The 72,089-nt window shown below is 41.5% G+C and overlaps 4 protein-coding genes and 2 long non-coding RNA genes across 7 annotated transcripts in view; 1 reads left to right on the top strand and 5 right to left on the bottom strand.

Annotated features, from left to right (window-relative positions):
• The window catches only part of nrsn1 (neurensin 1), an 8,665-nt gene extending 3,156 nt beyond the window's left edge, over positions 1-5,509 (bottom strand). Inside the window, 2 exon segments of the mRNA NM_199959.1 lie at positions 1,506-1,712; positions 5,469-5,509. Coding sequence (NP_956253.1) covers positions 1,506-1,703 — 198 coding nt within the window. The 5' untranslated portion in view covers positions 1,704-1,712; positions 5,469-5,509.
• Positions 5,510-12,928: 7,419 nt separating this feature from the next.
• On the bottom strand, positions 12,929-49,760 carry LOC148679570 (uncharacterized). The gene is made up of 3 exons (XM_088651220.1): positions 49,745-49,760; positions 48,884-49,109; positions 12,929-15,376 (listed from the first exon to the last, which is right to left on the bottom strand). Exons 1-3 carry the CDS (start codon positions 49,758-49,760, stop codon positions 12,967-12,969), a joined length of 2,652 nt encoding a protein of 883 aa, XP_088507346.1. The 3' UTR covers positions 12,929-12,966.
• si:ch211-201o1.1 lies at positions 29,513-64,119 on the bottom strand (the record flags this gene model as incomplete). The annotated part of the gene is given in 20 exon segments (NM_001445101.1): positions 29,513-29,554; positions 30,215-30,225; positions 31,088-31,108; positions 31,588-31,621; positions 51,449-51,468; positions 51,496-51,548; positions 56,827-56,837; positions 58,383-58,428; positions 58,632-58,805; positions 59,195-59,365; positions 59,444-59,617; positions 59,849-60,022; positions 60,167-61,937; positions 62,011-62,230; positions 62,364-62,520; positions 62,845-62,958; positions 63,061-63,080; positions 63,083-63,087; positions 63,089-63,174; positions 64,036-64,119. Coding segments are annotated over 13 exon segments (3,183 nt in total), but the record flags the coding sequence as incomplete, so codon positions are not given.
• LOC141378127 (uncharacterized) lies at positions 30,737-35,094 on the bottom strand. 2 transcript variants are annotated; one of them, XR_015510774.2, is made up of 4 exons: positions 33,666-35,094; positions 33,252-33,573; positions 32,855-33,175; positions 30,737-31,019 (listed from the first exon to the last, which is right to left on the bottom strand). It is a non-coding gene; the product is annotated as an uncharacterized LOC141378127 (long non-coding RNA). The 2 variants fall into 2 exon arrangements; XR_015944999.1 differs by having other exon boundaries at positions 32,980-33,175.
• Positions 37,034-46,136, bottom strand: LOC148679571 (uncharacterized). The gene is made up of 5 exons (XM_088651252.1): positions 46,085-46,136; positions 45,897-45,949; positions 43,837-44,038; positions 40,588-43,566; positions 37,034-37,065 (listed from the first exon to the last, which is right to left on the bottom strand). Exons 1-5 carry the CDS (start codon positions 46,134-46,136, stop codon positions 37,034-37,036), a joined length of 3,318 nt encoding a protein of 1,105 aa, XP_088507378.1.
• Positions 46,659-48,744, top strand: LOC141378128 (uncharacterized). Its single transcript, XR_015510769.1, has 3 exons — positions 46,659-46,742; positions 46,885-47,133; positions 47,495-48,744. It is a non-coding gene; the product is annotated as an uncharacterized LOC141378128 (long non-coding RNA).
• Positions 64,120-72,089: the final 7,970 nt, after the last annotated feature.

The following is a 72,089-nucleotide window of genomic DNA, read 5'->3' as shown; positions in this document are numbered from 1 at the left end:
GGCCTCAGCACGCTTACGTCATTGCTGCTGCGCTGTTCAGTGAGAAGCGCTTTCTCGCTCAGCACAATGGAGATTTCTCTAGTTATATCGTGTCAGTGGTTCGTTATGCAGTGACATGCAGTCAAATGTTTCACCAAACAGTCCTTAGAGATGCGAGGACACGCAGTCAGATATTTCGCCGAACAGATCCGCCACTTTTGGCGCTCATAATCATAAAGCTCTCGTGCTGCAGGAATGAGGAGGTGTGCTGAAGGCGCAGCTGTCGTGCAGTGAGGGGTTTGCGTCTTTAATAAACTACGACAGTTTGCGATCACTGAACAGTAAGAGTGATTAATAAATCCATATGAAACAGTGCCTTAAAGTCACGTCTCACTGTCAGTTTCGGGCTTTGGCGCGTTTTGCACTCACACACAAGCGTACCGCGCCAAAGCCCAAGTGAACCGCTCTCAGGCCCACCTCTTCCAACCAGGCCAGGCCCGATTCAGCGCACTCACACTTCTCAAACGATCCGGGAAACAGGCCTGGGCACGGTACGGATGGCGTAATGTGAGTAGGCCCTTAGTCATGACCCAAAGCTCATGAGCATAGGTGAGAGTAGGAACAGATTGAGCAGTAAATCGAGAGCTTTGCTTTCAGCTCAGCTCTAGAGACACAATGATATGTTTATCCATGTTTATCATACCAGCACAATCTTAAAGTGACTGCTGTTGTATAAAGTGTTACAGGGTGACTGGCTTATAGAAAAATAAATACCACCATGATAATATTAAACTCATTTACTGAATTTAACACTTTCCATAATGCAAATCAGCCAATAACGAGGCAGAAACTGATATAATCACAGCCCAGCGGAGCTGATGAAGGTCAAACTGAGCATCAGTTCATCATGATGTCATCAAAAAAGCAGTACTGCATTATTCCACTGTATATCCATGTGTTGGGTTCACCGGGTTCAAGAAGCACTGATTCCAGATATTGATCTGCTGCACAGTCAGTTTTGCTACTCAGATCCTGAAGAGCTGCAGCCCTGCACAGTTTAGTTCCAGTTCTGCTTCAACACACTTACCTGGAAGCCTAAAGCACTCGATTAGTTTGATCAGGTGTGTTTAATCAGGGCTGGAACTGAACTGTGCAGAGCTGTGGCTCTCAGGGATCTGAGTTTGACACCTGCTGCCTACTGTATTTGTTAAAGAAGGGGTGTCAAAACTCCATCCTGGAGGGCCGGTGTCCTGGAGAGCGTAGCTCCAACCCTAATCAAACACACCTGAAGCAGCTAATCAAGCTCTTACTAGACATACTAGAAGCTTCCTGCAGGTGTGTTGACCCTAGCTGGAGCTGAACTCAGCAGGACTCGACCCTCCAGGACTGAGCTTGTACACCTCTGTCTTATAGCCAGTCATCATTATTATTAATATTCCTTGTTTCTGATTGGTTGCTGCTCACATCAGTCAGGATATAACTCAACATGAGGCAAAGCTTAAACACCTGAACCTGCAGGTCCTCACCTTCCAGAGCACGGAGCTCCAGCGGCTGGCCGATCTCTGTGTCTGAAAATCCTCATCGCGCTCCCAGATGGAGGCCGTGCACTCCTCGTAGAACTGGTGCAGGTACGAGCGCACGCCGTAGCCCTGATAACCACTGCTGACGGCACCGTGAGTCTGCTCAGCGTAATCTGAGCCGCAGATCTCTGAGCAGGAGGTCATCCTTCACACCTGCGTGCACACACACACACACACACACACACACACACACAATCAGGACAGAAATAAACACACAACCCTAGATAACTTCTTGTTTTAGCAAGAAGGATTGTCATTTTTTCTATACTCACCGGCCACTTTATTAGGTACACCTGTCCAACTGCTCGTTAACACAAATGTCTAATCAGCCAATCAGATGGCAGCAGCTCACTGCATTTCAGCATGTAGACATGGTCAAGAGGATCTGCTGCAGGTCAAAGCGAGCATCAGAATGGGGAAGAAAGGGGATTTAAGAGACTTTGAGCGTGGCATGGTTGTTGCTGCCAGACGGGCTGCTCTGAGTATTTCAGAAACTGCTGATCTACTGGGATTTTCACGCACAACCATCTCTAGGGTTTACAGAGAAAGCTCCGACAAAGAGGAAATCTCCTGTGAGCGGCAGTTTTGTGGGCGCAAATGCCTCAATCCAATAGAGCAGCTTTGGGATGTGGTGGAACGGGAGATTGGCATCATGGATGTGCAGACGGCAAATCTGCAGCAACTGTGTGATGCTCTCATGACAATATGGAGCAAAACCTCTGAAGATTATTTCCAGTAGCTTGCTGAATTAAGAATTAAGGCAGTTGTGAAGGTAAAAGGGGTCCAATCTGGTACTAGTAAGGTGTACCTAATAAAGTGGCCGCTGAGTATATGTTTAAGCAAGATCTGCATCATTTTTAGAGCTAAACATTTTCACACACACACGTCCTGAATCCAGTGCCCTTCATTTGCCATCACATTCCTCTTTATTAAAGCTGTAAAACACACAGCATCCAGAACATCTGCTTTCCCATCCTCTCCTCCATCTCAGCTTGGTCATGAAATGGTCATTGCTTTCCAAAGTCTCCATTTTCACCATCCAACAACACCAGAAACACCGTTTCCACATTTGTCCACTGTGCACAGCATTTCAAACAGATTTCAGTGTGGACAGAAGCCCGAAACGGAGGGAGAAGTGTGTGTTTCTTTAATGAAACTGTTAGTGTGGACGCGGCGTCTGTGTGGACGTGTGTATTTAAGCAGAAGCATCAGCTGGAGCTCACACACTTCCCTGATGTGCGGTCAGTGTTGGAGAACACAGATCTCTGTCCGTCAGTGTGTGTGCGGCTGGGTTCAGTCATCAGCATTATAAACAGCAGTGTGTGTGTGTGTGTGTGTGTGTGTGTGTGTGTGTGTGTGTGAGCGCAGGGGAAATGAGGCTGCTGCTGTTTCCTGCAGAGCGCAGTAATTAAATCAGGGCCGGCTGTGAATCTGCTGAAATGAGTCAGTCTGAGCTCTGACACTCACACACACACACACACACACTGCTCAGAAAATGAGGACACGTTCCTCATACACACACCACTGCAGAGCGGCATACACTGAAGCCTCATACACACCCAGACATGTGTCGCTCATACTTATCAACACTATGACATGTATATGCCGTATGCGGATGTGCAAACTCACTCCCTGACACTAGGTGGCGCTGAATGAAGAACAGAGACGCTGCAGTACACAGGGTGCTTCACCTGCCTCATTTCAGATCCTCTGCCTTTTTGGTGCGGTTGATTTGGGAAGGGGTTAAAGAGGCAGATGTACTCTCCTGCTCACCTGAAGTAGACTAATCAAGCATAGCGAGAGCTGCAGGCAGAGGTGGAGCGCTCCGCTTTCAGAGCAGATCTGGAGCGATCAGTTTGTTTGTGGTCAGAACATGAAGATGACCAAAGCTGTTGTTGGACTAGGCCAGCTGCCATAACATTAAACACTACTGCAATGCTGGCACCAGCCTGTGAGGAGCTCCACTGCTGCTAATCGATCCTCTGCTCGGTTTACTTCGCTGTGTTGTGCACGTCAGGTTCCCACTCGTTTATTCTGACCAATCAACACGCAGCTCTGAATATTCAGCTCTCAGGCCATCTGGATGTGGTCATGTAATGCTTTCTGGTTACTTCCAACTGTTTTGAGTTCAGAGCAGTCAGTCTGGTGTGAAATGGAGCCAAAATGGCCGCAAAGTACTGCAGTGTATAACTTAACACTTTACCAAGAGGAAACGCACCACCGGTGTGAACGCCAAACCAAAGACATGAGCCTAGCATTTTAGAATAAACACAATATGTGTGTGTGTGTGTGTGTTGATGTGCACACTCGCATTAGCGCCCTTTATTCAGTCACGACACATTAAACGTCAGCGATAGTCACACACAGTGATCATCATGTGTGTGTGTGTGTGTGTGTGTGTGTGTGAGCCTTAACATGCTCAATCATTAATTAGTTTACAGAGGCGTTTACCCACGGGAATTGAAAAACTCAGTTTATCAGTCATAATTACACAAAGACAGAATATACACTTGCAGAATTAAATATGTGTAAGTGTAGGATTATTCTTCACTCTTCAGATTTATTTCAGTAATATTATGGGATAATATGCTAATATTTTGGGCGAGGCAGTGGCGCAGTAGGTAGTGCTGTCGCCTCACAGCAAGAAGGTCGCTGGTTTGAGCCTCGGCTTAGTTGGCATTTCTGTGTGGAGTTTGCATGTTCTCCTTGTGTTCGCGTGGGTTTCCTCCGGGTGCTCCGGTTTCTCCCACGATCCAAACACATGCGGTACAGGTGAATTGGTTAGGCTAAATTGTCTGTAGTGTATGAGTGTGTGTGTGTGTGTGTGTGTGTGTGTGTGTGTGTGTAAATGTGTGTGTAGATGTTTCCCAGAGATGGGTTGCAGCTGGAAGGGCATCCGCTGTGTAAAAAATTGGTGGATGAGTTGGTGGTTCATTCCACTGTGGCGACCCCGGATTAATAAAGGGACTAAGCCGACAAGAAATTGAATGAATGGTGATTCCGCAGTTGCTATGGAAACACAAGAACTACAGTAACTGATCACCTGTGGTGATTCTACAGTTGCTATGGTAACACATTAACACAGTGATTGATCTGTTGTGGTGATTCTACAGTTGCTATGGTAACACATTAACAACAGTGATTGATCTGTTGTGGTGATTCTACAGTTGCTATGGTAACACATTAACACAGTGATTGATCTGTTGTGGTGATTCTACAGTTGCTATGGTAACACATTAACACAGTGATTGATCTGTTGTGGTGATTCTACACACGTGTTCTGATATATTAGCTAATTATCTATGCTCATACACCAATTAAGCATCAGCTCCACTGTAAGGGAGATGAATGGGATTTGCTCTTAAACACTAATGCTAATCTCTCTTTAGTCTCCACGAACGTCTTATGTCTCGAGGTAATCTTCAGTGTAAATCTGATCGCCTCTATAGATGATATGTGCATCTTCAGAAATGAAATCCTTCTGTAAATGCGGATATCTGAGAGAGAGAGAGATGCTGAATGCTCCGTCAGTGTCCGTCTCGTCATCAGAAATGACGCCAGAGCTGCTCCTGATCGTGCATGTCCTCTGCTGTTCAGAGACACTCTGTACCCACACACACACACACACACGTACACACGTACACACCATCATCATCATCATCATCTGATAGTCTAATAACAATAGTCCGATGGTGTTTTCAGATGCAGAAAGCTGCACATTACCGGCAGTATTGCTGATTCTCCACACATCTGTCATCGACACATCAGCAGATTGATCGAGCTGTCAGACTCTAACGCACGAACCGGACACACACATCCTCCCCGACGGTGTGTGTGTAAGTGTGGAGAGTAAAAGGCGTCGACTGATCAGAGTTTTGATAACTGTAATGAGTGAATAAAAGCGAATACCTGTCATAACCGGTCGGAGCTGCTGCTGTTCCTCGCTCCGCTCAGCCGCCGATGCGCTGGATGATGCAGTGCGCATGCGCAGCTCAGCGCTTCTGTGAGTCACCTGGAGGACAGAGAGATGCTTTGCTCTCTTTTCTTTCCTGTATTACGAAATACAGCCGAGGTCACAATTATTCGCCCTTCCGTGAAATTTAATGCTTCAGGATTTTTTCTTTTTGTCTCTATATTTGAGAGGGCATTGTTTAATCTCTTGTGTAAATGATCGCAGTGTGTTAGGGTTTGGGTTGTATTTAAATTTATGGCAAAAACACATTTAAATATTTGATTTAGGCTTTTCAGACTTTTTAAGCTTTTGGTGCTTAACATACAGCATACAGTGTACATGTATTATACATGCAGCATGAAGATATTCATTTATTCATTTTCCATCTGCTTAGTCCATTTATTCATCAGAGGTCACCACAGCAGAATGAACCGACAACTATTCCAGCATAAGCTTTTTTTACGCAGCAGATGTCCTTCCAGCTGCAGCCCAGTACTGGGAAACACACACACGCACACACACACACACACTTTTTTCAATTTAGTTAATCAATTCCCCTATAGTGCATGTGTTTGGACAATATGTTCAGTATATTTCAATATATTATCAGTATCAGTATTATCCAGTAATCAGTCTCTAGAGGTACACACTTTTCAAATACAATTTGCTGTAGTTTACGTTTGAACATTGTGTGTGTGCATTTACTGCATATCTGATATATCCTGCACTTTTGTATTCCTCAAGTAATACTGCAGTGATTTTGACCTATTCTATCGTGAAGTATTGACTAAGAAATTAACTAAAGCGATTAATCTGCTGTGGGGTTTCTACAGTTGCCATGGTAACAACAGTTATAGTGATTGATTGTTGTGGTGATTCTAATGTTGCTATGGTAATAACAATTATAATTGATCTGTTGTGGTGAATCTACAGTTGCTATGGTAACACAACAACTACAGTAATTAATGTTTTGGTGATTCCACAGTTGCTATGGTAACAATAACTACAGTGATTGATCTGTTGTGTTATTCTACAGTTGGCATGGTAACAGCAACTATAATAACTGATCTATTGTGGTGAATATACAGTTACTATGGTAACAATCACAGTAATTGATCTGTGGTGATTCTACAGTTTCTATGGTAACAATAACTATACTGATTGGTCTGTTGTGGTAATACTACAGCTGTTATGGTAACACAACTACTATAGTAATTGGTGTGTTGTGGTAAATCCATAGTTGCTATGGTAACAACAACAAGAGTAATTGATCTGTTGTGGTGATTCTACAGTTGCTATGGTAACACATCTAAAGTAATGTAATCTCTTGGCCCAGTGGTGTAGTGTTGTTCTGGGTGGTGTCAGCTGTTCATTCTTCTGTCTCTGTTATAGTGAGTGTGTAAGAGGACTGATCCTGTTGTTGAATGACTCCTCAGATGAGAAGTGTCGAGTCTACACTGAAAATGACGCTGGCTCTTCATCAATACGCTGTAATTAAGAGTGTAAACCACACAGCGGCCTGATTCATGTGCTCCTCGTCTACTTAACGCCGCTGTTTCACACACACCGTTACTCTGAGCTGAATTATTTACGTCCTCTGCTGGTTTACAGTGAGCTTTAGGCCTGCAGCCATCCTCATAATGAGGAATCAATAACCCTGCGCTCACACACACACACACACACACACACACACACACACGCACACACACATTCCTCACATCCAGCACAACACCTGGCTGAAGCTTTCTCTACTCATCACCTATCCTCTGCTGGAGTGTGTGTGTGTGTGTGTGTGTGTGTGTGTGTGTGTGTGTGTCCCTGCGGCGCCTGTGATTCGGAGCCTGGAGACGGCAGTAATGTTTTTATCATGGAGCTTCTATAGCAACGACTTTACAATCTGCTGCTCCTTGTAAAACACACACACACACACACACACACACACACACACACACCCACACACACACACACACACACACACACACACATTTACTCTGCTGTGCTCTCTTTCAGCATATTGAGCAGACTGTTTAAATAATGTTGAAGTATTATGGCTGGTTCTATAGTTGCGGGTCTATACTGAAAGTCCTGCTGCAGTGGAGACAGAATGAGAGAGAGATGACCAACTTAAACCAGCTTGACCAGCCTAACTATGCTGGGAGCCCAGCCTAAACCAGCTAAGTCCAGCTTAAACCAGGCTGATCAAGTTGGTTTTAGCTGGTCATTTTCCAGCCTGACCAGCTAAGACCACCCTGGAAATGACCAAAACCCCTCTAAAACCAGCCTGGTCAACCAGCTAAAACCAGCCAACCAGCCTAGTCAGTTTAAACTGTTTTTTTCAGTAGTGTTCACAATCACTGCTGTTCCTCTGGGTTTATTTATTCGGCCGTGTTTTTGTTCACTGCTGTTTCCTGCACCTCTGTGATTTTAATCATGGCTGTGTCTCGGTGTTCCCGTCGGCTGCTGTTTCTCCGCCTGAGTCTCTCAGTGTTTCTATGGCTACAGCCAGACAAAGGTGACCTTCTGGATCCGCATGATGACTCTTCTACACACACACACACACACACACACACACACACACACACACACACACACACACACACACACACACACACACACACACATCATAGCTTAAACACATTCACACCCTACACATGTAAACACAGTACACAGTACAGATCAGGATGAGGATTAGACCTCCTGACGCAGTTCAATATTATTTCTGGAAACTATTGAGATATGTGGACTGGTTAACAAGATAACAGCAGTTGTTCTAGTGTACTGTGTGTTATTGCTGGCTTTGTAAACTCACAATTTCAGCTAGCACTGCCATATTGCTCAGCTGTAACACAATATGCTAGTATGCTAAATGCTAACTCATCATGAAGATCATTCCATACCTAATGCTTACAACATGTTATAATTTATGCTATATATCGCACATGCTGTCATTGTGTTACACTAGAAAAAAACAACAACACGTTAGCATTGTGTTTATTCCTGCTAGAAACTCACAGGTTATGTGTTAAAACATGCTAGAAGTATGCAGATCCTCTAAAGATGTGTCTTATTTAAAGTTTCTAGTCTGATAATGTAAAAAAATCTTCCCCTGCTAGCAGGATGATTAGGTTTACTTCACTGTAATGCTATCAGAATGTGTGAGCAACATGTTAAAATATGCAAGTAAAGTGCTAACATCTTAGCATTGTTCATTTCTAGAACAAATTGGTCAAGAATAATAGTAACTTTCTGTCTTTTTTTCTGCACAGTGTAACTACAGAAGGCTTGAGCTTTAAATAGGGAAATTATCAAATATCTTTTTGAAACTTTTGTACATAATGCTAACGGTCTAATCCGATTCAATTCACTATGCTAAGCTAAGCAGTTTTCTGTTCTTAGCTGACAGGAGCGGCACCCGGTGTGCTCTTCTGCTGCTGTAGCCCATCCGCCTCAAGGTTGGCCGTGTTGTGTGTTCAGAGATGCTCTTCTGCAGAGCTCGGTTGTAACGAGTGCTTATTTGAGTTACTGTTGCTGGAACCAGTCTGGCCATTCTCCTCTGACCTCTGGCCTCATCAACAAGGCATTTGCGCCCACAGAACTGCCAATCACTGGATATTTCCTCTGTGTTGGAGCATTCTCTGTAAACCCTAGAGATGGTTGTGTGTGAAAATCCCAGTAGATCAGCAGTTTCTGAAATACTCAGAGCAGCCCGTCTGACAGCATCAACCATGCCACGTTCAAAGTCTCTTAAATCCCCTTTCTTCCCCATTCTGATGCTCGCTTTGACCTGCAGCAGATCCTCTTGACCATGTCTACATGCCTAAATGCAGTGAGTTGCTGCCCTGTGATTGGCTGATTAGACATTTGCGTTAATCAGCAATCCGACAAGTGTACCTAATAAAGTGGCCGGTGAGTGTATATAATTATATATTTGTCATTTTCAATTTCTAGATATAAGTTTAGGTTTTTAGATGGATTTTCAAGTTAAATCAATGTTTGTAGTGTATTTTTAAAATGACTAAATGTAAAGCTTCATGAAGGACAGAGCAGCTGCTGGAGCTCACGGCCTGCTGATGTTGATGTAGAGTCAGTACAGTACTGTAGACTCCTGCATCTCAGTCTTGTTTTCTGCTTCCAGATGAATAAAATCCGAGATATAGTCGCAGACGTCGTCTGAATCTGCTCTGAGTGTGTGTCTTCACTCTGGAATTAGATTTGACCCGCATCATTATTCTGTCTATTCCGAGTTCAATATTTCCATTAACACATGATATTGGCTTTTCAGGGAGGAATGCTCTCTGTCAGTCTACGTCTGTATTCATCTCTGATTATATTCTAACCTGATTCCGTATCTGCAATAACCCGCTCTGAGTCTGAGACAGAGCATCATTCACCCTGACTCTGGCGGAGACGCTGCCGTCTTCATCTCCCCTGGCACTGTTCATATTAACAACACAGCTACTGACGCTGCACCGCTGCCTGTGTGCTGCAGATACAGAACACACACACACACACATACACACACACACACACACACACACACACACACACACACACACACACACTCAGACGAAGGCTAATGATCAGTTAGTCAGATCAGATTGTGCAGTTGATAGTGTATTCTCGGTAGTGTCCAGCAGGTGTCAGTCTCAGTGTGCTGCAGTGTTGATCTGCTGACTGACCATCAAACAGGCCCAGTTTAGCTCCAACCCTGATTAAACACACCTGATCAATCTAATTGAGTGCTTCAGGAAACACACATGCATCTCATTTTCTGTCATTTAACACACTGATTCCTCCACATATTATTTCTTATCCATTATATTAGACTCCACTCATGATTGTGAAGTGCTTCTAGTGTATGGCCATACATGATGAATGCGCTATATAAAACATATTACTAACACAGTGTGCAGAGAGAAGCATATCTCTGCTGCTGAACATCAAAGCGTCGTGTTCACGCGTGTTGAACGCAGCTGAGCTGAGATCATGGATAAAACACAGCCGTCTGATGCTGAGATGAGGAGATGCTGCTGCTTTAACACACTATTATTCATCAGGTTAGACACGCTGGCGGATCGTCCATGCCTGATGGAGATCATGCAGAGATACGCAGGAGTCTTCATCTGGGCTGTTTGAGTTCAGCTCTGCTCTAATGATCTACATCAGCTTTATTTTACTGCTTCAAAGCAGCTGATAAACGAGACAATGACCAGCATCAGAGATAACACAATCTCTTTACATTATACAACTACTGCATACATGCATGTTTAAATAAATATACCCTTTCAGGTCACAGTTACACTGTGCACATGACTATAGTAATAATCACCTACACTAATGTGAAGAGTACAGTTCCTTACTGATCACTTCTACATGTTATTACACTCTAATAATGTAAATGTTTAAAGAAAGCGTTGATCTCCTTTTGATTCCAATAGCAGGAAAAACACAGTGGAACTCAATGGTTACAGGTTTCTAACATTCTTTGAAATATCTTCTTTCAAGAGCTGATGATTTTAAAGTGTGTTTGGCATGCTGTCCTGGGAGAGAAGATCCTCGAGCCCAGGGCTCCCTCCTGTTTGCAGGGCGAGAGGGGAGTTTGAGCTCAGGTAGATCTTCTAGAACTCGTCTTAGGAATAGCTGAGACATATAGCTAAAGATATAGAATATGGGGATTCTTCAAGACGAAGATGACTGAGGAGAGAAACTCCGCCACCAACAATACAAGGTGCTCTGTGCAGTAAATGTGTGTGTGTGTGTGTGTGTGTGTGTGTCCTCCGTCAGGTGATCAGTCCTCTCTCTACAGTTACAGCAGACCCTCCGCTGGTGAAGGCCTGTAGTGCTGTAGTGGAGAAGACAGATGAAGCTCCATCTCTTCATTATCTGCAGAGTGTGTGTGTGTGTGTGTGTGTATCTATCAGTGAGGTAAATGAGCAGGTCAGAGCAGCTGCTGGAGGCTACGTGTTTGACTCGGGGTTTAATGTGGACTCCCAGTGTGATCGTGTGTCACTGGAGACCACAGCCATACCTCTCTCACACACACACACACACACACACACACACACACACACAGAAACATACATGAACAAGTAGGCAAACACACTCATACACACATTTATATTTACATTCCTCCAAAGAAACGTACATTTATGAAGTGTGTGTGTGTGTTGCTGTGAAATATTCCTCATGCTGTATTAATGCAATGTAATTAATGTAAAATGTATTAATGTAAAATGAGTTTCAGCACACACACATCCATGATGAGGACACACTGCTGCAGCATGTGACACTAGATGGCAGTGTGAGCCCAGTCAGCACCGTGTGTGTGTGTGTGTGTGTGTGTGTGTGTGTGTGTGTGTGTTAGAGAGGGAGTAGGTGGTGATGTAATCCACCAGAGGTGAATGTAAACTCTCTCTCTCTCTCTCTCTTTCTCTCTGCAGTTAGTGTGAGTTTCATCATCAGCTGTGTGTATGTCTCTCTGCGAGAGGTCAGGACACACATTACTGCCATACCTCATATGCTGAACTGTAGCTTATATGGATGAAATGCACACATTGGTATTCTGTGTTCATGAAATGTGAAAGCTCTGCAGTGTTGCTATGAATATGGATATCCAGGGTCATTTAGAACACAATAGATTGGAAGATGTGGAAAGTAGAATAAAAAGTAAGAGCTTTACAGATGTTACACAACACACACTATTTACAAAAGACCCTTAACAGGTTCTGTGTGAAATAACTGATGTACACATACTGCACATACCATACCTGACCCTGAATAATGTGACTGTGTGTTAAGGCGCATTGTTGGAGCGCTGCTATTCTGAAATAGACCCACAGCACCATTGACCAACTAAAAGCTGCTCTAAAGTCCAGCAGAGCGCGTTAGTGATGAGCCTTAAACACTCACACACTGCTGAACACACACAGGATGATCAGCAACACACACACACACACACACACACACACACACATCTCTACAGATGAACAATTAAAGATTAAAATGAAATGATGATTTTCTCCATCAGTATAAACACACTGCCTCCAGGCCTTCTTCACCTCGGGGGGCTTCTTCAGCTTATTGATGAGCATCTGCATCTGTATAATGTGATGATTATGATCAGTGTTATTGATTATCTGCAGATTTATAATAAACACAAGTGTAGATGTGTCCAGCTGTGGGGTTTTGGAGGCGTCTGCATCAGCATATGTGGATAAGAACAGGACGTGTGTTTGGAGATAACTCTGAACTCTGTTTTCTGAGCACACTTCATTATTATTGCTCATTTATTCCTTTAGAGCTAAATTTAGAAATAGTTTTGAAGCAAATCTTTGAGCTGAATAAAGGAGATTAAACATGTGGGCTAATGGATGTGTTCAGTGGAGTGAGTGTCCACCGTTTCCTCACTCCACCAAAGTAAAGGAGTAAAGTAAAGAGTAAAGTAAAGGAGTAAAGTTAAGGAGTACAGTAAAGGAGTAAAGTAAAGAGTAAAGTAAAGGAGTAAAGTAAAGAGTAAAGTAAAGGAGTAAAGTAAAGGAGTAAAGTAAAGAGTAAAGTAAAGGAGTACAGTAAAGGAGTAAAGTAAAGGAGTACAGTAAAGGAGTAAAGTAAAGGAGTAAAGTAAAGAGTAAAGTAAAGGAGTAAAGTAAAGAGTAAAGTAAAGAGTAAAGTAAAGGAGTAAAGTAAAGGAGTAAAGAGTAAAGTAAAGGAGTAAAGTAAAGGAGTACAGTAAAGGAGTAAAGTAAAGGAGTAAAGTAATGAGTAAAGTAAAGGAGTAAAGTAAAGAGTAAAGTAAAGGAGTAAAGTAAAGAGTAAAGGAGTAAAGTAAAGAGTAAAGTAAAGAGTAAAGTAAAGGAGTACAGTAAAGGAGTAAAGTAAAGGAGTAAAGTAAAGGAGTAAAGTAAAGAGTAAAGTAAAGAGTAAAGTAAAGGAGTAAAGTAAAGGAGTAAAGTAAAGAGTAAAGTAAAGAGTAAAGTAAAGGAGTAAAGTAAAGAGTAAAGTAAAGAGTAAAGTAAAGAGTAAAGTAAAGGAGTAAAGTAAAGAGTAAAGTAAAGAGTAAAGTAAAGGAGTAAAGTAAAGAGTAAAGTAAAGGAGTAAAGTAAAGAGTAAAGTAAAGGAGTAAAGTAAAGAGTAAAGTAAAGGAGTAAAGTAAAGAGTAAAGTAAAGAGTAAAGTAAAGGGTAAAGTAAAGGAGTAAAGTAAAGAGTAAAGTAAAGAGTAAAGTAAAGGAGTACAGTAAAGGAGTAAAGTAAAGGAGTAAAGTAAAGGAGTACAGTAAAGGAGTAAAGTAAAGAGTAAAGTAAAGGAGTAAAGTAAAGGAGTAAAGTAAAGAGTAAAGTAAAGGAGTAAAGTAAAGAGTAAAGTAAAGAGTAAAGTAAAGAGTAAAGTAAAGAGTAAAGTAAAGGAGTAAAGTAAAGAGTAAAGTAAAGGAGTAAAGTAAAGGAGTACAGTAAAGGAGTAAAGTAAAGAGTAAAGTAAAGGAGTAAAGTAAAGGAGTAAAGTAAAGGAGTACAGTAAAGGAGTAAAGTAAAGAGTAAAGTAAAGAGTAAAGTAAAGGAGTAAAGTAAAGGAGTAAAGTAAAGGAGTACAGTAAAGGAGTAAAGTAAAGAGTAAAGTAAAGGAGTAAAGTAAAGGAGTAAAGTAAAGAGTAAAGTAAAGAGTAAAGTAAAGGAGTAAAGTAAAGGAGTAAAGTAAAGAGTAAAGTAAAGAGTAAAGGAGTAAAGTAAAGAGTAAAGTAAAGAGTAAAGTAAAGGAGTAAAGTAAAGGAGTAAAGTAAAGAGTAAAGTAAAGAGTAAAGGAGTAAAGTAAAGAGTAAAGTAAAGAGTAAAGTAAAGGAGTAAAGTAAAGAGTAAAGTAAAGAGTAAAGTAAAGGAGTAAAGTAAAGAGTAAAGGAGTAAAGTAAAGGAGTAAAGTAAAGGAGTAAAGTAAAGAGTAAAGTAAAGGAGTAAAGTAAAGAGTAAAGTAAAGGAGTAAAGTAAAGGAGTAAAGTAAAGGAGTAAAGTAAAGAGTAAAGTAAAGAGTAAAGTAAAGGGTAAAGTAAAGGAGTAAAGTAAAGAGTAAAGTAAAGAGTAAAGTAAAGAGTAAAGTAAAGGAGTACAGTAAAGGAGTAAAGTAAAGGAGTAAAGTAAAGGAGTACAGTAAAGGAGTAAAGTAAAGAGTAAAGTAAAGGAGTAAAGTAAAGGAGTAAAGTAAAGAGTAAAGTAAAGGAGTAAAGTAAAGAGTAAAGTAAAGAGTAAAGTAAAGGAGTAAAGTAAAGAGTAAAGTAAAGGAGTAAAGTAAAGGAGTACAGTAAAGGAGTAAAGTAAAGGAGTACAGTAAAGGAGTAAAGTAAAGAGTAAAGTAAAGGAGTAAAGTAAAGAGTAAAGTAAAGAGTAAAGTAAAGAGTAAAGTAAAGGAGTAAAGTAAAGAGTAAAGTAAAGAGTAAAGTAAAGGAGTAAAGTAAAGAGTAAAGGAGTAAAGTAAAGGAGTAAAGTAAAGGAGTAAAGTAAAGAGTAAAGTAAAGGAGTAAAGTAAAGGAGTAAAGTAAAGAGTAAAGTAAAGGAGTAAAGTAAAGAGTAAAGTAAAGGAGTAAAGTAAAGAGTAAAGTAAAGAGTAAAGTAAAGGAGTAAAGTAAAGAGTAAAGTAAAGGAGTAAAGTAAAGGAGTACAGTAAAGGAGTAAAGTAAAGGAGTAAAGTAAAGGAGTACAGTAAAGGAGTAAAGTAAAGAGTAAAGTAAAGAGTAAAGTAAAGGAGTAAAGTAAAGGAGTACAGTAAAGGAGTAAAGTAAAGAGTAAAGTAAAGAGTAAAGTAAAGAGTAAAGTAAAGGAGTAAAGTAAAGAGTAAAGGAGTAAAGTAAAGAGTAAAGTAAAGAGGCTGAATGGAGGAGGCTGGTTCTTTATCCTCGCGCTGCAGATGCTCTGTTTATCTGTGTTCTCGCTAGTGAAGTGTTCAGTTTTTACTCTTACAGAGTCGACATGTAAAGAGCAAATGTACCATGGAGGGACGCGACTGACTCTTAAAGGGAATAAGAGACGAGACTCTGATTGGTTTAATGCAGGTTCTGCTCAAAACACAGCCAGAACTCATGAATAAGCTTCCTGACTATAGTCTTGTTTTCTGAAATAATTAATAATAAGGGAGTTTTTCCCTAAAACAAGCAAAACTATCTTCAAAATAAGTTCAAATTTCCTTGTCAGATTATGTTGCTGGTTTTAAGGAAAACCTCGCTTCAGTTTGACTCATTATTTCTGAAAATAAAGCAGGAAAAGCGTCTTGATTTCCGAGTTGTTAGATATTTGGACTAGAAGCAAGTGTAAAGCTCTAAGTCAGAAAAGCATTACTGCAGTGTTGTCAGAGGCACATTTCTCAGCTCCGGCTACACAGCCAATTTACAGAGAAACACGAGCAGCGACAGGAAAATCATTACAGCGAGATTCATATCGATAGCTGCTGCTTTAATGCTCAGAGACCAAAGTTTAGCCTTAAAGTCCTGCAGCCGAAAGACTGAAGGATAGATCAATGTCAGACACACAGCTTCAGGCGCGGAAACTCATATCGGGACGTCTGGCCGCACGCTTTCATTTCATGAATTCTTTAATGTGCAAAGTCCGAATGGTCCCAAACGTCCCCTATCGGGCGCCGGTCTAAAATAATTGAGGAGTTTTCCAGCAGGTTTCTCTGGAAATGACACGCTCTGATGGTTTGAGGCGTGCGACGATGATGATGATGGAGCTGCGAAGGGCCGTAATCTACAGATGTAGTGGAAAATGGGCCCTCGGAGAACAGCCCCGCATCATTTATCCCGCTGTCCAATCACCGCACTCGTAGATCAATATTACAACCACCGAGCAGAAAAAGCCGAGGTGTTAAACGAGCGCTGAGAGAGAGAGAGAGAGAGCTGTCTGTGTTTGTGTTTCTGGAGATCTAAATGCGGGAATAAAGCAAACACTGGAGGACCATGCTGAGGAAACACGTCACATCTGTTCTGTGATGGCTGAGTTAGCTCGCTCCAGAGGCTTTTACACAGCAGAATGGCATTGCAGATTGTCTTGTTTAAAAACTCTTAAGTAATGAACATTTATAAACAGGTATTTGTGTGTATAACGCCTCTGTGTTGTGAGAAGTGCTGCTCGTATGATATGTGAATGACCCGTACAGCTTTACTCTAGACATTTATTGGAGGGAGAATGACGTCGACTGAAACTCTCTGTCGTACATCACACACACCAAAAGGCTACCCTTGATAGTGGAAACGCAAGCCTGATAAAGGAGACCCGTACTGTACCATTCAGTGGAAACAGACCAATACACAGCTTGGCATAGTCATCTTAATATACACGGCTTGGCTACGATAAGGCTAAATTTGGGCTGTCAGTGGACATCTAATAGACGTCTAACCCTGCCCAAAACTAGACCAGTCATCAGGAATGAACGATTACACATTGGTGAAGTCAGCCTCAACTGTTTACTTGATTACTAGTGTAATTTTGGGCATCTGTTGGGTACAAAAATACCCAATAACTCAAATGTAGGCTTGTTTTAGTCAGTCTGTGTATATTTATCTGTCTATTATGTGTCTTTTAAACACAAAACCGCCTGCTGGATGATACTTTGTGTGGGATATATTGCTTGTGTGAGTTAGTGCACACATTATTATTAATGATAGTGCATTTTTGTATTTCTTGTTTAATGCAAATTTTATTAAAGGACAGTTAAACTCGCTAAAAATTTATACAATTTCTGTCACCATTTCCAAACTCTCTCTAAGTTACTTTCTTCTGTTGAACACAAAGGAAAATATCTAGATAATGCTGGACAAAACAGCCATTGACTTCCATTTTATTTCTATTTACTGTGAACTGTGCTTTTTCCAGCATTCTTCAAAATATCTCCCTTTGTGTTAAAAAAAAAGACTCATAAAAGTTTACAGCCGTTTAATTGTGAGTAAATGATGAGGAATGTGTGTGTGTGTGTGTGTGTGTGTGTGTGTGTGTACTGTGGCTTTAATCAAACCTTGGAAATATCCAGTGAATTAGTCTTTTAAGCAGTGCCTTTCTGTATAGACAAGCTGAAGTCACTTCATCATTTCTCTGGATCCTGAATCAGTTTTTCATCTGCAGGTATTAAAAGGCGACCTTCATGTCAGACGCTTCAGAACGCAGCTCATTATGTCTTGGAATGAAGTCTATAGTGTAAAAGTTTGACAAAGCATCTGAAGAGACAAACAAACACATAAATAAATAAATAAATAACTGAAGGATTCTACATGTGTGTGTGTGTAATTTACATTGGCACGGCGTCTTTTATTTTGATGACAAAAGGCCTGACAGGCACAAGATTACAAAGCTGACAGAACAGTGGCTGAACTATGTAAAGCAGGAAGATGATTTGAGACGCAGCCCGTCAGCAGAACAAACCCCAGGCTGAGCGGAGAAACGTGCCCAGGGCTGCATTTATGGGAACCGTCATACACCTGCCCGGGTCTTCATCTGCATGCAGTTTTTATTTCTACAAACCCACTACAGGCCGCTGTGTACATTTCTGACAATCTCAAATACACTACTGGGGCAAGTGTGCTCAAACTTCATCCACTAGAGGCCGCTGTGCATGTTTCTGCAGATTTTAAATATGTTCCTGCGCCCTGTTTGCTCATCATACGAGACAGTCCTCACTGCAGCCCACAGCTTGATGACGTACTGGACCAGGTCTACTATGTAATGGACGACCACCTACACCTCTCTCTGCCCTAAACCCTACCACCACAGTTGCATGGGTGTTACCCTAGTAAGCGGTACAGTGTTCACTATGTAGTGGACCTGGTTCAGTTCGTCATCGCTGTTACAGACTGCAGCGAGGACATTTCGCAGCATACAGGCCATTGTACATACGTCTATGACAATCCAATCACTTGTCCTGCATATATTGGCCAGATATCGACTGACACACACACACACTTCCCTAAACCCAACCCATAGTGTTTTTAAATGAAAGCAAGAAAAGTGCATCATGGAAGTGTGTCTTCATTTTTTGAAAGGGGGGGGGGTGTTTTACCTGGTTTCTAGAAGCATCCTTCTGGTTTCTCGAACCTGATGTTGTACGAGGTGAGCTGCTGAGCAAACTGACCTCTCCAGAAAGCCATTCATATGTCATCAATAAGTAATCAGCAGTATCAAACCACCTGATAATGTTCATTTCACTAAGTACAGCCAGGATACATAAACGCCTTTCCCAAAACTACAGCCCTGGGCTCATGTTCCTGCGAGCCTGTGTTGTTGATGGAGCGGTGTCTGATACACACACTCGTACACACTGCTGATGTTCTGCAGGACAGATGAAGGATCGCTCAGACCGTCCTGATGCCCAGCAGGCTGAGAGATGGGCTGATTTTCAGGACCAATGGCCATCAGAGCGTCCAGCTACAAAACAGCAATCCAATGAGAGGAACATGGTGAGATCTGATGAGGCGTCAGGGGTCCCGGGGGAAATCCAGCCTGTGCGCTTTGATAAATGTGTGATTGCAGACGCTCGCCGCCAGCTCTCTGCGTCCTTGAGGGTGCTTCTGAAGTACACTAGTTAGTGCACTTCAGACTCATTCTACAGACCATATCACAGATGAAGACACAATGATTAGCTGCTTAATTATTTATCAGATATTCCCCTAATGAGCTATTGTTTGTCAGATATCAGTAACACAAAGTTGCATTGGTTAATGTAAGCGTACTATAGAGGTGCACGTGAACGGAAAGCACCGGTTACTAAATGATGATTGTAGTAGTTTGGGTCGGTGTTGGTAAACAATGCAATCCAGAATCATGTTTAGAGCAGGTAAATACAGCTATAACTACATTACTGTGTTTTACATTTGGTCCAATGGCAAAAATAATGTGCATCACTGTATAATCACTCAGAAACCCCGTCACTTTAGTAGCATTTATGATATTAATTGTAATTATTATATTGACATTTTATTGTTCTTTTTCATTTTAGGTTAATACGTGTTTTATTTTATTCATGAAGTTATGCTAAATAGGAAACGTCTCATTGGTGGTGAATGGAAATGACACACTTTCTTCAATATTTCGAGTGTTATATTGTTCAGCTATTCGTTTAACTGCTGAATAATGCTAATTAACTATATATACTGCTCACTACACATGGTCTAGTGTTAGCTGTGATTAGTAAGTGCATGAAGTGTGTGACAGGGAAGTCCTAAAATGAAGTGCTGCCAGACATGTGAATGCTTAAGTGTCAGTGAAGTATACAGTAATGCTGCTGTGAGTGCTGTTACGAGCCTCACATCTGCTGTCTTTCATAAAGATCTACACGTTTGGCTTCTCTGCAGTTTACCGTCAGTCTGTTTCATTTCCACGCAGGTTTTCAAGCGTTTTCCAGACTCTGACAGCACATCCATTTCAGCTGACAGCCCGCAAATACTGCTCCGGTCCGCATTTACTGAAAACAGCAGCGCAGGACTTTCTCAAGCTGAACAACTGCACAGATATGTGTGTGTGTGTGAGTGTGTGTGTGTGTGTGTGTGAGTGTGAGTGTGTGTGTGTGTGTGTGTGTGTGTGTGATGGCAGTTTCAATGAGTTTAGCTGCATTTCTGTGTCAGACGGTTTAGGACAGTTCCACAGCTGTGTGTCATTCTCCATTATCTTGATCTGTGCATCAAACACATTGATGTTATGAGACCAAGAGGAGCAGTATGTGAGGCTGGAATATTGTGACACATGGTGTAAAACTAAATAAACAATAAATAAATATAAAAACAATCAAATCTGTGTTCAGCAGCAATACTCAGGTAGGCTGTGGTGTTGATGCTCAATTGGTACTAATGGACCCAAAGAAAATCTCCCCCACACCATTACACCACCACCACCAGCCTGAACCGCTGATACAAGACAGGATGATCCATGCTTTCATGCTGTTGAGGCCAAATTCTGCCCCGAGCATCCGAATGTGTCAGCAGAAATGGAGACTCATCAGAGCAGCAACGTTTCTCCAATCTTCTATTGTCCAGTTTTGGTGAGCCAACAACCATGCCACGTTCAGAGTCATTTAAATCCCCATTCTGATGCTCGCTTTGAGCTGCAGCAGATCGTCTTAACCATGTCTACATGCATAAATGCAGTGAGCTGCTGCCATGTGATTGGTTGATTAGTAATGTGCATTAACAAGCAGTTGTACAGGTGTACCTAATAAAGTGGCCGGTGAGTGTAAGTCTACTGTGCATATGTATGTAATCCTCATTTAGATGGTGAAACAACCCTGTGTATGTATCATTTCTTTCCTTAATGTCAGTTTGATCAGATATGAGCACAGATACAGCTGAGTTATCGAAGAGTGTGTCGTATGGTGTGTGTGTGTGTGTGTGTGTGTGTATGATGTGCTTGATTCCATTTACACTTGCAGCATTGAGAAACACGTCCATCTATCATCACACAAAACAATAAAGCCTGCCAAAGCCGAGCTGCCGCCTCATAGATCACATCCCCACTGTCAGCAGTCTCGTTCCGCTCGGAGCAACACCACTAATATTTGCATTTCTACATAACCGTCCAGCGTCAGAATAAATGTGCTGTAATTGTTTTCTGGAGCGCTACTGCTGGACTGCAATAAGCATGATTTACAGGACACATTTGTGGAGCTGATATTGAGAACTACACCGTCCTCTGTTTATAGAGATTCCAGCAGAAACATCAGTCTACAGACACTTCTCCACCATGATCAAGAGATGATGGTCAATAGGAGGAAGCTGGACGTGGATCTGAACGCTGTGCTGTAGTACTGGGAAAACACATTTGTTAAATGTCCTTTACTCCTCGTGCTGTTTTAAACTTAAAGAACACAAACAGATGATGAAGTTGCACACAATCACACAACACAGCGCTGAGCCAAGCAAAAAGAGTAATCTTGTCCAGTATTTGCCCTAATCACCCATGATCCACTGTGAAATGTGCTTTATTTACTTCAAGTTTTTGTCTTGTTTCTACTAAAATACCCAATAAATACCATTTTTAAAGGGCACCTATGATGCAGAATCAACTCATCAGTTGTGTGTAGTGTAGTGTGTCCACAGTCATTCAGTCAGTCATTCATTTTAGCTTAGTCCCTTTATTAATCAGGGGTTGCCACAGTGGAATGAACCACCAACTTATCCAGCACATGCAACCCTAGTACAAGGAAACACCCATACACACTCATTCACACACATTACAGACAATTTAGCGTACCCAATTACCCCATGTGTTTGGACTGTGGGGGAAACCGGAGCACCCGGAGGAAACCCATGCCAACATGGGGAGAACATGCAAACTCCACACAGAAACACCAACTGACCCAGCTGGGACTTGAACCAGCGACCTTCTTACTGTGAGGCCACAGTGCTAACCACTGAGCCACCGTGCCACCCATAAACACAAGCAATGTGAGGTAGCAGTGTGTTTCTTCCGCCCACCAAACTGATTGACAGGGATGAGGACTCGTAGTATCTGACAGCCTGAAGTCTCAGGGCTATTGATTTTTTGAGTCGGGCTACCAAAATCTATGCGCACAGTGCCCGGAGGGTGATCTAGATAGCCAACCAGCCAAGGTGTAGATAGATTTTGGTAGCCCGACTGCAGACTTTAAGCTGCCAGACTTTGCGAGCCCTGTGACGTACGTCTTCATAGTACCACATATAAACATGTCCACCAAAGAGGATTTGCAAAGAAACTGTGATTAAAGATCTGTGGAGGTCTCTGTGACTGTATATTGTATAACACTGTATTGTATATTGAACAGTCTGATGGATATTTTGAGCTGAAGCTTCACAGATACATCCTGGAGACAGCCAGCACTGATCTTACATCTGGTAAAGGGGAAAACAGGAGCTCTCTAAACCAGGGTGTGCAAACTCAGTGATGGAGGGCCGGTGTCCTGCACAGCTCCCTTTAACACACCTGCCTGGACGTTTCTAGAACACCTAGAAAGAGCTGGATTAGCTGGTTTACGTGTGTTTACTTGTGTTTGGAACTATAATATGCAGGACATCAGCCCTGCAGGACCAAGTCTGGACACCCCCGCTCTAAACCAAGAGACTTTTTCTAGACAAGCAAGAAATATAGTGCTGCTTTTAGAAATAATGAGTCAAAATGAAGAGAGTTTTCCTTAAAACAACATAATAATCTGCCGATGGGGTGAGCACAGTAATCTTGTCAAAACCAAACACAAGATTATTTAGCTTGCCCTCATCTCCAGCCGTATCAGTGTGTGTGTGTGTGTGTGTGTGTGTGGAGCCCATCTGCTGGTCTGTGTGTGTGGCCCTGGAGTCATTAGCGGCGCTCTGCATCTGCAGTGCACCTGCGGTGAGTGTGTGTGTGTGTGTGTGTGTGTGTGTGTGGTGCCGGTGGCGGAGTCTCCAGCGCAGGACTCATTGCTCATTTGGGGTGACCTTCAGCAGAGCCGCTCCAATCCGCGTGTGCTCGCTGCGACTCTGGGCATCATTAAGAGAACAGCCAAGAAAAATAGACGTGGGAACGCTCAATAAATCAAAGCATTAGGATATTTGTGAGTTAATGCATACATTATTTTAATTATCCCTCCTGGGTTTGCCGCTTGCATATTTTAAGCTCCGTCTGCGGCTTGATAAGATCAATGTGTGGTTGGTGGGCAGGAGAGTGAGGTGCGCTTCCTCTGTGCAGATTGATCATAGCCGACGCTGCGTTTGTAATTATGTCCAATAGCGATCCGTCACGCGCAGGACGAGCGATGCAATTTGACCAGCACCATCCACAAAATCATGTTTCCATCACATGTTCATCTGTCTCCATCGCCACTGAGGTCCTCCACTAGAATTCAATTCCTCTCGACTGTTTTAATGTTGTTGAGATGCACCGCAAGACAAAGATAGTCAAAGATCATCTAATGAAAAGCAGCGCTGTGTGTGTGTGTGTGTGTGTGTGTGTGTGTGTGTGTCAGATCTGTCACTCAAACAATAAATAAAGTCCATCTTTTCTGTGATCACCTAAAAACAAAAGCATGTCCACCACATGAACACCTCAAAACATTGTAAATTTCTGAAATGTGCCTCAGACAGGTGAGTGGGCCTGACAAACCACCTGTAGAACCACTCATCTCTCTATATAAACACCACCCCATTCACCTAATTCCCCTGCAGCCCAAGACAGTTTACTCAGTGAAGCTGAGCAGGGCTGAGGCTGGTCAGTGTCTGGATTGGACCACATGGGAACACTAGGCTGCTGCTGGCAGTGGTGTTGGTGAGGCCAGCAGGGGGCGCTCAACCTGCAGTCTGTGTGAGTCCTTATGCCCCAGTGTAGTGAAGGGGACTCTATACTGTCAGTTAAGGGGACTCTATACTCCCCGCTCCACCTATAGCTGGTGTGTGGTGAAGCACTGGCGCTGCTGTCCTGTGGCTGCCGGAGCATCATCAGGTGGAGCTGAACACTGGTGTGGTGCTTTGGTTGTAGATGCTATCCCTCAACGCAGCATGAGAGACTTCATGAATGCAGTGCAACTGACGCGGGCTGCTCATGTGATCATGGCAAGTGGCAGATGCAGAAATGTCTCAGTTACCTTATTGCAGTATAGAATATAGGTTTCAGATGTAGGTTATACTCCAGTATGAGGCGATTTCAGACATCACTTCTGTTCTGAGCTGCAGAATGAGACTTTCTAATCGTTCCGCTTTCGGGCTGTGTTAAATAACCGACACCTTTGTTTTCAGCTGCGATGAGTTCCCTCAGCGTCCAGCACATCCACATTCATCACCTAAACATCTGCACAGCATCCTTTAATGAAATGCAGCAGTTCAGCAGAGCTCTTGAGAGTCAGCGCAGACAGCAGTGGAACACACAGTGTGGCCGCCGCCGCCGCCCCGTCTTCAAGCTCACGGTTGTTAGCGTCCAATGAGGAGCTCTTGGGAAATCTGATGGATTCGGGAGGGCATTTGCCCTTCAAGTCTCTGCTGTTTGCTGCAGGCTTAGCCCTGGTTAGCGTTTAATCTAATGCCAGCTGTCTGCGGGCCAGGAAAAATGAAAATATTGCTGGTGAAAAATGAGCATTCCCTTATCAGAAAAGTGCTTGGCCACATTTATTGGGCCTCAGAGGATCCTGCGCTCGCCCTCGGAGGACAAGTAAACAGAGCCAATTACGCCACAGTGATTTAACGAAGCCCTGTTTAAATATATCGCTCTCTCTCCGTGATTGGCTGGAGCACATGTTCAGATGTTGTTTCAGGCTAGAGACGTGCGAGTAGACTTCAGATCTGTACATGTTTTAGAGTGCAGAGCAGTGCTCACCAACCTTTTCTAGCCCAGGATCCCTGACACCAGCCTTACTGGAACACCTGAGATACCCAATTAAAACCCTGACAGATACATAAAGCTACATTATTCATTTGCATTAACAGCTTAAGACCTTCATTTATATATATATATATATATATATATATATATATATATATATATATATATATATATATATATATATATATATATATATACACACACACATACATTTTTGTTGACTTTGGATCAATTAAAAAAAAATTTTTTTACAACCAAGAAAATCTGACATCTGGCATACGGAGTCAAATATGAAAAATAAGCGTTTCATGAATATTTTTCTGACCACATTTTTCAGTAAAAACAAACTGTATTTGCCATTAAAGTGTCTCCTTGAAAGTGTTTTTACTCTGTAAAATATGTAGATATTTTAATTAATATTTAATTGCCTTCTAAATACAAATTCAGCTGGTACCACTGCAGTTGATTTAATTTATTTATTAATTAATGTATTTAATTTTGTACTGATAAATATTCATGATATATATATATATATATATATATATATATATATATATATATATATATATATATATATATATATATATATATATATATATATATATTTATATAAATAAGAGCTTAGATTCTCTGCCTGAGCCCAGACTTGACTTATGGTGCTGTGACCGGGCATTTGTGTTTTTCTTTTTGTTTATTGTTATTATTATTATTTATTTTATTATTATTTTTTTGTACTTAAATAGCCTAATTGAATATTAAACATATTTTAGCAAAGTCAGCTTAAGCAACACTTGTGTGGGTCTACAGTTTGCAACACATGTCATGGGGAACAGCAGTCTAGCTTCTGCAACAGCATCTCCTCCTCTGACACACTGTCACACTACCATGGCAGAAAGGATGACAGTCATCTTGTTACGATCCATTCTGAATAGACACACAGTGCAGGTGTACATGCTTCATCTTTCATCAAGATTAATCTAAACTCATTTCTGTCGTTCAAACAACTCAGAACTGTAGTTGAGAATGTCTGTTGTAACGGCCCACATATTAAAAAGAGTCTTGGCAACATCGAGTTATCACCACAAAGATGAAAACATGTAGTGATGTATTTGTCAAGTCGTCATAACAAACCAGATCATCTATAAATGACAACAGAGCGAATGACACTGAATGACTCATTCCCATTCATGACACGCTCTGTAGAGAAAATCTGTAATCTTACGGTTTATTTCTGGCAGCTGGGGTACCGAAAAATAAAATAAATAAATAAATAAACAACGGCTGTTAGATTACAGAATTATACTGTAAAATAACAGACATTAAATTACAGAAATGTACTTAAATTAAATTTCTGGTAAATTTCAGTTCTTCAATCTCTGTTACTTTACAGTAAATTTCTGTCATTTAACGGCAGTCATTTTCTTTTTTTCTGCAACTCAGCTGCTGGAAATAGACCATAAAATACTGGATTGTTTGACAGTGTGCATCATATCATGATCATAAAGGGTTAATGACAGCCTTATGAACACCTCTTCAAGTAAAGTGTTTCCCAGTAATGTCTGACACTTAACATTCGCAGATCTCTGAGTAATATGATAATCGATCTCATGTGAAGCGCTCTGGAGTGAGGTTTGCTGACCAGGCGATCTCTAAAGGTTACCGTGAGGAGAAATGAAACACGACATTAGCCTAATGCGTCACATTTTATCACCTCGCGTAAGAATTTAGAGGCCAATTTCAGAAATGAAAATCTACTCCAGCAGTGCTTTTCATTCACACAGGACAGTTAAATGCGAAGCATTAACAAACGATACGCAGCACTTTCCAACTCATCCAGGATCAGGTAGAACATGGAGGTGTTAAAAAGCAAATAACTCTCTCATTCTCTCTCTCTCTCTCTCTCTCTCTCTCTGGTTTCACCCACGTGCTTTAAAGCTCGTCTTATCAGTCTTGTGATGAATAGTTTCTGGATATCGTCTTCAGGAACACATCGATATTCCCCTCACAAAGACCCTCGTTGCTGTGTCTGGTCTGTAAAGTATGGGACTTGTCGGACTCTAAAGGGAAGCAGATGCTTTGTAAATGATGACTGTTTCTGCACCGCTCCTTTTATTTCCTCTATCTGGGAGAGTTGCCAGAGGAGCGGAGGGACGGTTGTGTGAGCGCAGGCCTGTGTTTCAGAGAGCGGGTATCTTTAGTGTAAAGCAGAAACTCCACATACAGCATAAAGACCACCTGTACCGGGGAACCCACTGCTGCTTATTCACACACACACGTTCAGGTTTAGCCAAGAGAAAGCAAGAAAATCCAGCTGAACGCAGCTTAAAAGAGGGATTTGCATGTGAGGGCAGGCGGACACTGTAAGACCACCACTAGTTACATCATGGGAAGAGTTCCAGTGTTTTCTGAAGAATAAGAGGATTCCAGCACTGCTTGTGATAAAGAGAGACATGTATAGATGATACCCATGTGTTCAGCTCAAAAGCCTTCCTTTGTGTGTCTGAGCCTCGGACATTATCAGGAAGACTATTCCAGAGTTTAGGAGCCATAAATGAGAAGGCTCGACCTCCTTTAGTAGACTTTGCTATTCTAGCTACAATGAGTTTGAGATCTTAAAGAGCGGGTTGGATTATAGACAGAGACAGAAGCTGGGTCAGATCAACAGGAGCTTGATTATTTAAAGCTTTACAGGTAAGAAGCAATATTTTATAGTCAATACAGAACTTGCCAGTGTATGGGAACCAGCCAGGATATCGAGGATAACACTGGGGTGATGTGATCATATATTCACTAGACCTGGTCAGAACTTTAGCAGATGCATTTTGCACAGTGAACAGAGCATTGCAGTAATCTAATCTAGTGGTCATTAAAGCATGAACTAGCTTTTCTGCATAAGAGAGGAATAGCATGCTCCATAGCTTTGCGTTATTTCTCAGGTGAAAATGATTGTTTAGTTTCATGAGATGTCAGATGATTATCAGAAATTAAGTTGCTGTGGAATAGAACAGCCCGATCTATTCCAGGTACTACTAGAAGCCCCGAGTTTTGAGATCTGAGGGTGCACTCACAATATGCTGGACCGTGCCGAGCGAGAGTCCAATATCAGAGCGTGTGTACAGTCTACTGCACTAGTCTTTGATGGACGACAGTCATTAAGCGGAAGTAAAATCTGCACATTAGAATGTGATTTAACTCTTATCCTCTCTCTCCGTCTTCATCCATGCTCCTCCACACACAGCAGGTGCTGAGCTCCAGCGGGTCCCGATTCCTCCTCCATTTCTCTCTCTCTGCAGGAGAAGCCTGGCCAGGGCTAATTGCAGACTCTGTCTAACGCTGACAGGCCGAATCCAGCAGGATCAGCTCTTCTGCTGTGGGTCCGACTCTGCAGCTCCTGCTGTTTCTCTGTCCCATCAGATCAACTGTGTGTGTGTGTGTGTGTGTGTGTGTGTGTACTGTTTTAGTTGTTTACAAGGTTTTATTTTATTTATTTCTTTGAAGACATGAGTACAAACTCCTAAATCAAAAAACATTTTCGTAAAAGATGTTGTCTTGTTTTTGGAGATAATATGAAAAAAAAAAGTGATTTTTACTTTAAAACAAGCAAAATAATCAGCCAATGATTGAGGAAAGCTAACTAATATTGTTTTCACTTTGAAAGATTAGTTTGCTTACACAACTGGCAGAATAGTTTGCTTGTTTTAATAAAAAAAAAAAACTCACTGAATGATTTTAAAGCTTTGACTTTTCATTTCTTAAAACACAATAAGCAATGTTTGCCACAGTTTCTCTGTCGGACCTTAGAATAAGTGGACTCTACTGTGTGAAATACATTACTCCTATCCCCGTAAACCACTAATACCAGCATGGGGCTGTGGGTGTGTGTGCATGTGCCATTTATGCAATCCAAGACCTGTGAAGAGATGATGACAAGGTCTCCATAATCCTGGACCAGGCCGTATCCTGAGCAGATGATGTGGTGATCATGGAGAAGTGGAGAGCATGACACTGATTCCTGAAAGACCCCAGTGACAGACGAGTCTCCACATTGATCCCATGGGCCAGCCTGAACACCCGCCAGTGACCTACTCACACCTGCAGTTCTCCACGATGGATGTCCAGCGCTCTCCAGCCTCCGGCGCCTAGACTGCAGCTCTGCACAACTTAGGCAAGAGAAGATATGGTGGTGCTTAACTGAGCCTGGTTTCTCTCCTGGTTTCTCTCCTTCTTCTTCGGTCAACTGGTGAAGTTTGTTCCTCCACTGTCCTGCTTGGTTTGGGTCTTGTTGAGCTGTGCATGGATGGATTTGCTCTTCAGTGTTTGGACTTTCAGCAGTGAAGATTAAAGCACACTGAACTGAACTGAACTGGACTTCAGCTCTGAAATCTGGACTTTACTAGACCGTCTATGTTAAGCGGCTTTGACAGAAACAACATTGTAAAAGTGCTAGAGAAATGACATGAATTGATTTGCATGTGCATGTTCATGTGTGTGTGTGTGTGGGCAGCACAGACTGGGCGAGATGCCACCATGAAGGAGTGCGATTAAACCCAAATCTGCCACTCATCTATTAAACAGTAGAGGAGGCAGACAGTGCGGTACCGCTGATGCGCATGTTTATGGAGAAGGTGGAGTCCTCTGGAGCGGCGGTGGAGCGACGCCAGCATCTGAGAGCATCATCAGCCTCCATCCACTCGCTCAGATAAACACTCTCCTTCATCCACCACACACACACACACACACACACACACACACACACACACACACACACACACACACACACACACACACGGCAAGAGCAGCCGCTGGCCTCTGACGCCATAATGCTTTTGGAGAGGAGCTTGTGATGCTTGAATCTTCCTCCAGCTGCGCTCATAATGAGATGTGCAGCAATGTGATCCGCAACTCAAACTGTGGCTGACGAGTGCATATCAGACAACACCAGCAGCGTGTGTGGAGTGAGTGTTCTGGAGAGGACGCTGCCGCAAATTCAGCTGTGGATTGGAGCAGGGCTATTTCTGAAAGGCCATGGAAAGTCCTGCATGTTTAGTGAAGCACCGTCATCTATATTCATCACATCTCTGTGTATTGTGCACCGCGGAAATGCTTTACTCAGAGTTTCCAGTTCACATATCTGAACATCCTTAAATCAAGAAGCGTTTCTAGACACGTTAAACATGTAGTGTGTTCAGAAATAATGAGTCAAAATGAACTTATTAAAGCAAGAGGAATACTCTGACACTGGGGAAGCGGAAGAATTGTGTGTTTGCTTCAGAATAACAGTGAAAAAGCAAGAGAAGTGTGCTCTGACAGTCGTTATTAGGTGTGAGTGTGTGAGTGTGTGTGTTTTCCTCCTCTCTGACACAGAAATGAGGAGACGAGAGCCGGCGGCTGATCTGATAAGCGGACAGAGAAATAAGTGAGATTAAGCACATCTCTGAGCTGATTTGCTGTAGCATTTCACCCCAGGAGGAGTTTGTATTTACATGCATTACTCGTGTCAGGATCAGGAGCCGATTAAGAGAGAAAACCCCTTTATTTAGACTCAAAGTGAACGCAGAATTATGCAGACGCAAACAGTGTGTGAAATCAGGATGAAGAGAAACAAACACAGAAGACCATCGCTGAACACGGAGAGACGGAGCTATAATGTGTTAAACACCAAACATTTCCCAAATCAACATTACAAAACTCAGCTCGCTCATCAGCAGGGCTCTGCAGAGTTCTGTAAAAACATAACAGGGTAATTGTGCAAGTTACTGTATAACAATGGTTTGTTCTGTAGACTAATCTAAATATGTATAGCTTAAAGAGGCTAATAATGTTGACCTTAAAATAGTGTTTAAAAAACTTCAAAGCTGCTTTTATTCTAGCCGAAATAAAACAAATAAGACTTTCTCCAGAAGAAGAAATATTATCAGACACACTGTGAACATTTCCTTGCTCTGATAAACATCATTTGGGAAATATTTAAACAAAATAATAATAATTCAAAGGGGGTTTAATAATTCTTACTTCAACTGTACACCACAGAACAGCAAAATACTGCAATGTTAGTTTTTCTAACTATCGTGCAGACCTAATCTCCAGCGTGACCCTGTTCTCCAGGCGTTTGATCTTCAGCCGGACCACACGGCAGAGCGAGGTCACCGTCTCCTTCCTCAGCCCATAATGTCAAAGCGGCAATCATGTCAGACAAATTGCAGGAGATCAAGAAGAAAAACTCCATCTATTTTTAGCCCGACAAGGACAATGGAGGAAAGAGGAAACAATAAAGAAATCCAACACCTCTGTGATAAACTGCAGCACACTCTCACACACACACACACACACACACACACACTAGACAAAGCTGTAGCTCTCTCTCTTAAAGGAGACCGGTTATACCCCTTCTTTAAAATCCATCTCTGTGTGCTATCTTCAGCTCAAACTGAAACACACACACACACACACACACACACACACACACACACACACACACACACACACACACACACACACACTCTAGAGACAGCAGAAATGCATTTCACTTACTGTAAAGAGGCGTAATGGGTGAATAAAAATGTAACAGGCCTGTTAAACATCACTTGGGAAATATTTAAGAAACTAAATGATCAGCCCACATGGGGAATTGTAATGAGTGTTCAGCTGTATATGGTGAACTCTTCATCTATCAATAACATGTACAGTCAGAAATAAAGCTATGCGAGCGGTCACTGTGCTGACACCTTTTTAAGAGGTACACATTTGTACTTAAAGACTCCATATTGCTCTCTCAAAAGTATATATAGTGCCTAATAAAATTAAGAGGAACACTTTTGTACTTTAAGCACTAATATGCACCCTTGAGGTATTAATATGGACCTTTTAGGTGCAAATTTGTACTCTTTGAAAAGGCAGTGACAGCTCACACACCTTTATTTCTGAGAGTGTATAATCAGTTTGCTCCGTTACTGAATGTAATGTGCTTTGATGATGTGATCCATCACTCCTCCAGCACAGGATTAACACAGAAGCTGATGAACAGAGTCACCTACACATGGCGTTCAGCATTCCTCCAGCTGGATTACTGTGTCCTGTCTCAGACTCTCTCTCTCTCTCTCTCTCTCTCTCTCTCTCTCGCTGTTGTTCTCAGGTTGTCAGATTAGCTGAACGAGGCCGTGTGCTGTAGTGTTTAAGTGTGCATGTTCCCTTTAAGGGGATCTAGAATGTGAATGGGTCTTCATCATCTGAGGCTGTAAGCAGCTTACGGGGGAGGCCGGGTCTGATGCTGCTGTTCAGAGAGATTCTGGAGAACCGCTGTTAACAGCTCATCACATAATGACCGCTCTTAACACACCGTGAAAAGACCATCGAGAACAGAAGAGCACGCTGATGCAGTCTGTGAGTTACCACTGCTGATATGACACCAACAACACACAGATGGGTGTCTTTCTCATAATAGAGTCCAACTAATGCGTTCAGAAAGTCAGAACTTTTGATATTGTTTACAGGAATAATTCATCAAACCATCATTAAAAAATACATCAGAGGAATTGTTGATTTCCCTGACAAGCAGTAGATCACTGTCAGACTCGCAGAACACACACACACACACACACACACACACACACACACACACACACACACACACACACACACACTGATGTGTCACTCATAATGATGGATCGGCTCAGCACTCCAGCAGTTCAGTGATGAAGTCTTGTTAAACGCCGTCTCTGTCATAAAGGACATCAGGCCTCTGTCAGAATGATGTAATTTATATACTGTAGTGCTGAAACACATCCGGTTTGTGGACTTTAGGGTCTCAGCTTGAAGAAATTCAAACACAAAAGTGGGCCTAATATGCGAATCTCACCTTTATGCGGGGTTTAAACCCAGTAGTGTGTGTGTGTGTGTGTATCTCCATCATTCTCTAATGGTACAGATGAGTGCATTGTATTTGTTCTAGTCAGACTTGATATAAACAGAACTTTTGATGACACATACAAAGGGAGAATGTCAATCAGAGGGGAAAACCCCGCCCACTACTGCCCATCTCTGCTTTATTAGCATAAAATGTACCTGCCAACACTCCTGGGAGTCTCCTGTATTTCAGACCCGTCTCCCGCCACCTTCCCGTCTTGTTATTTCTCCTGGAAAACTCCTGTAATTTCCATTTGGCATGCAGCAAAAGTACAGCTACTCACATGGGTTGTGAATGTCGTGTAGACGTCTGTGAAGGTGGACGTCCCTGGAAGAGCCATGCTGGTCCATGCCTCTTGGAAATGCTGAACTTTGAGCATTAGCTTGGACTTGTAATAAAAGGTGGCCTGCCTCCTGCTAAGGGTCCAGAACTGATGAGAGAGGGTTGAGGGACAGCAAAGCCATAGCTGGAGTCGTGATCTACAGGGAAAGGCATCATGCAGCTTTAGCATTTGGTGAGAGTCCAGAAAGACACTGTGCAGAAACCCAGACTCACTCGCTCATGATGATGAAGTACAGTGACCTGTCCGGGCTAAGGAGTCCTCAGCTTCTGGAAGACCTCACATCGGTTCCTGCATTAAGAGAGGGTAATCTGATTTCATCAGGGACGTTCCTGGATTAACATTTAGGCTGATCCTGGAACAACATTCCAATCAGTCCGCTGATCCTTCATCCCTGGAGCAGGCTCCAAGTATTCTGTGAAGGAGAAAGAGAGCCATGAAGAGTGTTCAGATGAACCGAAGGGGAGCTGTAACACCACACTGTTCTTCAGCCGGGTTGCTTCATCCAGAACCTCCAGAACTCCTCCATGGGCAGCTCTGCAGAACACAAGCACACAAGTCAGATTACTAACCCAGTCTAATTACACTGCAAGTGTGTCCCATAGCGCTTCATCCTAGGTGGTACTTACTGAGCACGGTGCAGGTCCAGGAGCTCATCTGTGCCAGCCCCAAGGGGAGCAGTTGGTGTCTTCGGTTCAGGGCCGGCTGAAGAACCAGTGCCCGGCTAATCATGAAGTTGCCAGCTACACTAAGAAATGCACCTCATGGAGCAAGTAGAACTGAGAAATGTTGAGTCTGTTATAGAGTAGACATCGTTCAGCAGACTAGACAGTTCAGCTGTCACTTATCAAGTCTAGTAGACCAAAGGTGTACAGCCACAGGAGTAATACGCCACCACACATCCTTCCAGGAGGGAACAGGGGAGTGGGAGGCTTTCCAATCATTAAAGACTTTCCAGTTTGCATTGGTGTACATTAATGACAGTGAGTTGATCCACCTCTGCTTCTCCAAAGCCAATAAAAAACACCATTCACAAAAATAAAAGCAGCTCTACCGTCCACCACTAAACTTACGAGTTACAGTAACTATATCAAACAGGTCAGTTTAACATTAATTCTAGATCTTACCTCAATAAAATGCAGGAAAATAAATGCTAAAACACAATGTGCATCTCAGCACTCAAATTCAATGAATGAGTTTAGCTTGTGTGGAGTTCTTCAGCCGATGTGTTGTCCACATGTTCATTTAAGCTCAACTATGATACGCTTTGATAGGATTAACTCCAGCAGCTCGACGCCGGAAACCATAAACCTTCATGGGAATGGGATGCTCACTTTGTAATGCAAAGCAAGCAGGCGGCGTTTCAGAAGGCAGTAATGGAATTCAGAGGCTTTTCATGGGCCGCAGATAGAAGCGCTGATTCCATTGTGATCCCGCAGACTTTATACATGTATATCAGGGTGTATATCACAGCTATCTGAGCCTCCGCACCTTTCAAATCCAGCCAATATATTACAGCAGGCCTGCGCTTCTCATCCGTCTGCAGCTTTCTGTCACCTCCGTATTGAACGAGAGCCAGACGGCATTATACAGCAACAGCGGCTGATGGATGGACAGATTGCATTCCCATTCACTTTTATTTATTTCTCCTAGAATGGGAAGGGATTGTTGGCATTCCCTCTATTGAGACTGTGGCATCTTGAAAATCTATTAGGAGTCTCCTATTCATGCGGCTCAGATCTTCAGCTCAATAAGTGTGCTTCTGAAATCAGCTTGGGATGAGTTAGTAAACAGTCTGGCTGATGGTTTATCAGGACTAAAGTGGAAGTTCCAGTCAGTATCTCAGGGAAATAAACCTCTAACTCCACTACAGACGCACTTAAACAAGCGCTGTTTGAAGAGACGCCGCCGGGCTCTTGTGAAGCCGCAAGAATGATTGCTCTGCCAATTTCTGTATTTTCCAGCCAAAGCATTGGCCTGAGCATCAGGTATTTTTCATTTTGCCAAAGCCCTGAGGTGAAGCGTGTTTATTACACCCCACACTGCTGAATGAATGACCTGATGAGACACAAAAATGCAAAGAGCTGGGGAATATTCAGGCTGATTCACCGCGCTGCTTCATATTTGCTCTAGAATGAGGCTGGTTGGTTGTTTTCTTCAGGGTTTCCTTTAATATGTGAACATGCGTCTCCATCAGCACAGCACTGTGTCATACCACAACACTGAGATTTGTGTTCAGTGCACACGAGTCTTTGGACATTTGGAGTCAAGCTATTTTAATGACATTTACAATTTTTAGTCTTAAGAATGTGACAGTAACATTACTTGGCAGTGGAATCGGTCAGAGCTGGCTTTACACACCGTCAGCGTTCAATGTTGCATCAAACAGGCTAGCTTCACTGCTGTCTGCAAGAAAAGGGGGGAGTAATCCAACTGTTGCATTTCAAGAAAAGTATAGGAGATGTTTTATAAGAAAATGTAATGTGTAATTTGACATTCAAGCAATTAAAACTGCTTCTGTAGTTATGTCTGTTCTTACTGGTCAAATATACACGTGTATTTTGAAGTCCAGCTTTCTACATCCTTGTTTCCTGTAGTTACCGGGTAAATACAGCATATGCGAATTGTGAATTAAAGTGCTGTATTGTTCTCTGTAGTTACAGGGTAAATGTGCCGTGTCGTTCCCTGTAGTTACAGGGTAAATGTGCCGTGCTTTTCCCTGTAGTTACAGGGTAAATGTGCCGTGTTGTTCCCTGTAGTTACAGGGTAAATGTGCCGTGCTTTTCCCTGTAGTTACAGGGTAAATGTGCCGTGTTGTTCCCTGTAGTTACAGGGTAAATGTGCCGTGCTTTTCCCTGTAGTTACAGGGTAAATGTGCCGTGTCGTTCCCTGTAGTTACAGGGTAAATGTGTTGTGTTTTTCCCTGTAGTTACAGGGTAAATGTGCCGTGTCGTTCCCTGTAGTTACAGGGTAAATGTGCCGTGTCGTTCCCTGTAGTTACAGGGTAAATGTGCCGTGTCGTTCCCTGTAGTTACAGGGTAAATGTGCCGTGTCGTTCCCTGTAGTTACAGGGTAAATGTGCCGTGTCGTTCCCTGTAGTTACAGGGTAAATGTGCCGTGTCGTTCCCTGTAGTTACAGAGTAAATTTGCCGTGTTTTCCCTGTAGTTACAGGGTAAATGTGTTTTGTCATTCCCTGTAGTTGCAGGGTAAATGTGCAGTGTTTTTTCTTGTAACATAGTGAAATCAATATACATCAGAAGTGGACTGAGCAGAGATCAACATCCCATAATGCAATTCACCACCGCAAATAAACACAACACACACAAACTATGGAAACTGTTACAGATAAACTTTACAGTCTACAAACTGACTGATATGTCAGTAATGCTTGCTCTAAGGAAGATTTTCAGTAGTTACTAGCATTAAACACTACCAAGAGTGAGATTTTATTAAATGAATTTGACATGTCAGACATTTGGTGAGTTGGAGAGATGCCTTTATTTCCCCACCTCACTGTGCTGCTTTCATTCATCTCAGAGAGAGATTCTATATAGGACCCCACATGTCTACAAGAACACATTACACAACACACTCGTCAATCTGGCTTTTGTTATTTGTGTTTCCTGCTTTCATTTATTTATTTTTTACATGTTTTGCCTTGGGTCCGAGTCCCCGTCCAGCATGTGAGCTCCATATGTCACGCTGACGCCAGACTTGTTTTCTGCTGGAATCAAAGTGGATCTATAACCAGCTCTACAAGCGCACACATCAGAGGAACAGAGTGTTTGTTATTAAGGGGACTGTAAATCATCCTGCCGCTGCGCAAGGTTATCTTACTTCAGGCCACTGATCTGAGCACTGCGGACTGCTGGAAATCAGTGTGTGCAATTGAGCAGAGCCCAGAACCATTTCCAGAAAACCCCTCTGCTTTATCTGGGCGGCACCGCTCACATCCCGAAATGAGATTTCAGCATCCACCGCTCGTAAATCAAACACTCAAACCTCAGCCTTTCTCTCCCAATGAAGACCTGCTCAAATTGATTAGATCTGATAAGACCTTTATTCTGCTGTGTGTGTGTGTGTGTGTGTGTGTGTGTGTGTTCAGTTATGAGTGGAATGCATCAGATGCTGTGTGCTGTTGGATTGACGTAATTTCAGGTTCTTGTTCTTCAGCTCATGAGGCAGAAACAGCAAGAGTTTCAGAAGTAGGCTCATATCTCCATTCACAATAACCTCAATAATATAAAACGATCAGTTTGATTGATTGTTTGTTTGTTTGTTTCACGTTACATAATATACTATGGCCATATCCAGGGTAAACAAAAAAAAAAGGTTACTATAGATGTAGATTATATTAAGGTTTTACACTAAATTAAAATCTAAACTTGGAATAAAGGTGTTAAAAAATTGCTATTGTGAGCAAAATAACGAAGTAGTACAGGGTAAAACAACTACTGATGAGTAGTGGGCAAAACAACAAACAAGAAACAGTGGACAAAACAAATAACAAACAAGCACTGACCAAAATAACAAACAAACACTGACCAAAATAACAAACAAGGACTGACCAAAATAACAAACAAGGACTGACCAAAATAACAAACAAGGATTGGGGGGCAAAATAACAAACAAGGATTGGGGGGCAAATTAAACAAACAAGGATTGGGGGGCAAGATAACAAACAAGGATTGGGGGGCAAAATAACAAACAAGGATTGGGGGGCAAGATAACAAACAAGGATTGGGGGGCAAAATAACAAACAAGCAATGACCAAAATAACAAACAAGCATTGACCAAAATAACAAACAAGCACTGACCAAAATAACAAACAAGGATTGGGGGGCAAAATAACAAACAAGGATTGGGGGGCAAATTAAACAAACAAGGATTGGGGGGCAAGATAACAAACAAGGATTGGGGGGCAAAATAACAAACAAGCAATGACCAAAATAACAAACAAGCATTGACCAAAATAACAAACAAGCATTGACCAAAATAACAAACAAGGATTGGGGGGCAAAATAACAAACAAGGATTGGGGGGCAAAATAACAAACAAGCAATGACCAAAATAACAAACAAGCATTGACCAAAATAACAAACAAGGATTGGGGGGCAAAATAACAAACAAGGATTGGGGGGCAAGATAACAAACAAGCACTGACCAAAATAACAAACAAGGATTGGGGGGCAAAATAACAAACAAGCACTGACCAAAATAACAAACAAGGATTGGGGGGCAAAATAACAAACAAGGATTGGGGGGCAAAATAACAAACAAGGATTGGGGGGCAAAATAACAAACAAGGATTGGGGGGCAAAATAACAAACAAGGATTGGGGGGCAAAATAACAAACAAGGATTGGGGGGCAAAATAACAAACAAGCACTGACCAAAATAACAAACAAGGATTGGGGGGCAAAATAACAAACAAGCACTGACCAAAATAACAAACAAGGATTGGGGGGCAAAATAACAAACAAGGATTGGGGGGCAAAATAACAAACAAGGATTGGGGGGCAAAATAACAAACAAGCACTGACCAAAATAACAAACAAGGATTGGGGGGCAAAATAACAAACAAGGATTGGGGGGCAAAATAACAAACAAGCACTGACCAAAATAACAAACAAGGATTGGGGGGCAAAATAACAAACAAGGATTGGGGGGCAAAATAACAAACAAGCACTGACCAAAATAACAAACAAGGATTGGGGGGCAAAATAACAAACAAGCACTGACCAAAATAACAAACAAGGATTGGGGGGCAAAATAACAAACAAGGATTGGGGGGCAAAATAACAAACAAGGATTGGGGGGCAAAATAACAAACAAGGATTGGGGGGCAAAATAACAAACAAGGATTGGGGGGCAAAATAACAAACAAGGATTGGGGGGCAAAATAACAAACAAGCACTGACCAAAATAACAAACAAGGATTGGGGGGCAAAATAACAAACAAGCACTGACCAAAATAACAAACAAGGATTGGGGGGCAAAATAACAAACAAGGATTGGGGGGCAAAATAACAAACAAGGATTGGGGGGCAAAATAACAAACAAGCACTGACCAAAATAACAAACAAGGATTGGGGGGCAAAATAACAAACAAGGATTGGGGGGCAAAATAACAAACAAGCACTGACCAAAATAACAAACAAGGATTGGGGGGCAAAATAACAAACAAGGATTGGGGGGCAAAATAACAAACAAGCACTGACCAAAATAACAAACAAGGATTGGGGGGCAAAATAACAAACAAGGATTGGGGGGCAAAATAACAAACAAGCACTGACCAAAATAACAAACAAGCACTGACCAAAATAACAAACAAGCATTGACCAAAATAACAAACAAGGATTGGGGGGCAAAATAACAAACAAGGATTGGGGGGCAAAATAACAAACAAGGATTGGGGGGCAAAATAACAAACAAGGATTGGGGGGCAAAATAACAAACAAGGATTGGGGGGCAAAATAACAAACAAGCAATGGCCAAAATAACAAACAAGCAATGGCCAAAATAACAAACAAGGATTGGGGGGCAAAATAACAAACAAGGATTGGGGGGCAAAATAACAAACAAGCACTGACCAAAATAACAAACAAGGATTGGGGGGCAAAATAACAAACAAGCACTGACCAAAATAACAAACAAGGATTGGGGGGCAAAATAACAAACAAGGATTGGGGGGCAAAATAACAAACAAGGATTGTGGGGCAAAATAACAAACAAGGATTGGGGGGCAAAATAACAAACAAGGATTGGGGGGCAAAATAACAAACAAGGATTGGGGGGCAAAATAACAAACAAGCACTGACCAAAATAACAAACAAGGATTGGGGGGCAAAATAACAAACAAGGATTGGGGGGCAAAATAACAAACAAGGATTGGGGGGCAAAATAACAAACAAGCACTGACCAAAATAACAAACAAGGATTGGGGGGCAAAATAACAAACAAGGATTGGGGGGCAAAATAACAAACAAGCACTGACCAAAATAACAAACAAGGATTGGGGGGCAAAATAACAAACAAGGATTGGGGGGCAAAATAACAAACAAGGATTGGGGGGCAAAATAACAAACAAGCACTGACCAAAATAATAAACAAGGATTGGGGGGCAAAATAACAAACAAGGATTGGGGGGCAAAATAACAAACAAGCACTGACCAAAATAACAAACAAGGATTGGGGGGCAAAATAACAAACAAGGATTGGGGGGCAAAATAACAAACAAGGATTGGGGGGCAAAATAACAAACAAGGATTGGGGGGCAAAATAACAAACAAGCAATGGCCAAAATAACAAACAAGCAATGGCCAAAATAACAAACAAGGATTGGGGGGCAAAATAACAAACAAGGATTGGGGGGCAAAATAATAAACAAGGATTGGGGGGCAAAATAACAAACAAGGATTGGGGGGCAAAATAATAAACAAGGATTGGGGGGCAAAATAACAAACAAGGATTGGGGGGCAAAATAACAAACAAGGATTGGGGGGCAAAATAACAAACAAGCACTGACCAAAATAACAAACAAGCACTGACCAAAATAATAAACAAGGATTGGGGGGCAAAATAACAAACAAGCACTGACCAAAATAATAAACAAGGATTGGGGGGCAAAATAACAAACAAGCACTGACCAAAATAACAAACAAGGATTGGGGGGCAAAATAACAAACAAGGATTGGGGGGCAAAATAACAAACAAGGATTGGGGGGCAAAATAATAAACAAGGATTGGGGGGCAAAATAACAAACAAGGATTGGGGGGCAAAATAACAAACAAGGATTGGGGGGCAAAATAACAAACAAGCACTGACCAAAATAACAAACAAGCACTGACCAAAATAACAAACAAGGATTGGGGGGCAAAATAACAAACAAGCAACGACCAAAATAACAAACAAGGATTGGGGGGCAAAATAACAAACAAGGATTGGGGGGCAAAATAACAAACAAGCACCGACCAAAATAACAAACAAGGATTGGGGGGCAAAATAACAAACAAGGATTGGGGGGCAAAATAACAAACAAGGATTGGGGGGGGGGCAAATTAACAAACAAGGATTGGGGGGGGGGGGGCAAAATAACAAACAAGGATTGTGGGGCAAAATAACAAACAAGGATTGGGGGGCAAAATAACAAACAAGCACCGACCAAAATAACAAACAAGGATTGGGGGGCAAAATAACAAACAAGGATTGGGGGGCAAAATAACAAACAAGGATTGGGGGGCAAAATAACAAACAAGGATTGGGGGGCAAAATAACAAACAAGGATTGGGGGGCAAAATAACAAACAAGGATTGGGGGGCAAAATAACAAACAAGGATTGGGGGGCAAAATAACAAACAAGGATTGGGGGGCAAGATAACAAACAAGGATTGGGGGGCAAGATAACAAACAAGCACTGACCAAAATAACAAACAAGGATTGTGGGGCAAAATAACAAACAAGGATTGGGGGGCAAAATAACAAACAAGCACTGACCAAAATAACAAACAAGGATTGTGGGGCAAAATAACAAACAAGGATTGGGGGGCAAAATAACAAACAAGCACCGACCAAAATAACAAACAAGGATTGGGGGGCAAAATAACAAACAAGGATTGGGGGGCAAAATAACAAACAAGGATTGGGGGGCAAAATAACAAACAAGGATTGGGGGGCAAAATAACAAACAAGGATTGGGGGGCAAAATAACAAACAAGGATTGGGGGGCAAAATAACAAACAAGGATTGGGGGGCAAGATAACAAACAAGGATTGGGGGGCAAGATAACAAACAAGCACTGACCAAAATAACAAACAAGGATTGTGGGGCAAAATAACAAACAAGGATTGGGGGGCAAAATAACAAACAAGCACTGACCAAAATAACAAACAAGGATTGTGGGGCAAAATAACAAACAAGGATTGGGGGGCAAAATAACAAACAAGCACCGACCAAAATAACAAACAAGGATTGGGGGGCAAAATAACAAACAAGGATTGGGGGGCAAAATAACAAACAAGGATTGGGGGGCAAAATAACAAACAAGGATTGGGGGGCAAAATAACAAACAAGGATTGGGGGGCAAAATAACAAACAAGGATTGGGGGGCAAAATAACAAACAAGGATTGGGGGGCAAGATAACAAACAAGGATTGGGGGGCAAGATAACAAACAAGGATTGGGGGGCAAGAAAACAAACAAGGATTGGGGGCAAAATAACAAACAAGCAATGACCAAAATAATAAACAAGGATTGGGGGGCAAAATAACAAACAAGGATTGGGGGGCAAAATAACAAACAAGCAATGACCAAAATAATAAACAAGGATTGGGGGGCAAAATAACAAACAAGCACTGACCAAAATAATAAACAAGGATTGGGGGGCAAAATAACAAACAAGGATTGGGGGGCAAAATAACAAACAAGGATTGGGGGGCAAAATAACAAACAAGGATTGGGGGGCAAAATAACAAACAAGCACTGACCAAAATAACAAACAAGGATTGGGGGGGGCAAATTAACAAACAAGGATTGGGGGGGGGGCAAAATAACAAACAAGGATTGTGGGGCAAAATAACAAACAAGGATTGGGGGGCAAAATAACAAACAAGCACTGACCAAAATAACAAACAAGGATTGGGGGGCAAGATACAGTAACAAACAAGCATTGACCAAAATAACAAACAAGGATTGGGGGGCAAGATAACAAACAAGCACTGACCAAAATAACAAACAAGGATTGGGGGGCAAAATAACAAACAAGGATTGGGGGGCAAAATAACAAACAAGCACTGACCAAAATAATAAACAAGGATTGGGGGGCAAAATAACAAACAAGCACTGACCAAAATAACAAACAAGGATTGGGGGGGCAATATAACAAACAAGGATTGGGGGGCAAAATAACAAACAAGGATTGGGGGGGCAAAATAACAAACAAGGATTGGGGGGCAAAATAACAAACAAGGATTGGGGGGCAAAATAACAAACAAGGATTGGGGGGCAAGATAACAAACAAGGATTGGGGGGCAAGATAACAAACAAGGATTGGGGGGCAAGAAAACAAACAAGGATTGGGGGGCAAAATAACAAACAAGGATTGGGGGGCAAAATAACAAACAAGGATTGGGGGGCAAGATAACAAACAAGGATTGGGGGGCAAGATAACAAACAAGGATTGGGGGGCAAGATAACAAACAAGGATTGGGGGGCAAGAAAACAAACAAGGATTGGGGGGCAAAATAACAAACAAGCAATGACCAAAATAATAAACAAGGATTGGGGGGCAAAATAACAAACAAGGATTGGGGGGCAAAATAACAAACAAGCAATGACCAAAATAATAAACAAGGATTGGGGGGCAAAATAACAAACAAGCACTGACCAAAATAATAAACAAGGATTGGGGGGCAAAATAACAAACAAGGATTGGGGGGCAAAATAACAAACAAGGATTGGGGGGCAAAATAACAAACAAGGATTGGGGGGCAAAATAACAAACAAGCACTGACCAAAATAACAAACAAGCACTGACCAAAATAACAAACAAAGATTGGGGGGCAAAATAACAAACAAGGATTGGGGGGCAAAATAACAAACAAGGATTGGGGGGCAAAATAACAAACAAGCACTGACCAAAATAACAAACAAGCATTGACCAAAATAACAAACAAGCACTGACCAAAATAACAAACAAAGATTGGGGGGCAAAATAACAAACAAGGATTGGGGGGCAAAATAACAAACAAGGATTGGGGGGGCAATATAACAAACAAGGATTGGGGGGCAAAATAACAAACAAGGATTGGGGGGCAAAATAACAAACAAGCACTGACCAAAATAACAAACAAGGATTGGGGGGCAAAATAACAAACAAGCAATGACCAAAATAACAAACAAGGAGTATTGGGCAAACGAAAACTCACCCTGGTCATGGTGGATGACTGTAATGGACTCCTCACTGGCCTTCCCACAATGACAGTCAGACAGTTGCAGCTCATCCTGACCAGAAGCAGAAAGTCAGAGCACATCACAGCGGTCCTCAGGTCTCCACACTGGCTCCCAGTTACATTCAGAATAGAGTTTACAGTATTATTACTGCTCTATACATCAATAAATGGTTTAGGAGCTCAATACATTACAGATATGCTGACTAAATACAACCCAACAGATCAGTCAGATCATCAGGATCATATAAACTAGAAACTCCAAGAGTTCAGTCAGAGCAGGGTGAATCGGCCTTCAGCTGTAACAGCGCCCCCTGCTGCTGGAATCAGCTTCCAGAAATGATCAGATGTGCTCCAACATTAGGCATACTCACATCCAGACTGAACACACATCTGTTTATCCAGACTGAACACACATCTGTTTATCCAGACTGAACACACATCTGTTTATCCAGACTGAACACACATCTGTTTAGCTGAGCCTTTACTGAATGAGCGCTGTGCTGCGGCACACACATCCCACTGTTGTGTCTTTCTGCTGTTCTTCATTTCTTTATATTTTTAATCATTGTTATTTCTTGTTGTTTTATTGTCTTACACGTGTTTCTTTTATTATCCAAAATGGAGTATTGGAAATAAATAAATAAATAAATAAATAAATAAATAAATAATGAGTAGAGGGCAAAATAAAATACAACCAAAATAAATGAATACTAAGCAAAATAACAAACAAGTAAAAAAAAACAGAAAATCAACAGTGGGCAAAATAACCTGAAAATAATGAGTGTTGGGCGCAATAACAAACAACTAAGAAAAGAGTAAAGGGCAAAATGACAAACAAATAAATGACCAGTGGCCAAAAAAACAAAGTAACAAGCAACCAAAAAATGATTAGCAGCCAAAAAAGGGAGCACTGGCAAAATAAACAAACAATATACAAAAAAATAGCATTGGGCAAAATAAACAATGAAAAATGGAGCAAAACAACAAACAACCAATAAAGGAGTTGGTGCAGAGGGCAAATAAACAAAAAAAGGAGATCTGAGTAAAATAACTAATGCATAATACTTAAGAAGTGCCAAAAAAACAACTATATATGTATATATTTAACCAGCATAGGCAGGTTGGCTGGTTTAAGAGGGGTTTTGGCCATTTCCAGGCTGGTTTCCAGTTATTTCCAACCTGGTCTTAGCTGGTCAGGCAGGGAGATGACCAGCTAAAACCAGCTTGACCAGCCTAACCAGCCAAAACCAGCTATGTTCAGCTGAAACCAGGCTGGTCAAGCTGGTATTATTCTTATTAGTCTTATTAAGACCAGGTTGGAAATAGCTGGAATCCAGCCTGGAAATAGCCTTCTTAAACCAGCCTGGCCAACCAGCTAAAACCAGCCAACCTGCTTAGGCTGCTTTAAGCTGGATTTTTTCAGCAGGGATTTTTTTTTAAGTAACAATAACAAAACCAACATAGTAGTGGGGCAAAACAAACAAACAAACAGGAGTAGTAGTGGGGAAAAGGCGTACTGGGCAAAATAACAAATAAACCAAATAGATGTGCATGTCATCATTGAACACCCAAACCCATTTAACAACCAACTGCACAGATCACTTCAGAAGGAAATGCGTTAAATCCACAGCTCTCAACACTGAGACAAACACTCATCAAGTCCACCAAACTAAAGCGCATTCCCACACATTCAACACTGAGGTGAAGCTGGCTCTACATCAGCACTGAGCCTGTATTGTATTGTATTGTGTATTGCTACTGCTCTGAAAGGACATTGACCCCAGTGTAGCTCAAACAGCTACAAATAGCACATACATATGCAAGCATTAAACATCAGTGATAAATGAACAACATACACACAAAAACATCCACTAATCTCGCCAAACAGACTGAGCAGCATCTTTGCTTACCTTGCAAGTGCTAGCCAAACTGCTAACAGGTGCTGCGAGGACCCCGGGTGTCCCTCAGGTATGCCTGTTTGTGTGTGATGATCATCTGTAGAGATTAATGTATGAAGTAAATACAGTAAACGTGTGACAGAAGAGCTGCAGCATATGGTAAATTACACATTTAATGTCAATCCATGCTCTCTGCTGACTCCAGAAGACCTGTGCTTCAAGAGTTTGAGCTAAAATGTTGTGTGCAAACATGTCTGCATCATCCAGATATCTACAGACACCTACATCATGTTAGCAGCAAATGACTATCAAAGTACAGCAGTGTTCACAGTGAATTAGACAGTGTTAATGCAGTTTACAAGTCTTACAGGCATGATAATTCCCCTCCAATATTTAAACTAACATAATAAACAATATAGAGACTGCTAAATGAACTAATGTGCGAATATCAAACCAGCTTTACCTCTATAAATCCAGAAGCATTGTCTAGACAAGCACAACATAGTGTGTTGTTTTCAGGAATAAATGAAGAGAGTTTTTCTTTAAACAAGCAGAATAATCCAGTTCTAGCTTTGTCAGATTATTCTGCTTGTTTTAAGGTGAAACTCTCTTAATTTTGATTAATTATTTCTGAAAACAAGACTAGAATGTTTTGCTTGTCTGCTTAATGCTTCTTGATTTAACAGTTTGTAGATATTTAGACTAGAAACAAGACAGACACTCGTAATGCGTAATGAACAATCACACAAGACTCCAGTCACACATGAAGGTCAGGATAGGATGCCAGAACTCTATTCCAGGTCATGAAGGGACATGCATCTTCAGCAGGAGCGGTGTTATGTCCAGAAACAGTCGTCTGTAAGTGTGAATGATGCTGTTAAGCTGATTTATATTGAGCGTCCTGCACTTCATCAAGCATTTCCAGAGTTTCCCTCACGTTTTCTCCATCTCTCACTGCCGTCTTTCTTTCCTTCATGCCTGATATGGCGGCATCTGTCAGAAAAATGGTGTTTCTCCAATCAAACGTCCTTCCAGCAGCCATCCGCAGGGTGTTATGGTGTTTTACTCCAGCGTCCCGGACACGACTGATCACATCCATCACAGTGTTTCTCCAATCACCATTTGTTTTCAGACGGAGAGGCTCACAGTTTAGTTTCAGGACAGCAGATTTTCACTGAAGAGCACACTATACCTGCTGCTCTAAACGGGAAGCAGACATCACAGCAGGACTGTACATCAGCTAATAGAGGTAAAGTTGGTTTATATTCGCACATTCATTCATTTTAATGGACTCTGTATTGCTAATTGTCTGAAATAGTAGTTCAGCATGCCTTCAGAACAACACTAGCACCATTTAACTGACTGTGAACAATGTTGTACGAATAGTCATCGGCTGCTAACATGATTTCCCCATTCACTATTTGCTAATAACAGTAACTATTGATTCTATAGATGTGACTTTACAGGAATAGTTGCATTATTTACCAATGTTTTTACCTGGATTGGGCCTGTGGTTTACTGGATTATACTGTGGATTTGCTCTTTTTTAAAGCTGTTATGCTCAGTCTTGTCTTTTTGTCTGGTTTTCCTATTCCTGTGCTTCTAAACAGAGATTTCAACCTCCTCAGATGGTCTGAATGATGGATTAAGACTTTCTGTAAAATCCCTATGAGAACATGAATGGAAGCAGCACATCTGGCGGCACTAATGTTCTCCATAAACACAATTACGCTGCACAGAAGTAAATATGCATGTAAATATTTCTATGTATTTCATATGTAAGCAATGTTCAAAACCAGATGTTTTTTGTAAATGGTTTTAATCTAAACATTGCATATTTTTAGTCAATTCTCTGTCATTAATGTAATGTTTTAATGCAGTAAATTGTCGTCGAATCTAATCAGGAGCTGGTTTCAAGCACACATAATTGTCCCTTTATTAAAACCAGAACATTTCTAAAGTTTGTAATATCCCCCATTAGAGCAAACGCCAAGAAATAACATTAGCGAAGTAATTAACTTTAGATTAAACACACCTCTCTCATGCTTCCCAGAGCCAAACGGCTGGATTAGAAGAGGAATAGATACCCAATTTGTTAAGAATTGCCACACTGTTAATGGTTCTGAGACGCATTAACATAATTTAATATCCAGATGCCATTAGCGGGCATTATTTTTATCCAGTGCCTTCCAGCTCTTGGGCTTTGGCCAGAGATGAGGTAATAAATCTGCGGCGAAAAATGACAATTTACCGGCCCTCAAACAATGAGCATCCTTCATTATCCTGAATCACATGCAATCGCTGGAAATGTGTCTGTTCAATAGGGGAGAACAGCTTTTCTTCATTTAACAAAGACAAACAAATGCAGAGCGTCGCCTGAGATGTATTAGCAGAGAAGAAATGACTGACTGCTGCGATTAGATCTCTTCAACACTTCAGAGCTCAGGATGGATGAATGATGTGAAGAGTAATTCAACCAAAAAATGACAATTTACTCAACATTTACTCAGCCACAGGTGCTTTCAAACACTCTCAGGTTTCTTTTACTGTTGAACACTAAAGAAGTACTGAGGAATGCTGAAAACCTGTGACCACTGAAGCATTTACAGGTCTGCAGCTTTCTTTAAAATGTCTTCAGTGTTCAGCAGAAAATAACAGAACCAGTAAAGAGCAAATCCAATAAGAGGAGCTTCACTGTCGCATGAACCATTGATTTATATACAGACTTCATGCTTTTGTTGGAAGATAAACTGAAAGAAGGCTGTTCTTAGAGTTACTTGTCTTGTTTAGTCCACATGTCAAACTCTTAAATCAAGGAACATTTTCTACACAGGCAAAAATAAAGTCCTGTTATCAGAAATAATGAGTCAAAATCAAGAGAGTTTTTACTTAAAGAAAGCAGAATAATCTGACCATGAGGGAAGCAGAATAATCACGTCAAAATGAAAAACATTCCCCCATTGACAGATTATTTTACTTGTTTTCAGGAAAAAACTCACTTTATTTTGAGTAAAGAGTAAAGTAAAGGAGTAAAGTAAAGAGTAAAGGAGTAAAGTAAAGGAGTAAAGTAAAGGAGTAAAGTAAAGAGTAAAGGAGTAAAGTAAAGAGTAAAGCAGTAAAGTAAAGGAGTAAAGTAAAGAGTAAAGGAGTAAAGGATTAAAGTAAAGAGTAAAGGAGTAAAGGAGTAAAGTAAAGAGTAAAGAGTAAAGGAGTAAAGTAAAGAGGCTGAATGGAGGAGGCTGCTTCTTTATCTTCGTGCTGCAGATGCTCTGTTTAACTGTGTTCTCGCTAGTGAAGCGTTCAGTTTTTACTCTTACAGAGTCGACATGTAAATAGCAAATGCACCATGGAGCGACACGACTGACTCTTAAAGGGAATGAGAGACGAGACTCTGATTGCTTTAATGCAGGTTCTGCTCAAAACACAGCCAGAACTCATGAAGAGGATCAGCACAGCCCTGTTAGAGCATGCGCCGAGTGCAGAGTGGATTCATCTGTCATTAAAACAGCACAAGTGGATTCAGACACAACCTTAATGCTTTTGGCCATGAGCTTTAGACTAATCACATACATCAATAATAGAGCCCAATAAATGTATTTGCATTGGAGGTGAACCAGACAAACCGTCCGTCCTCTCTCCATCACTGAACAGACTTGATTCTCAGTGTTTTCTCCTCTTCTTCTCCTCTCAGACAGCAGGATTGCTGACAGTGTCCTGTATTGAATATGTGTGAGCACAGCTTCTGAAGGAGTCGAAGCTTTCAGCGGAGCGTCTGCAGATCCACAGGAGCTCCAGCAGATTGGCAGGTTATTGTGTGTGAGTCAAGGCTGCGCCACACGCTTCACACAATACCCATTCACGCTGCAGATCCGCCATTGACACGCAGACACACACATTTGGACCGGCTTTTTCTTCCCTGCCGGTTTTGTCCGCCGCTGATTGGATTTATGAAATAGCGCAGCACATCAAAGCATGCACATATTTTAGCTTCCAGTGACAAAAGATCTCCGCTCGGGGACATAAAGGCAGCGAATCAGACGTGCCGCCGCATCTGTTGTTTCCCATACACTCCTACATTTGAGCAGATCATTTTGTGCACTCAAGGTTTGCTTTTTACCACTTGACGCATTCACCGAGAGCTGAACCGCTGACCTTGGAGCCTCTGCCTCGCTCTATTGTTGGAACAAATCCATGCTCAGGTGCTTTCAAAAGCCCGTTCACTTAAGAGATTTGGAAATGTGGCTTTGCATCAAACCCTTCAGACTGCAGCCATTCTCTAATAAATGCACAACACAGACGCACGAATGGATAAAAATGCAGCTGATCAGTCAGTTCAGACAGAAGCATGCTGTATGGATGTGTTTGTAGATGATGTTCGGCTCTATTTAAACACATTCCACTGAAGTTTGAAACACTGATGTTTCTGTAGCTGACACTAGTTTATCCAACTAGCAAACACATAAATACACTGCAATAAATGCTGTTTTTACTTTATCATGTCTGATCCAAATACCTACTGTCTCTGAAATCAAGACGCATTTTCCAGACCGAGCATATAGACCCTTTTCACACTTGCGGGTTTCTCAGTAGCGGACATTGTCTGAGGGAAAACTTAGAGAGTAGAGAATGGGGGAGTACAACAAATACTTTTTAAAAATTTTTTTAATCTTTTTTGCTAAAATAATGACAGTAAATCTCCCCGATGATGTTATAAAGACTGTCAGGAAAAGGAAAGACATTGTGTGAGATCCGGCAGCCAGACGGAAGAATAACACCAAATTTGCTGTCCTGTCCCACAGACGCTGTAGAAACCCCTCACACAAGCGGTAATTTGTTTTTTGTAACTTCAAGTAAAGAAGATATACTACATATATGGTCATGTTTTATTTTAAATAAAAGTATTAAAAACTTAAAGGATTTAAGATGCTGATGAATATTAAATGCATCCTAACAGGCTTGTGAAAAAAAAAAACCTGAGAGTGACCAGCAGCCAATCAGAATCAACAATTCAGCAGACTTGTATTACTGTATATATATATATGTATATATACATATATATACTATATATATATATGTGTGTGGGTTGCACGATTACCTCACAGCACTCAGGTCTCTGGTTTGAGTCTCGGCTGGGTCAGTTGGTGTTTCTGTGTGGAGTTTGCATGTTCTCCCCGTGTTGGCGTGGGTTTCCTCCGGGTGCTCCGGTTTCAGTCCAAACACATGCGCTATAGGGGAACTGATCAACTACACTGGCCGTAGTGTATGAGTGTGTGTATGAGCGTGAATGCAATAGTGTATGGGTGTTTTTCAGTGTTAGGTTGCAGCTGGAAGGGAAGGATAGTTTAGTGGTTTGTATGCTGTGGTGACCCCTGATGAATAAAGGGACTAAGCAGAAAATAAAATGAATGAATGAATATATTTACAGACTGCAGGACTGTGAGTGTGTGTTTGCGCTGGTGCTCATGTCTGCAGGATGTGTTGTCTCCTGTAGGGGGCGCTGCTGTGCTGTTAAACAGGACACACAGATCCTCAAATCAGCAGCATTTAGTGCTGAGCGCTGAGTCTGATTCACAGTGTTTCTGAAGGTAAAAGACTGATGCTGGTCTAACACAGTCTGATATCAGCACACACACACACACACACACACACACACACACACACACACACACACACACACACACACACTTGCGCTTATCACTGCTGCAATGCTCAATCTGCAGATGTTTATTCACTCGGAAAATGCATTATCCAGAGAGTCATTTATATACTGAATATACAGAAATTGCTCTCTCTCTCTCAAAAAAATATAGTCTTGTGTCCAGAAAAAACGAGTCAAAGTGAAGAAAGTTTTATCTTAAATCAAGCAGAATAATCTGACAATGGGGAAGAAATGACCTTCAGTCTAGAATCAGGTTGTTAGGGTGCTGTCTACATTATCTGAATTAAAGAGTGAGACAAAAAAAGCCCTGTGTGGATGTCGTCTTTCATTGATTGGTTCATTCATTCATTCATTCATTCTAACATGTTTTCACAGTGGACACCCTTCCAGCCGTAACCCAGTACTGGGAAACACCCATGCACACTCATTCTCCATCATATTGTGTGTAAAGCAGAGCTCAGCAGAACACAGGGTGATTTCCCAGAGTCCAGATGAGTGTTCTCCTGCAGAGCGGGATGATTAATGTGTTGTGTTGATCTCTGGATCTGGAATAGACAGCCGGCTGAACTTTAATGAAGCGTCTGTGGGAAACTGAAGGATGAATGTTTGATCAGGAGCCACAGGATCAATACACCGAGCAGAATCTCATCTGAACGCTTTCACACACACACAGAGCAGAGTTTCAGAGGAATCTCTCCATCATTCATCTCCATCCGTCTGTCCATTAGCCATCAGAGTGTTTGAGCTGCTGAAGATGATGTCAGCATAGACTCAGAGGATTATAGATGTGGAACAGCGACAGGAGCCACATAGACTGAATAGTCTGAAAGTCTCAATAGACTGACAGAAGCAGATTAGTTCTCCTTTAATTCTACATTTGGTTTGGTGTGCCCTCAACATGCAGCACAGGGCATTTTCAAGTTTTGTTTAGTTTTTTAAATGAAGGTAGAAGTGGATGTGGATGTGGACGAGGCCTGAGAGATGCAGACAGACGGGCAGTGACAGAGACTGACCGCGGCGAGTCTGAACTGTCCTCAAGGCTGCAGAAGTGAAGCTGTTTAAGGCACAGGTTGATGTCGGTGTGAGTGATGTCCTGTGGGAAACACTCCATTAGCAGACACACCGGCTGGCCGATCCCTCAAACACAGCTCCTGCTTGTTACCTGCGCTGATAACAGAGAGCCGTCGGTTTGCTTTGCTCAGATCCCATGGACCTGAGACGAGCAGCTACTGCGCAGACACACACTCCTGTCTGACAGAAGCGCTGACTCTGGTGTCTGCGGAGGGAACGAGTCCTAATATAGCTCTACTGAAGCGTCTGAACGTTGAGCGCTCTGACACACTCGCTGAGAGATCACACTTTAACAAGATCCAGACCCAGACCTTCCTAAGACCCCGCGACCCCTGCTGACCACAGACACTGACCACACTGGAGCTGCAGGAGGAGGAGTGCAGTCAGAGGCCACCAGCTCACTGTGGAGACCCAGAATGACAACGGTATTTAACAACACCGGCTCAATGTTAAAAACACAGCTTGGGCTACAGGTTTGCAGAACATTAAATATGTAGTTGAGAGTAGCTTACCTAAATCCAGCCAATAGTGTTTTCAGAAGCAAATATGGGAGAGAAAACTGCAATCGCAGCCAACCAGTAGTTTTACCATGAGTTTACCTTGCTTGTACCTTTTTTTGTGGAATCGTCAGTAGCGGCCTGGTAAGGACTTGAACCTGTGACGTTCTTGCTGTGAGGCAACAGTTCTAACCACTTGGCTGCTATGCTGCCCTGTCTAAGAAAAGGGAAATGTAAAGGTGAAAGGGGGATTCTTTAAGACAAAGATGGCTGTGATGTGGAACTGAGGGTATTTATAGTGAGTTAGGAATCGTCTGATTGGTGGATCATGAAATGGCTAATACAGGACCACCTGTGATCAATCATAAGCCTGTGATCCTCTCGACATTACTCTATAAATAACCTTCACTAAAGTATTTCCAGTAATGATGTGGAATGCTGACGCCATCATGATTACTGTAGCTGGTCTACAAATGACTTGTGTGGGGCAGTATGAAGCAGAAGGCATTCGATGTCTGTTTATGGCTGATTTCTGGCAGGTTATATTGAGAGACTAAATCGATTACAGTGATTGGATCAGATCGAAATCAAAACATTAAACGGATTCATGAGTGACAAATGTGATCTGTGTCTCATTATTAATCCAGTAGACATTTAACAGTCACTTCACATTAGAGTCAGATTCACCTCAGAGCTGGAAACATTTCAATAAACACTAATAAATAAAACAGGTGACACGGTGACGCAGTGATCAGCACTGTGGTCTCACAGTAAGAAGGTCTCTGGTTTGAGTCCTGGCTGGGTCAGTTGGTGTTTCTGTGTGGAGTTTGCATGTTCTCCCCGTGTTGGTGTGGGTTTCCTCCGGGTGCTCCGGTTTCCCCCACAGTCCAAACACATGCGCTATAGGGGAACTGATCAACTACACTGGCTGTAGTGTATGTAAATGAGTGTGTATGGGTGTTTTCCCAATACTGGGTTGCAACTGGAAGGGCATCCGCAGTGTACAACATATGATGGAATAGTTGGCAGTTCATTCCACTGTGACGAGCCCTGATGAATTAAGGGACTGAGCTGAAAAGAGAATGAATGAATAAAAGTGATTTTCAGAAGCACTAGAAAAGGTTGACATGCATTTGACCTTTGACCCTTCATCTGGTTTTTCACTTGGGCTAATGGAAGGGAACCTTTCTAGTGAACTCTGTGTGAGGCTGTGAGCACCAATAACCGTAGTGTGCACTATAAACCACACGCTGAGGGAAGGGAAGAGACACAGATCTGACCTGCTGTAAATCTGCTCCTTCAGCATGGGGAAGCAGCCCAGTGTGTGTGTGTGTGTGTGTGTGGTGTCACAGTGCCGGATGAGTGTGTAACTCTGTGTAAAGGTAATTCAGCACCACAGGCTTGTGTTGTGTTCTGTTCTGCTCCATAATAAGCTGGAGATTAATCCAGCTCTGGTTAACAGCAGAAACAGGCATTACTGGCAAACACAGAGACGCCGATCATTATTAAAACACGTCGCCCAAAGCTGGAATAATGGAGGACAGAACATGAGCATCATATTTCATCTCCATTCCTCTTCTCCTCCATGCTGAAAGTTAATCTGAATCAGATTCTGGAAATCCAGAAGCTTCACTGATTATGTCAGGCTAGGATTGCTTATTTACTCCTCACACAGGTCAAATCTGAAAACACCTTAGCATGGCTTTCCATTACGAGTGTTTAACAAGTGTTCTAGTGAAGAATGGAGAGAGCTGTCACGATCACTTTGCTTTTGAATGAAAGAGGCTGTAAACAATTATGTTGCTGTGTAATAGTTTTATTTATTTGACATTAATACATCATGACCTGTTAGTACATCATGACTATTATAGTGTCATGAACAAAACCATTACAACAAGTGTCATTAGAAAAACAGTATTGTTAAAAAATACATCTTACACCTTTGGGGAAAGAAGACATCTCCCACCTTATTGTCCTCATCAAATGACATTTACAAAAGTGAGTTTTATATATGCAGAAAGCTTATTGATGATACCGAATCTGTTTGAAATGCTGGAGACCGATAGATGCCAAATGTCTAAAAACCTTAATGGATTTAAGAAGAGTGGTAAGATTCAGACAAACTGTAAAGCTTATTAACTCAAACTGTTATTACTGCATATATGCCAGAGAAGATTTCAAATCTACTGTTGCACTCAATCACATTGCAGAGTCATCTTCTAGGAGTGGATAATAGTGAATATTTTTTGCTCAGAAAAATACAATTATACGTCACTTTTTAATATTTCCAGACAAATACAGCTAGCATCAAACTTTACATCTTCTTTAGTTCATGCTAACTAAGATAAAAAATATTGAAAAAAGAGTACATTTTAAATACTGGAATATAGTTGGGAAAGAAATGTGTGATGTTCATCTAAATAAAAATATACAAGTGTGAAGTAAATAAATCTAAGCAAATTTAATAAAACTCAAATGCTTTAGAAATGCAAAATGAGTTCTAAAATACTCAGTATATATTTATGCATTTGCAGTCCTTTAACATCAGGAATATGTGGAGTAAGTACAACTTAAAGTGCTCATTTAAAGGCTGGCAATATATGAAGTTATCCAGGGGTAGCCAATCCTGTTTCTGGAGATCTACCATCCTGCAACCCGAATCAAACACAACTAAACCAAGTAAAGCTGCGGTCACACTAGAGTTTGAGCTTGTGAAATCCTGTTGTACGGCTCTGCGAACATTGGCGGGATTAAACAAGATGGTTAGACATTTAAAAAAGCCAGTGATTGGTCCATGTGTTAAAATTCTGTTCAGAGGTCATGTTTTGATCCTTAAGTGGTCTCACGTCATCAAGTGAAAAGATTTCGCAAGTCAGAGTTCACCAAGCTTGAACTTTGGAATTGCGTTTCCAGTCTGATGCATTCGCGTGTGTATGAATGGAAGTCTATGGGGAGAAAAGTCCAGTGTGAGCGCAGCTTTCGTAGGATCTGAATGAGCACTTGTTAATTAAAGACAGGTGCATTTGATCAAGCTTGATCAAGTGAACTCTGCAGAAAGGCGGACCTACAGGAACAGGACTGAGCACCCTTTAAGTAGTCAACTTAGCATTTGACCCTCTATATACTTTGAGAGGAAAAGGCAGCATTATTGAAAAATGATCCAGGTCAAGCTTGATTTGGGAAAGCTGTTTGGTGATGGATACAGACAACTCTCATGTAGGCCAATTGTAGGAATGGGTTACCCATTCCTACAATTCCATGTAGGCTAATTGTAGTGCTGGGTTATTTAAAAACAAATTGGGTGAAATATGGACTAATCCAAACATTGGGTTAAATTTAGTCCTATTATAGGCTGAGTTAGTCCCTATTACATGCAGAATTGAGTTGAAATAACCTGTCATTATTTAGAGTTTGCTATGATGTTGTTATTGTATATTGTGCTTAATTAGTATAGTGTCTAGTGGAATGTTACATATTTCAAATCCAGTGTTTAATTGTGTTTTAGTAATATATACAAAATAAACATACAAAATATAGCTGGCAGCAGCAGTTATCAGTGGTTAATGCACAGTAACCTGTTCATCTCTGTCTGATAATCACTGTGTTTGTTTAAATTGTAAAGGTCTGAGATTTGGAATCTTCATACATAAGTAAATATGTTACATTTGAATGCTTATAATCTATATTAGATATACATCACTTTGACATTTATTTTACTGTAAGAAACTCTTTAACACTTAATATACCCCTAACCCATTCCCAAAGGTTTGCTTTCCAATTATCCCTGTTATAGCTTTCCAGACACTGAAGTAGAACTTTTTTATTTATGAATAATTATAATTAGTATGTGGCATCAGTGTTTTTGGGAATGCGAACCATCTGGCCAAACCATGCTACTCTTTACAGTGACCTCAGACTGAGCTCATACAAACACATGCCGAGTTTAATGATGATGTCTTATTCCATTCAGGAGTTACAGGGATTTCTGTAAAATCTCCCACTCTGAACTTTGGTCAGTACTGTTAGGAAGCTGACTTGAAATTACTATTTTATTCAGACTCCATAGTATCCGGTTCTGATTTAATGTAAAATACAGGGTTATTTCACAAAACATTTACAAAAAGTTCTCATATTTGTATAAGAAAGTCTGTAGGGTATTGTAGCTCCACCATCAGGCCACTTGAGGCAAGTCTCAGTCGTATGGTAGATGGGGAGGGTACTATATGTCTAAATGTCATCATGTGTCTACATCTTATTGTTTTGTCTGAATAATCAGATTGAGAGCAGAATGGTGACCTGGACCTTTCTAACAGTTAGAAAAGGATTTCAGTGCCATGTTTACAATAGTAAAAATAGTCAATAGAAAACACACACACACACACACACACACACACACAGACACACACAGACACAGACACACAGAAATATATGTGACCATGGGTAAAGCATATATACCTTTTTGTTCTTTTATGCAAACGATGTACAAAACACCTATTTTACAAATGATCTAACATCCCTCTGTGGGTCTATTTCATCTCACAAAGAGTCACTGAAGAGCAAGTCATAAAGATAAAGCCTACATGTAAGGGGTCATTGAAAGTCGTGAGGTGTGTGTGCAGGTGATTGAGTCTGTCGTTATGAACGCTGTAATATGACAGATTTCCATGTTCCAGGTTGACATAAACCCCTATTCGTTTAGAGCGAGTGGACACTGGGAATGTACGAGTTATTTTGTTATTCTGCCACAGATTTAGTTTGCCATCAATACACAAGAGACTAGGGAATGTGTTGTTACATCCCATTAAATCCTCTGTTCTATCTGAGCTCTTATAGGCTATTCCCACACCAACTCCACCTGTACACTTCACCTCAAAGTAAGAGCGGTCTGTCAGAGCCTCCTTACAAATGGCCTGTGGATACAGTGTGTATCTGTCTGGATGAGCAGGATATTTCTGATCCACTGCGGTCTCTGATACTGTCCTGTTGTCATCAGACACTATCAGGCGTGGATGCACTGTGTCTGGATTCACTGTGAGCTTTAAGGCGTCTGTAAAAAGCAGAGCATCTTTGGTCACCGGGTGAGACTTGAACTCATCCATTAGCTATTTGTAGGATTGTGACAAGTGAAATATGTGACAGTATTAACCGCAGTGTGGCCATGCATTTCATTTAATTAACTCTTTCACTTCTAAAAGTTGATAGTATAGGTTTTACATTAATTATTAAACACATTAACATTACATTGTTGTGTATTTGCAACAGATACCTACATTTCCTCAGACCTGGTTTCATTCGACACTCTCCGCTATACTCTAATCTGGGGGTGAGAAAAGACAGATATACAGATTTATAACGCAAACACAGATTTAACACATAATCCACTGCAGCATTTAAAATACACAAGCTTGTAGTACTGAGGACAAGTAATACAAAAGTCTAACCATACGGTGTCAATCTGCTGTCCTCTACTCATAATTCCCACATGTAGTCTACAACATGATATTAAAGTTGAGCACATACTGTAGTTTCTCCAGTTTTGTGTTGGGATCCTTCATTTTAGCAGTGAGCAGCTTCGCCCCTGACTCTCCTGGATGGTTGTAGGTTAGATCCAGTGCTTTCAGATGACCAGTGTTTGAATCAAGAGCTGAGGCCAGGGAATGGCAGCCCACCTCTGTGATCAAACACCCCGACAGTCTGCAGGCAATCATAAAAACAGAGATCTCACATCAACCAATTCAAAAGATCGCCTTTACCATAACTTTGCAAGAATCAGAACTGCTTGTAGTTTCCAGGTCCGGGTAAGTTTAGTCTTGGACAGCTACTTTTTCTTCAGAGTTTTGCTCTAACCATAATCATACACACCTGAACAGGCCAGTTAAGGTCTGAGTGTTACTAGAAAGCAACAAGCAGGTGAGACTAAAGGCTGGATCAAAACTCTGCAGGGCTGTGGCTCTCAAAGACTAAATGTTTCTACCCATGTGTTGGACTCATACCCATGTGTCAAGCACACACGTATGCTACGGCGCAGCCTACACGTTGACGATGCTAGTATTACACAGTTATATTGTTATCATCATGCTTACCCGAGTGTCTGTAATCTACACTGTGGATCCTTCAGTCCTGTTGAGAGCAGCTTCACTCCAGAATCCTGCAGGTCATTGTCTTTCAGCTCCAGCTCCCTCAGGTGTGTGTTAGATTTCAGAACTGATGCTAGATGTGCACAGCTTGCCTTTGTGAGACCACAGCGCTTTAACCTGCAGCAAGAGGATGATTACTGCACTAACCTAATTATCTAGATGACAATTCCAAATTGTTTCACAAACAATACTTACTTGAGATCCTCAATTTTACAGTTTTGACCAGTTAGTCCATCACAGAGTTTTTTTAGTCCATGATCCGCTATCTTATTGTAGCTCAGGTCCAGTTCTGTCATGTGTGAATTTACTGAATTCAGAATGGAGGCCAGATTTGCACAGGAGTCTGATGGGAAAAAACAGCCAGCCAACCTGAAGTGCAGGAGCAGAAGATCAGACACCAAAACAAACCGACGGTCATTACTATATACATCTAACATTTCAATTCAATGTATTTTACCGAGTCATACAGACATATTCATGGTCTTCATAATTCCACTTGTTTGTAGTTTATTTAATAATATGTGACAATATTAGCCAAGAAGTCATTCTGAAAAGAGCTAAGCAGAGATGATTCTAACATGCTGAACTCTTAGTACTTACCGGAGTTTCTCCACTTTAGAGTGTGGACTCCTCAGGCCATCTAAGAGGACATTCACTCCACACTTCTCTAGTTTACAGTTGCTCATCTCCAGCTCTGTCAAGACTGAGTTGACTGACCTAAAAGCCGAGGCCACCGTCCTACAGGGCTCAACTGAAAGATTTAAGCAGTCCAGCCTGTAAACAAGATGACATATCATTTATAGTTTTTGCCCAGGGAGTTCTTACATATTTAATCATCTTATTATATTTCTATAATTGTGCAGCAGTGTACATAATAAAAACAAGTACTGTACAAAAACAATAATCAGTGAGACGGACCTGGCCTTTGTGCAGATCCTGAGCACTGGCAGCAGTCGTAGCTGGTTTGCTGTTGATGTTTGAAACGTCTTCATGTCAAACTCCTCTATTTTCTCCCCAGATGTCAGGTAGACATAAGCCAGAGCTGACCACTGCTCAGGATCCAGCTCACTGCCCAGCAGTGTTCCTGATTTCATGGCCGCCTTTATTTCTTCACCAAGACTGTTGTCGTTCAGCTGGTTTAAGCAGTGGAAGAGATTGATGATTCTCTCTGGTGACTGCTCCAGCTTGACCTTCTCTTTGATGAAACTCACAGTGCTGCTGGTGTCCACACGGGGTTTACAGGAGGTGTCTTTGAGAAGATCTTGCAGGAGATTGAAGTTGGAGTCTACAGAAAGACCCAAAAGAAAGCGAAGGAAAAGGTCGAGATGTCCATTTTCACTCTGTAAAGCTTTCTCCACGGCAGTCTGATGCACATCACACAGATCAACACTGCTTCTAGATTCATCTTTGAGAAAAACATTCTTCCCGTCATTAACGCAGGTGAAGTGAGCGTATATCGCTGCCAGAAACTCCTGATAGCTCACATGCAAAAACCCGTAGAGCTTCTCCCTGTACAGTCCCAGCTCTTCTCTGAAAAACTCTGTGCACACGGAGTACTCCGAGACTTTACTCACATCAATGCCACCTTCTCTCAGATCCTCTTCTCTGAAGATCAAATCTCCCTTCTCCATTTGCTGGAAAGCCAGCTCTCCCAGTTTCAGAATGAAGGTTTGGTCAAACTCGGAGAGCTTCTTTGGGTTATCTCCATCAGCTCCATTGAACTTCTTGTGCTTGAGACTGACCTGAAGGAGCAGAAAGTGGGTGAACATCCCGGTCAGAGTTCTGGGTAGTTCTTCTGATTGTCCCTCCCTCATGATGTTTTCCAGCACCGTGGCAGATATCCAGCAGAAGATGGGCATGTGGCACATGATGTAGAGGCTCTGGCATGATTTGATGTGTCTGATGATTTCATCTGCTAGTGTCTGATCGCTGATTTTCTTCCTGAAGTAAGAGTCTTTTTGATCATCACTGAACCCGCGGATCTCTGTGACCCGATGGACACACTCAGGAGGGATCCGGCCGGCTGTGGATGGTCGTGTGGTAATCCAGAGGAGAGCTGAGGGAAGCAGATTCCCCTTGATGAGATTCGTAAGCAGTGCATCTACAGGAACCTTCTCGTTTATATCAGCACAGTAGACATTCTTATGGAAATGAAGAGGATACCGACAGAGCTCTAACCCATCTAAAATAAACAGCACTTTCAGATGTTGAAGATCTGCTTCTCTCAGCTCAGGAGTGTACTGATGGACCAGCTGTAGAAGACTGCAGCTCTCCTCTCTACAGCTGAGGTCCCGGAAGGGGAGATGGATGATGATCTCTATATCTTGGTTTGTCTTTCCCTCTGCCCAGTCTAGAATGAACTTCTGCACTGAGACCTGCTTGCCGATGCCAGCTATGCCCATCGTCAGGACTGTCCTGACTTGTGTTCTTTGTCCTGGAAGTGTCTTGAAGATCTCATCACATGCATATAAAACCTCTTGAGTTGTTCTGCTCTGAGAAATCATTTCATTCCTCAGCACCTCGTGCTCATTATTGATCTCTCCGCTTCCACCCTCAGTAAAGTACAGATCTGTGTAGACCTCCATCAGTAATCTCTGTTTACCATAGGATGAGTTTCCTTCATTGATATTTTGACATTTGTTCCTAAGCTTTGTTTTGTTTGCATCTGTGATTGTTTTGACTAGATTACCTAAGAAAAAGGAGGAGATGTTTAGATGCACTGAGTGAATAAAAGTCTTAGCTAGACTGTAGATGTGCACTACCTTTAATCTGGAAATGCAGTATGAGTCTCAGTGCTGCCTCTACTCCAAAACTCCTCATGATGTTCTCAGCAGCCTCAGACACACTGAGCTCCTCTGACTGAGCCCCTAAGCATCCTGGGTAATCCTCACACAGCTCTCTTTTAAAGGTGTTGAAGTCCTCGCTCCTCATCTTCTCCATAATGTGTAAAAGCATTGACTGACTGTCTGGAACATTGAGTTTCTGCAGTGAAATGAAGCAGTGTGCACCAGAAAGATGCTCGTCAACATGAATGGCATAACGTAAATAACTCCTGGTGTCTTTTTATGAATTGTGTGTTGAATAACTGAATGGGTCTCTTTGATGGGAAACTAACCGCAGTGTAGGTTTTCCTGTGGCCTTGGTGCTCTTCCTCAACACAGATGCAGCAGATGTGGGTGTTATCGGTCTGGCAGAACACATCCAGAGCTCTGTGGTGCCGCTGACAGACTCTTTTAGCCGGTGTGGACTCTGCATGGTCACCTACAGACAACCTCCTGCAAGAATATTCCAATTACTCTGCTGACTTCAACTTAAATGAACGCTTTGACCATTGTCAGTATTCAGTGTTATATTTTTAAACAAGTCTTCTCAGACCTTTTTATATTTCTCTGTGCTTTTGCAGTGAAGTTCAGTGGTGGAGAGTGTGATCTGCCACTCTTCATGGAGAGCTGTGAGGGTGCAGATGAGTCTGATCTCTTCTGTTTGTCTCTATCATTAAACAATATAAAGAACAATGACCACAGGTAAATACACATGTTTAACTTTGCGCACAAAGACAGTCTTTAGTTCTTGTTTCAGATATATTTACAACAAACCTGTCTGTGTTCTCCTGTTCTCCTGCAGTGAAGTTCAGTGGTGGAGAGTGTGATCTGCCACTCTTCATGGAGAGCTGTGATGGTGCAGATGAGTCTGATCTCTTCTGTTTGTCTCTATTAGTAAATCACATGCAGAACAGTTACCACAGATAAATGTGCATGTTTATCTCTGCACACAAGCTTTTAGTTTTGTTCTCTGATGTATTTAGAGCAAACCTGTCTGTGTTCTCCTGTTCTCCTGCAATGAAGTTCAGTGGTGGAGAGTGTGATCTGCCACTCTTCATGGACAGATGTGATGGTGTGGATGAGTCTGGTCTCTCCTGTTCATGTCTAAGGTGGAATAAAATTGAGCAATCAAGAGCACTGCACAACATTTTCTTTAATCTGAATAATTGTAAATACAAAAAAGACACATATGTGTGTGATATGAAACTTTATTGTGGTCAAGACTGGCCTAGAACTTCCTGCTGTGCATTAGTCATTTAGCTAGACCGCCTTAAAGGCTCATGAAACACCAGAGCACATGTGTTGAGCTGTTGACATGTGTTGTCATATATGTGTCCCACATTGCTAAAAACACTATTAGGACACATATATCTCACTAACAAGTGAACACTGGTTGTTTTTGCGTTATTTCGAGTAAATCCGTTCTTTGGTTTAAAAAGAAACTTTAAAGTTGCATCACGCTGATTAGATCCTTGTGTGTAATCCAGCATGTAGACTGGCTGTCTGTACCGGCCAGTACAATGTGACGTGTTTGAGTGTGCAGCATTAATTCCCGCTATGAGAGTTCAGCTGGACTCGTGTGGAGTACAGTGCATGCAACAGAAATATATTTGTAAGGAACATTTTTTGCTTTTTTAGATTGCTTTTCGATATGCGGAGGGTTGTTCTCCCATTTTCCATGCGATATCAAACATTTCATTAAAACTACACTCTTCCAGCAGTTCCTGCATCCAATATCTGATTTGTCACGGGGGGCATGCAGGAAATGTTCCTGAATGAAAATGAAAGTGCCAAACTGCAGATAAAGTCCACTAATTAATAATTTGGCAAATAATTAGATTACTGATGTCCATATAAACACAGTTTCCAATGGGGAAATAGACAATAAACCTTTCATTGCCGCCTCTAAGTCTAAACACAGCCCAAACTGATGTGTATATGCATGTGTGTATTTGGTCATCTTACTGTTCAGATTGAAGGTCTTCTGGACAGCTCACAGTGGCGGAGGCTTCATCAGCCTCTTCAGCACTCATCGTGAACTAATTCAGCAGTACAGCTATTTATACACAATACCCTTAAAGGGAAAAAAGGAAATAATCTTGAGATTAAAATACTTCAGATAATGCAGCTTAATGTTGTAGCCAGCAGAAAAGTTGTACTCTCTATACTATACAGCTACTGCAAAACTGTCTAATACCACTGCCTAAAATTAGTTTCACATTTGACTGGTATTCCCCTGAGGTCCTTCATATTAACAGGTATTCCCCTAAGCTAATGTCCACTAAGGGACCATCTAAAACCCCACCCACAGAGCAAAAACGTTAGCAGAGGTCAATGTTGACAAAAAAAAAAAAAAACCCTCTACATTACTCTAAATAAACTGCTTTTACTTTCTTTACTGTATTAGTATGTATACTTCTGCTAGAGAAAGTGTTATTTGTTTTATTTCGGCTAGAATAAAAGCAGTTTTTAATAGTTTTAAACACCATTTTAAGGTCAATATTTATCGCCCCTTTAAGATATATATATTTTCGCTAGTCTACAGAACAAACCATCATTATACAATAACTTGCCTAATTACCCTAACCTGCCTAGTTACCCTAATTACCCTAGTGAAGCCTTTAAATGTCCCTTTAAGCTGTATAGAAGTGTCTTGAAGAATATCTAGTCTAATATTATTTACTGTCATCATGACAAAGAGAAAATCAATCAGTGATTAGAGATGAGTTATTAACACTGTTATGATTAGAAATGTGCTGGAGAAATCTGCTCTCCGTTACACAGAAATTGGGGGAAAAATAAACGGGGGGCGAATAATTCTGACTTCAACTGTAAATATATATATATATATATATGAATTTCTATAGTTTTTCTTTATTAAAAAAACTGCACAACAAGATGAGGTGCTGGGGCGTTGTGAGATATAGCTTGTTCCCATAAACAACTGAATTAGATTAGCAACTAATAATTGAATATAAGTTTTACTACTAACTATTCATGTCTGCATGTTTATCTCTGTAGAACAGATTACTACAAAGCATATTAACGTGCAACCATGTAAATGTAATAATAATAAACTAGCTTTAACCCTGAACTGACAGTAAACTTATTGCAGTTCCCCCATAGACCAGGAAACGCATCTCTTAAATCGCTTGTGTAAATTCATTGGTATATATAGACTATGGGCCAACAACACGCACAGGCTCTCTCTGAACTCTTTCTCTGTTCACGGTCATTAACAGCAGCAGCAGTAACTCAAGCATGGCCTTCTCGTATCTTCAAAAACAACAACAGCCTACATGTCCTCGATGAGCCTCAAACGCTGGACGGTATTTATAGACTACCGACTTATTACCTGCTGTCACCTCGTGTCCACTCTGTGCTTTAAATGGTCAGTTCAAACATCAGCGGCTGACTTTGTAAAGGTGATATATCTAGATTGAGCAGATGATCAGCATTCTTAAGCTCACCGATCGCTCCTCTTGCTCGCTGGTTTCACTTTCGCTTCTATTGTGACGCAGTTTGAATTTCAGTTCCGTTATGAATGAGTCAGAGGGGGAGTTCCGCTGTCTGCTGTTTCCGCCTTTCACAGACGCTAGACAGACACTCTGCACATTAGAAACTCCCATCCCAAAATTATAACTTGCTTTTTGAATCACAATAGAAAAGATTAGATTTGACTAATAGTCTTCTCTGTAGCAAAACACTACAGGCTAATCTTAAAATGAAAGAACATTTACCATCCAAGAAACATTCCACAACCGTTTATTTACAGCGAAAATGGATATTTTATAATGAAAGAAACATTTAAAATACTGCTGAAATGTGTTTTAATGATCTAATAATAATCCTGAAATGGTTATTTTATGGCATATTAGAAATAGATATAAATTAATATAATATAATATAATATAATATAATATAATATAATGTAATATAATATAAATGTAAAATAATATAACAGAATAGCATTTTTTAAATATATTTTTAACTCTTACTAAGGGGAAATTTCCAACTAGTCTATTTAATATCTAAATAAATATTTGTATTTCTTAACCAATATGTTAGCTTATCTTACTGTAAACAGCTTTGATGACCACATAGATATATTAAATTAATATGTTCAGATTTCTTCTTCATTGCTAATATTAATCTTTGTGATCAGTAAAGTAATTTTTCTTTTGTATATTTTATGTCATTTATAATTGGATGGATGAATGAGTGCATATATAAGCGAATGAATAAACAAACAATGGATTGAACTTAGAAATAACTCCAACCTTATATAAATTACATAAAATATACGCACTCATTCATCCATTTATACATGCATTAATTGGCTCATTCTCCAGATTTGACCCCAGAAGAGCCTCATTAGCTCTGCGAGTCCTCTATAGTCTGCCGTGTGATGTTTGTAGAGATGAATGGATGACTGTCTCTTTCTCTCCTCCACCAGTGAGTCTGATAGTCTTGTGTGTCCTGTATGAAGAGTGTTTGTTTGTGACTCTCCTGCCCTTTCCTCTCCTCTATTTAGACAGCCGGATCAGCACAAAGACAGCAGGAGAACAGAGCCATTCCTCCAGGGATGATCATGTCAGAAGCAGAGGGTGAAGGGAGAGAGATGACAGATAAACCGCAGCGTTCCTGATGGAGAATCAGCTTCTGTTCAACTGTTCACCGTGATGAGTCTGTCAGAGCACAAACACTCCACACCTTCACCATACTGCAGAAACATCCCAAACATCAGTTTGTGTTTCTGTGTGGAGTTTGCATGTTCTCCCTGTGTTGGCGTGGGTTTCCTCCAGGTGCTCCGGTCAGTCTAAACACATGCACTATAGGGGAACTGATCAACTAAACTGGCCAGAGTGTATGAGAGTGTGTGTGTGTGTGTGAGTGTGTGTGTGTGTGTGTGAGTGTGTGTGTGTGTGTGTGTGTGTGTGTGTGTGTGTGTGTGTGTGTGTGTGTGTGTGTGTGTGTGTGTGTGTTTATGAGTGTTGCCCAGTACTGGGTTGCAGCTGGAAAGGCATCTGTTGTGTAAAACCTATGCTGAAATAGTTGGCGGTTCATTCCACTGTGGCGACCCCTGATGAATAACAGACTAAGCTGAAGTAGAATGAATGAATGACACACTTATTCACCCTGCTGTGATATTGTAATTATTTTTTAAATATCTCCCCAAGTGATGTTTATCAGAACAAGGACATTTTCCTTATTTCCTTATTTTTGGAGAAAGTCCAACTTTTAGTTTTTAAGTCTTATGTTTGTTTGTTTGTTTTTTTATTTATTTTTAATAATTTTATGGTCAATGTTATTATCCCCCTTACAGTTAGGGTTAGGGTAAAGTTCTCTGTTGTATGCAGAACACACCACTGTTGACACCTGTAAGGCAGTACTAAAGTGTAAAACAGAGGCACTGCACTACATTTCAGTAACTGAAGTAAATCACAGTTAAATCAGGCATCTCTGAGTCAAAGCATAAAGTGAAAGATTATATACAGTCATCTGGTTATTACTGTGAAAAACAAACCTCAGCAGTGTCCTGAATGTGATCCAGAGCACATTAAGCACAAAGACCGAGAGCTGATCGTCCTTGTGCATCTGCTATAGTCCCTGACAGACACATCTCCACCGCCTGAACCGCATATTAATGCTGCAGGGAATTAAATCAAATCTGTGTAGCATTAAATCACACTCAGTTTCATTACGCGCTCAGACTCGCTCGCTGCTTTATGAGCTCCAGCAAGAAGATATGAGATGTTAAAGGGTAAGAAAACGAGGAACTGAGCTGTAGAGCAAGGACAAAAACAAGCTGCAGAGGAGATTCAACACAGAAGACATTCTCAGGGCTAGAGTTTTGGCAAATCATACAGTCCTCAGCAAATGTTTGCCTGCAATTCCTGGGTAAAACGAAAGCTTCATCTGTGATCCACAATCGACCTGCACATGCTTATCTCTGTATAAATGGCTTTTCTGGTGGTCAGTTTGCTCAGTAGCTCACCTTGTACAGTGTTAGACTTGAGATGTGGAGTCGACTGAGGCGAAGGCTGGCTTCAGAAACCAGATAAACAAAATAAACACAATGTCAAAATGATGGTAAAGCCACAATGTGCTTTTCTCTTCACGTTTACTTTTGAAAACACTGTCGTATTGGTTTAGGGAAGGGTTTAGGTCAGTCTATCACAAAATAAACCCCAGCGTCTTGTACATGTGTATGAGAAGGACATGTAAATATCACGTATTATAAAACGTATGCCAGTACCATATCTGAGATTCGCAGAGATGTAGACAGCGCCCTCTAGTGTTAAGTTCATAGTTAACAGAAGTTCCCCAGGCTACATTTTTGCTAACTGCAAATCCATGAGCCTGCAAGTTCTGGGTAAACGGACACTACATGTGTGAACTGTAACCAAACACACTCGTCTCACTCACTTATCTCTGTATAGATGTTTTGTTTTGTTTTCTAGTGGTCAGTTTGCTCAGTAGCTCACCTCGTTTAGTGTCGTACTTGTGATCTGGAGTAGATCAGGTTTGAATCTGGCAAAGGGCTGTACCAGACGCCAGATAAACAAAAAACAATGTGAATATGTGGTAAAACCACATGGTGACGAGCTTCTCTTCTATTTTGCTTTTGAAAACACTATTGGTTTGGGTTAATGCAGAGATGCTCAAACTAGAGCCCATGGGAACCTTTTATTTGATCACCATCCCAGAAGAGAGGGGGATGATGGGGATAGAATGTAACCCTTTTTTATTTGCTTTATTGGTAAATGTTTCAATTAAATGGTGTAAATGAATCAGATTTTGTCTAAATATACATACTGTCACATGAAAATGCAGAGAATTCAGCATCGAATATACATAAAACTCCACTGTGTTATACATGTGATTGCTTGATTTAATTGCATTTAAAAGTTACAGTACATTAGATAATATAATTTGAAGTAAATTATATTATATATTAAATATGATTAAAAAAATAAGGAAATTAACCAAGGCAACTGTAATGTAACATTCATTCATTCATTCATTTTTCAGTTTAGTCCCTTTATTAATCAAGGGTCGCCAAAGTGGAATGAACCGCCAACTTATACAGCATATGCCATACACAGCAGATGCCCTGCCAGCTGCAACCCTCCATACACTCTTGCGTTCTCACACACACACACACACACACACACACACACACACACACACACACACACATACACTATGGCCAGTGTAGTTGATCAGTTCTCCTATAGCGCATGTGTTTGGACTGTGGGGGAAACCGGAGCACCCGGAGGAAACCCACACCAACACGGGGAGAACATGCAAACTCCACACAGACACACCAACTGACCCAGCCGAGACTCAAACCAGAGACCTTCTTGCTGTGAGGTGATTGTGCTACCCATGGCGCCACCGTGATGCCCTAATGTAAGATAGTTTAGTATAAACATCTTTGACCCACGGCTGTCAGTGATTTGTAGATTTTAGTCCTACATATGGAAAGGTTTGGGCACCCCTGTTTAAGTGAAGATAACGAAGCCCAGTAACACATTAGAGATTCACTGAACTGTGGACAGCACCCGCTACTGGATTTGTCAACAAAACCTGCAAGCAAACGTCCCCGGAGCAGAGTATTTCAGTTGACTAAAATGTACCTCTGAGCACACATTCCCGATGAGCCTGTGGGTTGGGAGATTCAGACTGAGACAGAGCGATCCTGGTTTCAGATGAGCGGAGGGAAGCACCTGCAGACTGAGCCTGCACCTTCACTCTGATGTAATCTACAGTTGAGTTATGGGTTTGTTTTGAGTAAATGATTAAGCTGAGATGAGGGATGTGTGCTGTAGACCGCTGCAGTCAGTGCTGTATTAATGCCGTCTGGATAAACTTCACCCTCCATTCATTAATTCATCACCTAAAAGCAAAGTATTGATTCCTCTAATGGTTTTACAAATCTGTAAAACATCCAGCAGGGTAATTAAAGCAGCTGCTGCTCTGATAAATCACGTGTAGAGGGACCGAAGTGTGCGTCCTCTGATTTGCAGAAAGTTTGTGAAGGAACAGTGATTGCACTGAGTTTTGCTGATTACACAGACCAATAGCAGATACTGGGAATCATTTACTAATATCTGCATGAAGTTTTCACATTTATATGCACATTAATAAACGTTACACAAAAGCTTTCCGCCAAATTCACAACTGAAGAACACAGTGAGTGAGACCCAATGTCTTGACTTCCACTGCTGTGATGCCACACAAAGAGCAAACGCATTGCTGTAACACCTCACAGCTAAAGCACCAGGGGAAGAGCATTAAAGAAATAACCCTTCTCCCATGCTATTTACAACCCAGCACTCTCCATTCACACATATGATAAGGAGCAGGCTGTTGAATAGGTGATGAAGTCCTGTACATCACACTCTGGCAGGGAAACTAAAGCGAGGCTCAATGATCCTCCGCCGCCGCCGCAGCACATGTAAATCACAGGACGGCTGTAATTACTGCACTATAGACTGTGTGCTGCACACATTTACATCAGCGCCGTGACAAACGCACCTTTTAGCACATGTCATCGTATCCCTGTGTCAGGACGAGCTGTATAAATCCAGCAGGTCCGTCTCCTCGACTCCATAATTACATCAGATGGAGGAATTAGTGATTTCCTGCACGGCTGCAGACCCAGCGCTCCTCAGTCTCTCAGCGGGACCACGGCGGAAACACTGAGACTGATGGTGGAGCCGCGTGCCCTTCATAAATCTGCTGCGTGAGATCATCTTTTACCTTTAAGCAGTTCAGTACAGATGCAGGAGCTCGTGAAGATCCTCCAGTCTGCTCTGGTACTGTAGTGCACTATAAAGTGTGGACACTTACTTAATCCTCTGAGCTGAAAAAACCCATGTGTAATGTAAGCCACCTTAGACAACAGACTGTCATCGCTTTCTGTAATGTACAGTATATCTGCTGGATGAAGATCTCTCTAGTCTCAGCTGTAAACATGATGACCTGCATCCGTCTGATGGTTTACTTTTCATGATATCCATTCCCCACCAAACTACAGATCAGATTCAGACTCATCTTCACCAGCAGAACCTCAGAATCTGTGAGTGCAGCTGTGTTAGATGTGCAGGCATTGTAGAAATGCTCATTCAGTTCTGCAGGAACACAGAGATGATTTCCAGTGTGATTTCTGTCCACTATTTCAGCTTACATGCAGACTCAGAGCATCTCCATTTTACAGCGTCCTCAAACTGCTCTCTGACAATGTCTTATTTACCCGGGACACTTGCCTGTCAAACAGATGACTGCGAGACGGCTGACGGGCTCCGGCGAGGACAAGCAGATATTGATTTTCTCTGACACCTCAACAAAGCAAACGGCACTTTGCTGCAGTCTCCTCCAGCGCGGTGAAATACCGCCATCAATGATCATTCACCGTCTGCAGGTGTGGAAGACAAGCGCTCCTGTCCGCCAGTCTCCACGTCTACTCTGAGAGGTGCAGCCTTTCTTCCAGCATAACAGCAGGCAATTACCTGAACACTGGAGAGGTGTGATGATTGCTGAAGAGCCGTACAGTCAGACAGACACATGACCTCTAGTTTTCTCAATTATAGCTGAAAATAGCTGGAATTCACAGTCAGAGCCTGCATTATTCACTGTGCCTAAGCCAATACCTCATGCAGCAGATAATCCAGCGGTATTGCAGCTTCTTTACATCATTCTGCTGTGTCTGTGTAAACCAGAGAGAGCATTTGAGAATCACTGGTTAAATAAACAGATCAGGAATATTCAACACTTCATACACAGCTTGACGCTGCAGTAAAGCACAGATGATGTGTGGCTGGTGTACAGTATACAGTATATATATATATATATATAGTAATTAGGTAGGATATTATTTTTAATTGCTTAATAAATAACCCAGTATAGATTTGATGATGTATATATGAGATTAGCAGAAGTGTTAGCTTTTTGTAAGTGGTTTTATGTTTTAGGATATTATATGGAATATTCTCAATAATATTTGTAGAGGA

The sequence above is a fragment of the Danio rerio genome, chromosome 16 (genome assembly GCF_052040795.2).
Source record: "Danio rerio strain M-AB ecotype USA chromosome 16, GRCz13ab, whole genome shotgun sequence".
Taxonomy (NCBI): Eukaryota; Metazoa; Chordata; class Actinopteri; order Cypriniformes; family Danionidae; genus Danio; species Danio rerio.
This window is presented reverse-complemented; position numbering and strand designations above follow the sequence as displayed.

Bases quoted from the DNA above. Each gene is read 5' to 3' on its own strand.
- LOC148679571 (XM_088651252.1), bottom strand. From the start codon at position 46,136: ATGTTTGCACACAACATTTTAGCTCAAACTCTTGAAGCACAGGTCTTC. The intron at 44,039-45,896 runs GTAAGCAAAGAT...GCTTCTGGTCAG, and splicing joins GTTTGGCTAGCACTTGCAAG to GATGAGCTGCAACTGTCTGA. The intron at 43,567-43,836 runs GTTTGTTATTTT...TATTTTGGTCAG, and splicing joins TATTTTGCCCCCCAATCCTT to TGCTTGTTTGTTATTTTGGT.
- LOC148679570 (XM_088651220.1), bottom strand. The intron at 15,377-48,883 runs GTGAGTTTTTTC...ATAAAGAACCAG, and splicing joins TACTCTTTACTCAAAATAAA to CCTCCTCCATTCAGCCTCTT.